General features: G+C 41.7%; 1 long non-coding RNA gene across 1 annotated transcript; it reads right to left on the bottom strand.

Moving 5' to 3' along the window:
- Positions 1 to 18568: 18568 nt before the first annotated feature.
- LOC147032391 (uncharacterized) lies at positions 18569 to 51782 on the bottom strand. Its single transcript, XR_015052061.1, has 3 exons — positions 51246 to 51782; positions 25109 to 25147; positions 18569 to 18888 (listed from the first exon to the last, which is right to left on the bottom strand). It is a non-coding gene; the product is annotated as an uncharacterized LOC147032391 (long non-coding RNA).
- Positions 51783 to 72089: the final 20307 nt, after the last annotated feature.

Raw genomic sequence — 72089 nt, 5'->3', positions numbered from 1 at the left:
GATCTGCTACTGAAATTTTACCCATTTTGTTTAAAGCGAACAGTTAATCCTGATAGTTTTGTATTCTGTGGTATGAAAAGTGGGTTTTTAGCTTTAGGATGTGTTAAGAGGAACACCGAATGTTAATGATGAGGAACGCCTGACAGAGTCATCAATTAAATTTAATTGGTAAATTTGATGGATTAGTGATGACAACACTTAATATTAGCTGCTTTTGTATCATTTACTTTTAGTTGTGGTTACAAGTCTTTGAAGATTCTAATCAATGTGAATTTCGTTTTGTATCCTGGTGTTCTGTCCGAAGGCAGATTCAGTACTCCCAAAGCAGTTTCTTGGCAAGGTTTATACTGGGTGGTTTTCCATTGCCTTCCCACAATGTGAATTACAGTTTGCAAAATGACAAGCTTGGTTTATTCTCACACAAACTAAGCTGTATTAATAGCAGTCAATGTTGTTACATAAGGAGTGGAAAACAAGTACGAGTGGAAGCTTTTAGTAAGTTGTTGATGCTCATACCATCCATGTACTGTAACTCCTGAATGTGTGTAAGACTTTTGCACAGCAGTGTACAAAAATATACCTTTGTTTTTTTCTGTTTAATTTGGAACCCTTGCATTGTTTAATGCATAATTCAGTCAATAATTCGGGACTTGAATATCTCTGACATGCACTCGCGATGCTTATTCTCCTCTGTCGACTTCTCCCCCACCATCATTAAAAAGGAGTTTCAAAAATATCGATTCATACACTCTCTTGACAGCAGCTCTGAGAGTGTGCCATTGCGTCATGTATTATTGTGCACCTATCAAACAGGCATCTTTACATCGCCTGTATTTGCGTTAGATTTTATGAACAGTTTGCTCTGCTTGACCTGAAAAGGGATGAGCCCTGGTCAACAACCAATATATATATATATATATATATATATATATATATATATATATATATATATATATATATATATATATATATATATATATATATCTACATACATATATAACAGTGAGTAGACCTTATAATCTGTTTTACAGGATAGTTCATAGATAACACACACGTTTGAGCTGTTGAGTGTGACCTGACTATAAACTGTCACCCTGGTGGTTCATAGGCAGGGTGTTGCATCAGTCAGTGTGCCATCTGTAGGAATGGACATAAAGCTGGGGAATACTCTAAGTTTGTTGATCCCTCGTGGTATATTTCACAAAGAGTAGGTGATTACCAAATTTCACAAAGAGTAAGTAAAATTCCAAATTCCTGTTGTGACTTGAATTGATTGTAAGTCAATGGCAAACCACCCATCGTATTTCCTTGCTCCGGATACTACTTCGGCAGTTCCTGACTCCCTGGAGAGGGTTTGGGTTTAATCTCTACATGAAACGTGAAAAAGCAATTTGGCGACTGCTTCAATTCACCCTCATGATTAATTGGACGAACAACAGTGTAGAGGGTGTTTCACCTTGAAATAAATGGGTTCAAATGCTCACATGTATGGTTCTCTTCCTACTGTTTAAAATGTAAGTCCAGCCAGTTGTTGGTCTACCCATGTCTGTGTGGTTATATAAACAGAAAAATTATCTTAGAATTCGACAGGTTATGGTGCGATGAAGGAGTTCATTTGTAATTACAACTCAGTGGTGAGCATCCTACAAATTAAGTTTTCCTGATATCCTGAAAGTCTAACCAAATAAAACCTATACTTTTAAAGCATGCTATGAAAACAGTCGACTTGTATTGCAATATGATGGTACACTCCATTTTTATTCTCCACTTTTCGAAGGGCTTCAATTTATTTAAATAAAAGCTATCCCTGTGATAATAAGAGGCATTAGGCAAACCTTTGACCACGAGTTCCAGCCTGTTATGCGATCCAAATGTGAAAATAGAGTGGTGGTGTAGCTCAGTTACAGTCATGCTGCCTCAATACTGTCTGGATCTAATTTTGAATCCAGGCATTGACAAAGTTAGCAAACCTATCATTCTGATGCGGTGTCAGTTGGAGTTGTTTTATCATAAAGAGCTCTGTTTTTTGGAGGAGAGAGTTAGCCAGTTGTTCTGTCAACAATCATCTGGATATCGTCGTGTCCACGCCGGTGAAGACCGATCTGGACGAATAGCCGAACGATTTCCCTTGGAGGCAAACAGCTGAGTTCCTCAGAGATTAATGGGGCGTGCAGGATGGAGGACGGCAAGGGTGCATCACAGACGGGGGCACACGGGTTTATACTCGAACCCACAATGAAGAGACAGACACAAGCAATCTTTAATAAATAGGGGATTAATGGACATAAATCAAAGATTCATAATGGGGATAACTCAAAGCATAATAATGAAAATAAATCAAAGCATGCGGTAATGAAACGTGAGGTAACCTAAATTCCTATTTGAGGTGCCTCCACACACAGTTACAAAAACGGACAAGGAGAAAAAATGAAACAAAAGAAAAATCCCTTCTTTATTATGGCACTTAGCTTGAGGTCCAGAAGTGATCTTTTCGAGCTTGACGATCGAACCCATGTCGTCCTGCGTGTGAAGCCCGCAAAATGGCGCGATGCCGCTCTCTGGGCGGGAAACGTACAGGAGACAATTTGGGTGGTGATAACAAATCACCAGGGCTCAGAAACAGGGCTCAGCACAGCTACAGGTCCCACCAGGGCTCAGTACAGCTTCTTTTCACGATCGCACTTGCTGACGCCGCTCCTCTGCAAAATGGCGCTGCCTTGTTCCCCGATGGCACAACACGAGGCTCCGAGGCGCAGTCTCAAACGACCCAGCCGAACAGAAGGTGGCTAGCGTCTTGCTCCATCATGCATGCAAATCCATCCAAACGACCAATAGGATCCATGCTGCCTTTTCCGTCATGTCGAGAGTGGCCAGCTAGAACCTCTGTCCCAATCATGTTCCTCAAGGAACCTCCTTTCACGCTCATGTTTGTGTGCTGACTGCCGATTCTGCCTCAATTCTCTCTTCTCCCTCTGATTCTCCTGACCTCATGCCCATCCATCATCCACCCCCAAGGCATGGTTTGCTAGTTGTCATTCCTGGAGGCGGGTTTTCTCATGCTTCGCACGTTCGACTCGGTTGTTTTAAGGATGTGATTCCTTTTTTCGCTGGTCTTGTGAAGGCAAAAACATAAGAAAAGGTCACAAGGGGCAATCACATACTGGGAGAAATTATCCTTAAACCCTCCTAAATTAACACAGCACCACCGCCGTGCGGTGACACATACCAACATAGCTTGACAGTTTCCCTACTTAATTTGCATTGAGATGTCTCAGATTACCCATCCACAGACTATGCTACTCAATACAATCCTACCTTTAACCCTGAAATTCCTCCATCTACCCCACAAACACAACACAGCACCCCCCTCACCCCCTCCCCCGGAACCGTAGCTCCTGCAAGGTTCAATGCAGGCATTACCATTCCAGCCTTACGACTTAACGACACACCTAATTAGCCTACAAAATAAATAAGGTGGGGCTCTGGTAAGCGAGCCATGGCTAACTTACCTATTCTCCTTCACGTTCTACCCCCTTAAACACAACAATTCAAATATTTGCAAAACTCTTGGTTTCTCACTCCTAACTCCTGGGGTAGGCAGAAAATGTCAGAAAGTATGCACAAATATACAGTAACAGACAAAACCTTAACCAAAACTCTTTGACATTTGTACAACCCCCTTCAAAAGACTGCATTCCCTGGTGGATGCCACAATACCAAACATTACCTGCGGAGCCATCCCAATTGATGTATTCCAAATTTCTGTGGCCCCTGTCTTTCTGGTACAGGTTAGTGACATGGTTCAGGTTGATCTTCCCTCACACTCTCACACAAAAATCCAATATTAATCATTCATTCCAACCCTGCGAGACCACGGCTTAAATGTTATTACACACATGTGTGATCCTCAACTAGGCAGCAGGGAAGTACCACACAATCAAGATGGTGGGGGTGCTTCAGGTTGTGGTTCCCGCAGTCCCAAAAACAAGTTACCCAACTTGCAACTTCTTCTCCCCCATCCTTCAACCATTTTGTCCCTGACAGCCAAACATCTCTTTTGCTGTACATTCCACTGGGGAGGGTCTTTGCACCATCCAGGCTCTCTCGGCCTCTTCTGGGTCGCCAACGGTCTCCTTACCATTGGTCACCAAATCAGACCCCACTCCCAAACGGTCTCCATTTCCAGATACCACTGGCTGCCCAGGACAAATTACCTTGGGGGTGGAGGTGGCGCAGTCACCGCTCCTCCAGAGCTTGATCAATTCCTCCGGACCTACATCGCTTCCCCACCCACACAATCCAACATGTCATTCCCTCCCCCACTACCATTCAATTCTCAAACATTGCAACGCAAAATGGTGATTGTGTTCCTTTACTTCCATGGCCTGCATACATGTTTTAATTCACATTCACTCCGCAAACATAACTCGATTTATTATCACATAACAGACATCAACACCATAGGGCAATTCTGGTTTTGAAACCAATCCCTTTACCAACCATTGAGTCACTCTCACCCACTCCCATCCGAATTACCCATGTCCCAATTTCTAGCAAAACTGAACCCTTGGGACAGTAAGCATCAAGGCACCTTATCCAAAGTACAGGTCATCGCAGGTTAGTCGAGTCCATGAGGGTCATCCACCCCTTATAGTTTTCTTCGCACCCTTCTAATCCACCCCTGTGGATTTGTTGCTTTCAATCTGTCTGGATTCCATAACCTCTCCCCCGTTTTTCTTTCTTTCTAAACTTGCCTCTTATTCCAAAATCTTGCAGACCAACCTGACTGATATTTCGGTGCAGTGGTAGACTTCAAGCACAACCTCGGTGAGGAGATGCCAGAGAACCAGGACAGCCACAGGAACTCATTATCCATCATCCATCATCATTGTTTTATGGCCGTTTCCATGCTTGCATGTGTAAGCCGCGGTTCACCTAATAGTTGCTTTCCAGGCTGCACGATCCCTTGCTATCCCTCTTGCTTGACCTTTCACTTTATCATCTCTCAGCAACATATCCCATGCTTTCCTTGGATGGCCTCGAGCTCTCCTTCCATTCACATTCATATTTATACACCTCCTCACACAACTACCCGACCACATCCTTTCCACATGTCCAAACCATCGCAACCTGCCTCTATGCATAACCTCACTAATGCTTTCTATACCTATCCTATGTCTTAATTCCACATTTGATTTCCTATCCTTCAGTGTCACATAACACATCCACCTCACCATTCTCATTTCATTTCGTTCACACCTCCATTCATCCTCCTTTTTGATTACCCATGTTTCGCTGCCATACATCGTCATGCTTCTAACGCAAGCTGCATAAAGTTTTTCCTTGAATGGGAGAGAGGTCCCTTTCGATGTCAACAGGGGTAACAACTCCCTCAATTTCCTCCAGCCACTTCTAATTGTTGCATTCATTGCTGCCTCCACACCATCACCTGCACTATTCACATCACCAAGGCAACATAATTTATCTACACGTTCCAGGGATATATCCCCATAAAATAACCTTTCCGCTCAAACTGGAATCACTTGTTAACCTGTGCAAACAGCACATTTGAAGTCAGGTGCCACCTGCAAGTCTACCCCTGATGAGGTAACCGAAATGTGGATGTAGTTGTTTATTCTTCCCCAGATATTTTTCCTGTAATTACCTAACTACAAAAATTGCCTCTATCGTGCCCCTTCCTGTCATGAAACCAAATTGCATTTCATGTATATAAACACTCTGTCTTATCAATTTATCCATGACTCTACCACTTTCATTCCATGGTCCAGCAACTTCAGACCCCTGTAGTTGCTCTGAACTAAGGCATCACCCTTCCCTTTATAAATATTCACCATTACACTCTTCAACCAGTCATCTGGGGTAGATGTCTCGCTTATAATTGCATTTCTCAATTTAGTGATTCAATTAACTCCAATATCATGAGATGTCTTCAGCATCTCTGCGACAATACCAGTGCTGCTCACTGCTTTCCCATTCTTCATTTCATCGATGGCTTTCTTCACCCATTCATTCTTTATTTCAGGTGGTGGCCCTGCACTGACTCGACTGCCTCCAGAATATCCCTGTTCCAAGGGAACTCCTCATTTAGCAGGTGCTCATAGTAACTCCTCCAAGCATTTCTAATCTCCCCATGGTCAACCTGTATATTTCCCATATCATCCTTTTCACATTGTTCTCCTATGAGATCCTTATTTTGACTAATCATTTGCTTTGCTATCCTAAATATCTCTCCTCTACTATCTGCATTATTTATCACATTTGAAAGTGAATTCTGTACTAATTTTTTGGCCTTGTAAACTTCCTTTCTTGCCCTACATTTAGCCACTAAGTATTCCTCCTTATCCTCTCCATTTTTCCAAATCATAAACAATTTTCTTTTTTCTTGAATTGCCATATCCACCTCATTATTCCACTACCATATAGCCTCATGTCTCGCTGGGTCCTTCGGCCAGCGATTCAACCAAAGTTCTCTCACTCACTCCCAGAAGCCTGCTTCCCTCTCCAGGATCTGGTTGTCCCAGATTTCTCTCATCCACTCCAGAAGCCTGCATCCTCTTCCAGGATCTGGTAAACCCAAAGTTCTCTCATTCACTCCCGATTGATGCCTGTATCCTCCTTCAGGATCTGGTAAACCCAAAGTTCTCTCATTCACTCCCAATTGATACCTGTATCCTCTTCCAGGATCTGGTAGACCAAAAGTTCTCTCACCCACTCTCGATCAACGCCTGTACCCTCCTCCAGGATCTGGTAGATCCAAAGTTCTCTCATAGATTCCCAGAAGCCTGCATCCTCCTCCTGGATCTGGTAAACTGAAGGTGGTTCTCTCATTCACTCCCGATCGATGCCTGTATCCTCCTCCAGGATCTGGTAGATCTAAAGTTCTCACATCCAATCCCAATCGATGCCTGTATCCTCCTCCAAGATTTGGGAGATCCAATATTCTCACATCCACTCCTAATCTATGCCTGCATCCTCCTCCAGGAAAAACTGTGGCCACAGCTATAATACAGACAGACATATAAACAGGCATCAGTTTGCACATGCTCCTGACAGCAACGATCACTGTCCATCTCAGCTTCGAGCTCACACACTCTCTCCCAAATACTTTCCACCACTTTCTGGGCTTCTCTCTTGAAGGACTGCAATTCAGTATGCAATGCCCTGATCTCCTGGCAAGTGTTATGCTCAGGCTGAGACTCCTTAAAAAGCTCATCTTCCTCATCCATCTCCTTCTTGCCTCCAATCCAACAATCATCATCCAATGGTTCACTCCACACCATACATTTCTCAACTTCAAACTCCTTCTCAAGTGGTACAATCTCTGGAGCATCCTTCTCAACCACTGGACCAAAAGAAGACTGACAAAGTCCTTCAGAACATCCAGCACAGGTCTCATTGCCAAAAACTCCAGTATTTGTCAGCTCACCTTCGTCAAGCAATCCATCCATCTGTTTATCCTCAATATCCCTTTCTGATGAATCTACAAGACTAACATCTGGAAAGATTCCTGGGATACATCAGCTACTGCAAGTTCATCCAATGAAAAATGCTGAGCATCATCTTCATCACTAGAATCCTCTACATCACATCAAGAGGGGGCACTCTCTCCCCACAGCCTGCACTCGACTCACCTTGGCCTGACCCAGAATGAGCCTCTTACGCAACCAACACGAAGCCACAGCTGCTGCAACTCTCCTCCTCAACACATTTTTCTTGGGATTGTTCCAATATTGGCTCAACAAAATAAGCTTCAAGACTTGCCTTCATGTAAGTGCCATTTTAACATTTTAAGACACCATTTTTATTTTTATTTTTATTTTTTATAAAGATTACGAAAGATTAGGTGAAGGAAAGGTTGAAAAAAAAAGTGAAGGTGTTTGGTGAATTTGGATCGGCAAACGCAGAAGGAAGCTGGAATGATGACAAAAGTTAAGGAAGAAGAAGCGGGGGTAGAGAAACACGTGGTTACGGGAGGTGAAAGGTGAGAAGTTAAAAGAATAAAGATTTTTTTTTCTTTTAAATTCTTTAAGATTAGGTACGATTAGGTAGAGGAAAAGTTGAAGGAAAAATTTGTATAGGTGTGTATGGTGAATGTGGGTCGGCAAAAGTAGAAGATGGTAGATTGGCAGAAAGAGTAAGAGTCGGTACAGGAAGTCACGTGGTTATGTGGGAGTATAATGTGAGTGAAAAGAGTTTTTTGTTGAAATTTTTTATATTCTAAGACATGAAACAGAGGGTATAGTTAAGCAGGATAGAAGGAGGGCAGAGGAAAAAATGTAGAAAAGAAAAACTGATGGTCATAGGAAGAAAATACAATAAAAAATGATCGTGCATACAAACGGGAAGAAGAAAGGTCGGCCTCAAGGAAACCTGATATGAAAAGACAACAAAAACTCAACAATTAGCACAACTTTTAACACAAGACTGAACGAGAAACACACAGTAAACACAGAGATAACATGACAATAAAAACGTGACAAAAATGACCGGAAAACTTATCATTGAGAAAGTCGGCGGAGACCCTGAGGAGGAACCGCCACGTCGCTCAAGAACCGGAACCCGAAGTCTATTTGGAAGCTTGAATTGAAAATGGATTAAATTTCATTTTTTTGTCACCGACATACACAAAATACCCCATAATGACAAAGTGAAAACATGTTTTTAGAAATTTTTACAAATCAATTAAAAATGAAAAGCTGAAACATGTCTTGCATCAATAAGTATTCAACCTCAACTCAACAATAAGTATTCATCCTAGAGTAGAGTCACTACTCTGTAGAAGGACCTTTGGCAGTGACTGCAACTTCGAGTCTTCTTGGGTATGTCTGTATCAGCTTTATACATATGGATTTGGGGATTTTCTCCCATTCTTCCTTGCAGATTTGTTCAAGCTCTGTCAAGTTGATTGAGTGTCGGTGAACAGCAATCTTCAAGTCTTTCCACAGATTCTCAATGGGATTCAAGTCGGGCTTTGGCTGGGCCCCTCAAGGACTTGCACGTTCTTGTTCTGAAACTCTTCCCATGTTACTTTGGCTGTATGCTTGGGGTCATTGTCCTGTTGGAACGTAAATCTTTGCTGCAGTCTCAGGTCTTTTGCACTCTGAACCAGGTTCTCTTCAAGGATTTGCCTGTATTTGGCTCCATTCATTGTTCCTTCTATCCTTACAAGTCTACCAGTCCCTGCAACTGAAATGCATCCCCATAGCATGATGCTGCCACCACTGTGCCTCACGGTAGGGATGGTGTTAGATGAGTGATGAGCTGTGCTCAGTTTCCGCCGCCAGATGTAGCACTTTGCATTCAAACCAAAGAGTTCAATTTTCATCTAATCAGACCACAGAATCTATTGCCTCTTGCTCTCAGAGTCTTTCACATGCCTTTTTGCAAACTCCAGGTGTTCTGTGAAGTGCCTTTTTCTCAGGAGTGGCTTCCGTCGAGCCACTCTCCCATATAAAGCCTAGATTTGTGAAGTGTTGCAGAGACTGTTGTCCTTCTGGCTAGTTCTCCCCTCTTAGCCAAGGAACTCTGTAGTTCTGTAAGAGTGGTCATCAGGTTCTTGTTGTCCTCCTTGACCAAGCTCCTTCTTACCCGGTTGCTCAGTTTGGTTGGATGGCCATCTTTAGGAAGTGTCTGGTTAGTTCCACATTCTTTCCATTTCCTAATAATGGAGTTCACTGTGCTCTTGGTAACTTTCAACATTCTGGAAATTGTTTTATACCCTTCCCCAAATCTATGCCTCCTCATAATTTTATCTCAAAATTCTACGGACAGTTCCTTGGGCTTCATGGGAGAGTTTCTGCTCTGACATGCACGGTCAACTGTGGCACCACATATAGAAAGGTGTGTTTCTTTCTAAATCATGTCCAATCAATTGAATTGGCCACAGGTGGACTCCAATCAAGTTGCAGAGACATCTCAAGGATGATCAAAGTAAATTGGATGCACCTGAGCACAATTTGGAGTGTCATAGCAAAGGGGATGAATACTTATTGATGCAAGACATTTCAGCTTTTCATTTTCAACAAATTTGCGACAATTTCTAAAAGCATGTTTTCACTTTGTCATTATGGGGTATTTTGTGTAAATAAGTGACAAAAAATGTCAATTTAAGTCATTTGAAATTCAGGCTGTAAAACAACATGTGAAGAAGTCAAAGGGTGTGAATACTTTGTGAAGGCACTGTGTACATTATGAAATGGCCAATTTATACAAGTGTATAAACATAGCACATTACTGCAGATAACAAAGTTTATAGGCAACTGGTTGTCTCAGCTCCTCCATACTCTCGGAGTCGAGGGTCTTGGCTTTGCCACAGTTCAGACGGCCATATACTCGTATACGATACGCAGACATACAACTGCTGGTTTTACTTCTTGCCTCTGGAACATTAGGTTTAACATGTCAGCTCATTATAAACTTATATTCACTTTGATTTTTCAATCGAACCCAAATTCATTGGCAACTTTTACTCAAGTTTAGCTTATCTTTGCTGTGAATCTCCAATCTTACACCAAATCTCAAATAGATTCCTCAGGAATTACCGTTGTCTGTTTACAGAATACTGATTTCCCTCTGCTGATACCGATTTCCCAACATTTCTTCAATACAATTATATGATACTGAAAAAGGACAGAGATAATAAAAAAATTACAGCCTTGAAACTTGTGACATTTCACCTAAACCATAGAAATAAGTTAATTGAATGTTTTAAGCATTCTGTGTGATGGTATCATTCCTGATTTCTCATGATTCAATAAGTGCGACACATGTTTCAACAATACTTTGTGTACAACAGAAAATGTCGTGAATTTGTTTGATCAAATTCATTGCATGATACTTTCTTCATCACTGCTTGCTGTTTTGATATTTTTATCCACATGAATTACAGTATATGCAATGTGAAAGCAACAACACCACAATCAACAAGGTATTTTTGTTAAACTCTTTACAGTTCATTGTTTATAGGTACAAAATAATAATTGTTGGAATATAAATAATTTAACAGCTAATATTAATAGGAGTCTTTTAATATGTTTGTACTGATTATTTTAGTGCACTGCAATTCCTTTTTATAATGATTTTCACCAATGTTTTATGTTTTATTTTTTAGCAGAATTAAATGAGTTAAAAATTTCAAGCAAAACAATCCAATTTCAAGCTCCTTTCTTGCATCGCCATATTATGTTGATTTAATAACTGATTAAATTGATAACCTTGAGAGCGTTTTCTTAATTTTAATATGATAACCTTTGTGCCAACTAAATTTTATTGCTGTGAAAAAAATCCATTTTTACAGAATAAACAGGAATTTAAATGTTTTGAAGCTGAAGGTGTACCACCAAGGGTCAATATTGTGAAAAATGAGGATTGGGCTTGGGGATATAGTAAATGGTAAATACATGAGTCCGAATAAATGGGACAAAATAGACCACCCCTTCCACAGCCATGAACACCCATGTGCTCCAATGGAAACCAAATCCAATCCAAGTCCATGAGGACCATACTCTCTACAGAGCATTGATGCTGCCAAAGCAGTTTCCTGGGCTATTGGGCATAATCCTGGATGGGTCACCACTCTGAAACAGGATACTCAAATTACTCAATCATCCTGGCAAGTTGGTACTCATTTTTCCAACCTCCAAAGGATGACAGGCTGAGTCAACCCCACCTGGTATTAATTCAACAGCCAAGCAGGAGTTGAACACAGGATGTTCGGATCCCAAGCCCACCATCCGAACCATTAAGCCAACACCACCTCAACAGAATTACAACTCGTTTATCCATCGTTCCCTTTTTGCTAATGGTACTGGCCTTGAGTCTGTTTGCCTTCTGCAAAACTGTAAAAAGTCGATTTTGTATAGTTTGATGCAAAGTAAGGCCTAAAATGTAACACATTGTAGTTCCACGAGCAATTTGTTACATGGGCTGTTTATACTTTGTCATGTATGACCCAATGGCTGTTATGACTCTCATCATTATTCTGGTTTTATATTGTAGATGACTGTACAATCGGCTTTATTCATAGCTGTGAAATGTATGGTGGTCTGCTTTGCTCCAGGGCAAATGCATTAAGTGCAGTTTGCTTCATTTCAAATGAGAGGCATGAAGATGTCTTTACTGTGATGTTTGTTCTTCATGTTGAACTCTGATTTTTTTTTTTTCCCCACTCTTCATCAATAATGTAATCAGATGCGGTAAATGGTTCGATCAAACACTTGGAGGATCCAGAATTGTTCACTGAATGGTCAGGACAGTTTATTCTATTCACTATTTGTTTCACAATTATGTATTTTTACAGTATCTCGTTAATGGTCTGCTCAAAATCTTTCAACTGCACACACTCAATCAGCAGATTATATAATTATAAATTCACCCAGTTTGCTGAATCAAGCATGTTAAGACGATGATTTGATTTGATCTACCATACTCTTTTGCTGAGGCAGTTTCTTAGGAAGGAGTGTTTCCATTGCCTTTCCCATGAGTAGTCAAGGCAGGAATTTGGAATTTGGCCATGATGCTGGCAATAGCTCACCTACTCTTCAGGGAGGACACTGTGGGATTTTTTTTTAACATCCACCAATTAATGCCAGCAGATGTGACTCCCACTTTAATCTGAGGGACTTCACATACATTGATGAAGCACCGTGCCTGTGAAATAACGAAATGACAGTTTATAGTTTGGCCAAGATTCGAACCTAGGCTTAGCAGCTGAGAGGCGAGAATGCGTGTACCTCAAGGCAATCCTGCCAGCACATTAAGGCAATCGGATATGGCAAAAGCCATGCTTCTTTCTGAGACTGTTTTCTCCCTTAATTTACAGAAGCATCATGCATTAGCTTACTTGTTCTACCCTCGGATTTGTTTCATCAGATTAATGACACCAATTTGTCAATTGCTCAGATTATTTAGAAACAAATAGTCTGTTACTAATAAAGTTCTCTCATCATTCATCTATCCACCGACATGTTAAAAAGTGGTCTTTTGCCGTCTTTGTTTTGACTTATATTATTTGCTCAAAATCTTTCAACTGCATATATTGTCAACTGCACACACTCAATCAGCAGAGCTTTCATCGCATGTGTGTGCATCAACTGATTGAGTGTTTGCATTATCTCTTGAAGGTGCAACCAGGGTTTTGAACTATTATGAATAACAACTCTTCATAGCCATGATGTAGAACATAAATACCTGTTGTAACCATCATCCAGTGAATTTACAGTGTACGAGAAGCACCCGCTCGCTCCCTACGGTGTTGTGTTATTATCCTTATTCAAACTACCACGAGATCCAAACCACCTCACTGCACTGGAAAAACGTCGGGACAGGAAAACTGTACTGTAGATGGTGGAGACTTGTAATACTCTCTCCCTCCTAGAGGTGGCACTACACAATACACATTTACATAGAGAATTTGCATTCCCCATCCCCCCCACCCCACGACCACCGGCAAAGATAAAAACACCCCGATGCACAAATTGGGGTCATGCTGATCTGATGTAGCAAGTCTGGAAGTAATTGACCCAGAACTGAAGGAGTAGCATCAAACACACACACACGCACACACACACACAATTATTATAGTGAGGATATACAGACAGACAGACATGTAAACTTATACACACAAGCACACCTCACCTATGACAAAGGCCGAACTTAAGGACCTTCCAAATTTAGATTCCAACTTGCCCTGTGCTTAATGGGCTTTGTCTGTCAATGTGCGATCTTTGACAGTTATTTGACGACCCTAGACATATTCCCCAATAACCTAGTCTCCCTCAATATTTCGAACCACAGGGTGGCCTAACGTTTGGTCACATGATACCAAGTAAATTTCTCAAGACAAATGCTGGAATATTTTCTTATGCAAAAGGAATATTATCATTGAAGGAGTGTAGAAATAATCGATACAGAAATCACAGACTTTAAAAAAAATACATGATCAAAGGCTCATTGTGGAGCTGACACACAAACACATGGACATACAGATGAACACACATGACACACACACAATACCAGACTGTTAGATGAGACAAACACATTCACTGTGCTTTGGGGGGAGTGTCGTCACTTCCCAGGTTACTCTGAGTTCCAGTGACGTCACAACAATGGCGCCACCTTTCTCACCACACTCAGCAGAGCATTTTCGAAGCATGAATTTTCTCCTCCCTTTGGATGCCAACATATGGGGATTGTCCGTGCTCTTAACATTTCAAATTCTGAATGTCAAGCAAGGAAGGAGCACGTACAATTTTTAGTCTTTGGTATTAATCATCAAAATGGCCTTCTCAACACGATTTAAAATAATAATGAAAATTACACTGATATTTCATCACGCGAGTTCAGCTGCATGTATTGTGAGACAGAACGAGAAAAATTGTAATGAAGGCAAATGTCTGACACTGTAAATACTTTTGTTCTCGAGTCCATCCATTGGGACCATACTCTGTGCAGAACATTGGTGCTGCCTAAGTAGTCTTCTTGGCTATTGGACACAATCCTGGACGGGTCGCCACTCTGACACAGGAAACCAGCAAGCTGGCACTCATTTTGCCGACCTGGGAAGGATGACAAGCAGAGTCAACCCCACCTGGTATTAATTCAACAGAAAGTGGGATTTGAACTCAGGATCCTAGGATCCCAAGCCCACCACCCTGCCCATTAAGCCAACACCAGGCATGTTCTTGAGTAATACTCAGTAAATTCCCTGCCGAGGTCACAGTGCATGAAAATTCACACAAAAAGCAGCAGCCAATTTCTACAACCTCAAAAAAATATGCAAAAGCAAGCTGAAATCTAAATTTTGCCTGTATTGCATTTTTTTTCTGAGGTTGCAGCATATTGTTTGGAAACAGCATAATACAAAAGTTATGATATTTCAAAATGAAAAAAGAAAACGTTGAACTGAGTTGGATGTGATTACACCTGTCTCAGCTACTTATCTTGTTTTAATGGAAATTCCAGAACCTTACAGCTCGTCTGATTTATGACAGACTGTCTTTGTTATTGGGTAAGGCTCTGCTACAAACTACTGAGATAACATGACAACCACACATCGACAAATCTTTCCAAATGTGGGATCCAGCTTTGAAGAAGAGAACCACCCCTTTCACATCTTCAGATGCATAGGGCTTTTTCTAATGTAAATAAAGGATTCTAAAAGGCAGTTTTTCCTTGGCTACAGGTCACAATCCTAGCCGGGTCACCACTGCAATGCAGGATACTCAAATGGCTCCTTCTTCCCAATAAGCTGGTACTCATTTTGCTGACTTGTGAAGGATAACAGGCTGAATCAACCCACCTGATGTTATTTTCACAGCACAACAGGGGCTCAGTGTCAGGACCCTAAAACCTTAAGCCAGCAACCTTAACCGTTAAGTCAACAGCTTTTTCATTTTAAGGCAGCTGATAAATTAACCTTTCTCGTGAGATGTTTTTTGAAAGAAATACATGTTAATGAAGAACTGTAAAAGGACAAGAAGGTTTTTTTTTGGTTCACTTGTTTTAGCGATGGACGGAAACTCGTGAATTTTTGCTTGTTGAAACATTTGGATTTCAGGATCACGGCAGATGAAGCACATTTTCAGGCTTCTGTGAACGAGCTACTGTGAGATTATGGAATGGATGCTGAAGGGTAATATTCTGTGGTCTTCTTTCCGAGGTAAAGCAGTAATGCTTATTCATGGAGTGGCCTGCTTTAAGAAAGCACTGGCAATGAAAGCCTGTCTTTTTTTTCATTTTATAGAGAAGGCTTCATAATGCCGAGGTTATTACTTTGGGATTTAGGCTTAAATTTCCATTTTGAAGACCCATTATATATTACGTAGAGATCAAATGGTGTATAATTGAATGCTCACCCTAACCCCAATTTTTGGTGTGCATTTCTTAACATGATGGCAATCTTGGGGGAAAAAAAGTATGTTTAAGGATGTTGAACCTCACAATTTGAAACCACACTTGTTAGCTTCATGTAGAAATTCATAACCAGGATTTTGAATACGTTCTGGGTTTTGATTTTTGTACTTTCTGTTTACTTGTCAAATATCACCATCAGTACATTTTTCATATGCCATAGTTTAATTTAATATAACATACAGTATCTTCTCCACTTATACTTAATATTGTTGTTTAATTTTTTTTATCATTGCCTTATGATTGCTTTCTGTTTACGATACACTTTTCTAATAGAAATGTTTGGAAGGTTGTGTTTTTTGTTTTCTTCATATTTTCTTTTTTTTCTTGGAGTCTCTTCATCTGTGGATCACCTGCATGATAATAAAATTCAGGGATGGGAATGTTTGAAACTTGTGCTATGCCTTGTCAGGCAACAGAAGCAATGAATAATTCAGGAGAGACGGCCTGTAGGTGAAGATGATTAGAATGCAAGCACACATTTACAGGACTTACAGTGTAAAGTTGAATCATTAAAAGCAAAACTGTAAGTCTTACAACTACAGTGCCGAAAGAAAGTCTACAACCCCTTTCAGATTTTTCACCTTTTGTTGCCTTATAGCCTTGAATTAAGTTGCAATAAATCAGACTTTTTCCACCTTTATTTACACACACACACACACACACACCCACACACACACACAGACACACACACACACACACACACACACACACACACACACACACACACACACACACACACACACACACACACACACATATATATATATATATCCACATATTACACGTATATATTCCACCTTTATACCCATAACTTACAAGTGAAAAACGAATTCTAAAAAATTCAGAAAATTAGTTAAAAATCCCAAACTAGAATATCTTGGTTGGATAAGTGTCCACCACCTCCCCCCCCACACTAATAATAGCTATTGTAAATTAGCTCAGGTGTGTTGTTACAAATCAATCACTTTCAAAATCACACAAGTTAACTGGCCTCCACCTGTGTTAAATTGCCATGATTCTGATTATTTCAGAATAAAAATCAGCTGTTCCTGTAAGTTTCCTCTGCTGGGTAGTGCATTTCACAGCAAAGACGAGAACCAAGGAGCTTTCAAAAGACCTCTGGGATGCATTTGTGGAAGGGCACAGATCAGAGGATGGGTATAAAAAATATTTCAAAGGCCTTAAATATCCCTTGGAGCACAGTCAAGACAATCATTAAGAAGTGGAAGGTGTATGGTATCACAAAAACCCTGCATAAGTCAGGCTACCCCTACAAATTGGATGACCAAGCAAGGAGGAGACTGAACAGAGAGGCCACCAAGAGGCCAATGGCAACTTTAAAAAAGCTGCAGGCCTTTATGGCAAAGACTAGTCGCTGTGTGCATGTGACAATAATATCCCAAGCACTTCACAAGTCTGGTCTGCGTGGTCGGGTGGCAAGAAGGAAGCCATTACTCAAAAAAGCCCTCTTTGAGTCCCATTTGAGGTATAAAATAAAGCACTCCAGAGATTCTGAAGCCATGTGGCAAAACGTTTTGTGGTCTGGTGAAACCAAGATGGAACTTTTTGGCCTAAATGCAAAATGTTTCATTTGACACAAACACAGCACATCACCCAATCCCTACTGTGAAGCATGGTGGTGGCAGCATCATATTGTGGGGATGTTTCTCAGCAGGGACTGGGGCACTTGACAGGATAGAAGGGAAAATGGATGGAGAAAAATACAGAAAAATTCTAGAGGAAAACCTGCTGCCCTCGGCAAAAAATCTTAAATTGGGATGGAATTTCACCTTTCAGCATGACGACCCAAAGCACACAGCCCTAAGCTACACTGAAGTACCTCAGGAATAAAAAGATAAATGTCTGCGAGTGGCCCAGTCAGAGCCTCGACCTAAATCCAATCGAAAATCTGTGGCATGACTTGAAGAATGCTGTCCGTCAACGCTCCCCACACAACTTGACTGAGTTTGAACATTTTTGTGCAGAAGAATGGGTAAATATTGCCCAATCAAGGTGTGCAAAGTTGGTAGAGACCTATCCCAACAGACTCACAACTGTAATTGCGATCAAAGGTGCTTCCGCCAAGTATTAATTCAGGGAGTGGACACTTATCCAACCAAGATATTATCGTTTTGTATTTTTAATTAATTTTCTGACATTTGTAGGATTTGTTTTTCATTTGATAGTTGTGTTTCGCCATGTGCAAATAAAGGTGGAAAAAGACTGATTTAATGCAATTTAATTCCAGGCTATAAGGTAACAAAAGGTGAAAATTTTGAAAAGGGGGGTAGACTTTCTCTAAGCACTGTAGTTCCACATGAGAAAAATAAATCACTCAGTTGTGGACTCAAATGTTGCTTTGAGTACTTTGAATTCAATAAATTGACATTACTGGTAATACTTGAACATTATGGCTTCATTTTAAAGAGGAATTGCATTATTTTATGAACCCAAAGCAAATAGTTTGAAGAGTGAGTGATAAACATTACAATGAAACCAAAAGACATTATTTTATCAAAATACATCTTTTTAAAAACACAACAGATATTCACAAAACGTTGTCATAGATTTTCACAAAACTTTAATGGATTTATAAGCAGAGAAAAATTAAACATGTTTATCGTAATTTGGTTTATTTGCAGCTTCTGAAAATGAGCATTTTGGAAGCTGTAGTACGCCATGCAGTGAATAGGAGTGCTTAAAAAGAAGGTGGAAGGGTGATGAAACCCACACAAACCTTTACTAGCAGAGGAAAAAAAAATCAGAAATAGCAAAAGAGAGTTTAAAAACAAATAACCACAGAACTGCAGAACTTGAAGGGCACTCAGTAGAGCACATACAGCTGCCTGGATATAGATGAAAATTCGGATCTTCACCAAAATCTAATCAATTCATCACACACCCAACCTGCACACTAAGTTTCATCCAAATCCGTCTGCAACTTTTTGAGATATCCTGCACACAAGCAAACAGGAGTGAAAACATGACCTCCATCCACCGAAAAAAGAAAGAACACACACACACACACACACACACACACACACACACACACACACGCACACACACACACACACACACACACACACACACACACACACACACACACACACACACACACACACACGTTTTATAGAAAAAAAAATTACCCCCTTTTGAGGGGGTTGCTCGAATATGGCATTCTTCTATGCAGATCTATCCATTGCATTAGTTTTGTGCAAGTCAAAACATTCCTTTTCTTTTTTGACAATTTCAATCCATGTCTTTTTCGATATCATCTTGTCTTTTTTCCTTCTACCATGAGCTTTATTGCTTTTTTTTACAGCATCATCTTGTGACGTTCATTCTGAGTCTTCTCTTCCTATGTTCTTCTTCACTTGTATTCATTTTTTAAAATCTCTTCCTGTTTTCTGAGCTTGGAATTCTTTCTTTCAGGAAACTCCATTGATCTGTCACATCATTCTCATCTTTGTTCTTTCTGTTTGTTTTATATTTTCAATTTACAGTGCCACATTTCAATTCCACACATCAACACTGATCTGATACAGGTTTTATAAATCCTAACTTTAACAGATACTGAAATGTGTCTGCACCTCATAATACCACCAAGTTGTTTCCAATTATTCCATGCTGACTTTATTTTTGATCTCCTGGTTAATTCTGCTTCCCTTGATACCGCTATCATGTTTCCAAGAAAGCAGGAACATTTGACCATTTTCTAAATTAAATTAAATGAGCAAAGTGACATTTCTTTTTGTTCCTCATCTTTTTCTTGAAACCTTCGGATCTTTTATGGATGTAAATACCAGCTTTTGTTGTCATTTCCTGTAATACTACTGCACCTCTTGTTCAACATACAGAAAAGGACTTGGAAGGAATCAATTCAATGTAGACAGTGTTATATACAGTAGGTGTTATATACACCGATATATATATATATATATATATATATATATATATATATATATATATATATATATATATATATATATATATATATATATATATATATATATATATATATATATATATATATATATATATATATATATATATATATATATAGATAGATTTATATATATATATATAGATATATATATATATATATAGATATATATATATATATATATCTATATATATATATATATATATCTATATATATATATATAAATCTATCTATATATATATATATATATATATATATATATATATATATATATTTTTTTTTTTACGGTTTTACGCCGGATGCCCTTCCTGACGCAACCCTGGTCGCCTCTAACGAAACAGGGATATGGTACACCTATTCCAACCGGGGCATACACCGGGCCCAGTACATTGGTACTTACTTCGCCTAACTCGGAAGGATCACAGGCTGAGTCAACCTGCTGGTGCGTATTAATTCAAGCGGCCAACGGGGCTTGAACTCGGGACCTTTTGGATCCCAAGCCGCTACCCTAACCACTGTGACATTCTTTTTTTTATTCGGTGAAAGCCACTTAAGGTTTTTGAGTTGTATATATATTTTTTTCTTCACTTTCCTCACTCATATTATCAAATGCCTGTTCATCATAGCATTCTTAACAGAGTAACAAGGTATATACACAATATATAATTTGTCCAGAATAAGTTACTGCTTTCAATGTCCAGATGGGAGTTTGTCTCCGCTCCCCCACCCGTACTCTCGTCGGTTATCACACTGACTCCAAGTTGCCGATTCCCAAAAAATTGCCGATATCAGCGAAGCACTAATATGTGTGTGTGTTCCTAAAAAATAACATATTCTCTCTGCTAACTCCCTTAACCCCACTCATCCCTCTCTCTTTGTCCCATCCTTGCAATACCCCCTCCCAAGACAGTGTAACACCCTCATATCATCCTACACCTCTCTCTCGCTCTCTCCCTCTCTCCCTCTCTCCGTCTCTCCCTCTCTCCCTCTCTCCCTCTCTCTCTCTCTCTGTCTCTCTATCTGGACATATCCGTATGGTGGCTATGTCTGCATGGTGTTTGTCACCGATGTTTCCGAATGGGATTTGTCTCTGGACGTGTCTGGATGATATTTATCTCCGGAGATGTCCGGATGGGAGTTTTTCTCCGGAAGCATCATAGCAGTGTTTGTCTCTGGATGCATCTGGGCGGTGTTTGTCTCCGGACACGTCGGGAAGGTGTTTGTTTCTCGATGCGTCGGGGTGGTTTTTGTCTCCGGACACGTTGAGGCTGTGTTTATCTCCGGATGCATCGAGACGGTATTTGTCTGCAGACATGTTGGGGCAGTATTTGCCTCTGGACACGTCTGGGCAGTGTTTATGCATGGAAGGGAGTTTATCGCCGGACGGGAGTTTACCTCTGGACAGGAGTTTATCTCCAGATGGGAGTTTATCTCTGGACATGTTCAAACTGGAGTTTTTCTCTGGACAGCTTGGCTCTGGATGCATCTGGGCGGTGTGTGTCTCCGAACGTGTTTGGCCGGTATTTCTGTCCAGGTGGGAGTTTGTCTCCAGACGTGTCTGGGCAGTGTTTGTCTTGGGATGTGTCCGACCAGTGCTTCTCTCCGGACGCATCTGGGAAGTGCATGTCTCTTTACAGCTTGACTGGATGCGTCCAGATGGGAGTTGGTCGTCGGATTTGTCAAAGCGGTGTTTGTGCCCTGGCAGCTTGGTTCCGGATGCGTCCGTCGGGTTTTGTCTCCAGACATGTCCCGGTGGTGTTTGTCTCTGGGCCGTGTTTATAGTATGGCCGATCAAAAATGGATTTCAGACATTATTTTGTTTCCATCTTCACTGTTATTCTATGCAGAATCATGTTGATCAGACAGTATGAATCTTAATTAATGCTCCACTGCACATCTGCCTTCCCTTCTCCCACCCCTCCTCACCCCCCCCCAACCCATCCTTTCTCCTCCACCCCTCTTAAAATAATTGTTGGGTTTTTATTTGTTGTTATCTGCTTTATACAGTAAGGATTCCATGCATGTATGAATCAAATAGTTTTGATAGTGGCAGGATCAGTTGGGGGAGAGGGGGGCTGGATGGGTGGTCAGGGGGAGTTTGTTCAGGGAGATGCCTTGTGTGTTTGCTGTTTATGTAACAGTTTTGTGTTGAATTTAGAGGGCTAAGGGCTAAGACCAGTGTCGCACGTGAAAAAGCTGAATGCCTAAACTCGGTGTTTGCAGCTAAATCTTGTGTCCAAAACCCATCACTTTCTCTACCCACCTTACCCAGTCGCACCCAACTGTCCCTGGACTCTGTGTCCTTTTCTCCTGACAAGGTGGAGAACTTGCTGTCAAACCTCGACTCAGATTCTGCAACCGGTCCAGACGGCATCAGCCCACGTGTCCTCAAAGCCTGCTCTTCTGCTCTTGCTCACCCTCTCTCTGTTCTATTCACCCTCTCATTTGCTCAAAGTCATCTGCCATCTGCTTGGAAATCTGCAAACATCACTGCCCGACATAAAAAAGGTGCAAAAACAGATCCCTGCAACTACAGACCAATCAGCCTTCTCCCAATCATCAGCAAGGTTATGTAATCCATCATCGCTTCAGACATGAAATCCTTCCTCTTCTCCAATGGCTTGATTTCCGATCATCAATTTGTGTGTAACACAAATTAACAGAGTCCTGTCCTCAATGCCAGACAGGAAATCCGAGCCGTATCCCTGGACATATCACGTGCTTTTGACACAGTCTTGCACCCTGCCCTGCTCACCAAACTCTCTTCCTATGGTATCCAAGGCCATCTCCACTCATGGCTCGCAGACTTCCTCTCCTGTCGCAGTCAACGTGTGGCCCTAAATGGAGTTCTTTCATCCCCTCTTCCTGTCCAGGCTGGAGTTCCTCAAGGTAGCGTTCTGGGCCCTGTTCTTTTTCTGGTTTTCATCAATGATCTCTCCGACTCTGGAAAATCCTCTATATCTCTTTGCTGATGACTCCACCCTCTGCCGTACCATCTGCCATCCCTCAGACTGGCAAACAGCAGCTTCTTCGCTCACTGCAGATCTGGATAAAATCACAAACTGGTCCAACACGTGGAACATGTCTTTCAATCCAGACAAATATCACACTCTCACTATATCTCTTCGAAAGGACCGTTTAGAACCCCCCCCCCCCCATCCACTTTCTCAACAATCCTCTGGAAGAAGTCCTTTCTTTCAAGCTTCTGGGTCTCACTATCTGCCATGACCTTTCCTGGGAAAGCCACATTTCAAACCTCGCCTCAAAAGCCAGTCGCCGACTGGGAATCCTCCGTCGTGCAAAGTCCTTCCTCGGCCCTCCTGAGCTCCTGACCACTTACAAAGCTTTTGTCCGTAGCCTGATGGAGTACTGCTCTCCCCTCTGGGCTGGTGCTCCTGCCTCCCACCTTTCTCGGCTTCATGCTGTGGAAACCAAGGCATTTCGGTTCATTGGCATCTCCCGTGATGAGGCTGAGTCTTTGGGCCTCTCACTGTCTCACCGTAGACAGATTGGTGGTCTTTCTTTCTTCCGTCTCGTGTCCCGTCTTGCCCCCCCCCTGCTCTGTCTGTGATTTGTCCCCACCATATTTCCACAGGGCACTCAAGGTCCCCCAACAACCCCCTCCTGGTTAAGCTACCAAAATCACGAATCACTGCTCACCTTCACTCTTTCATTCCTCTTTTTTCCCGCCTTTGGAATACACTCCCTCACTCTATTCTTTCCCATTCTTCCCTCCAGGCCTTCAAAACAGCTCTTCACCACCACCTCTTATCATCCCCCATCCAAATCCTCGATCTTTTCTACCCCCGATAATCCACCCAAGTCCACTTCCTTCAAATTCCCTGCTTTCCTTCCTGAAAGTCCCTGTAATGTCCATCTTCTATTCCCCATGTTCCCCGTCCCATCCCTCTCCCTTCCACAGATCTAATGTGTCTGTTCCCCACTGTTTTGTCCCTCCCACTCCCACCCCTCTTGTCTCATGCCCCCTTGCTGTGTGTTGTGTGTTAGCTCTCACACGAGCTTCAACAAGGTGTACAAAAAATAAAAAAAGACTATACCAGAGGCAGAGGTTAGCTTGAGGAGCGAATAGAGTATTATCTCCTTCTGTGTGAGGAGTATTGCATCCTCCACAATATTTTTGTTCAGATTAAGTTCCTGCTGTCAAAAAAGTGCTTCCACTGGTAAGAGTTGCTGAGTTAACTGTACGACATGATTCCTGTGAACTGCAGGCTCAATTAGTTGTTTTTGTGCGTTGCTCGGCAGATGGATGGACCGTCCACTGAGATGTGACTCCAACTGGGAATTCAAGCCACACACTACTTTTTGTCAGTTTGCTTGGTATTGTAATGCGATCTTCAAGCATAAATTTTCTACTTTCACACAATCCACTGAAATATAGGACTTATTATCATATTCTTGAGATATGAACAGCTGACTGAGTACATATAAATTCTTACTTTCATCAAGAATATTTTGCATTTTAATGTGACTCGCTGATCAGAAATGGAGATTGGCCATTTATGAAGTTAAATAGTCATGCTGACATACAAGCTTATGATACTTAATGATTTAAAAATAAAAATAATAATTATATTTATAATGCATCACTAAATACTTATTTTGATTTACCTTGCAATATATTTGTGTACAACCTTCAATTAGAATCACATTCAGTTGTTTTCTAATTCAACTGGAATCGGTTGATTTGAAGTATTCAACCCAAATGTACACAATTTTCCATTCAGGATTTCACCATATATGTTTGAAGCTCGGTTTTAAAACAATTGTTTACTCATTTTGATTTACAATTGCAATACTTGATAGAGTGCAGATTTTAGAAGAGCAAAACCAATGTGGAAGTCAAGGTTTTGTTATTCATAGCCAAAGATGGCCATTCACATTCATGTGGATCTAACTGATGTCTCGACAAACACCACTCCATAAAATAGCAGGCAGTGTAATGTGATGGTGATCATGGATATCCAAGAAGACCATACCACTGACTATCCAGAGTTTTAGGTCGGAATTTAGAAGTCAGCTTGGAATCTTAAATGTTCAACAATGACCACTACTGACAGACGGGTCTTCCAGGTTAGCTTCTCTCCGATGGATGCCATAAACATTACATTGTGCGTCTGCATGTCAAACCTAAGGTGATCATTTATAACTGGGTAGAGATTCAAAGCCTTGGCGAGACATCTCAAAGGTAATCAATATGAAAGTATGCATTACCTGAGATAAGGCAGTGTGCAGAGATGCCGATCAGCAATGCTATGGAAAGAAATGTTGGAGGAAACAGTTATGTCATGCAGTATCAAAACAAGGAAAACTAGAGGGGGAGCACTCGGTAGAGTGCAAAACCTCCGCCGCCAATACTGCTAGGTCACTCAAGTGAACCTGATATCCTATTCATTCAATTTGACGTCAACAGTGCTCACAGAGTTATAGTTTGCAACTTTCCCTTTTACTTTTAACTTTTACATACTCAATTCATTCGTCATAACTTGATTCCTTTAGACAGAAATTGATTTTACGTGGGTATATCCACCTGAAGTTCCAAAATCAGCCGCAGTTATAATTTTGGCATGGTTTTTGTTGGAAATCACTTATAACATGTAGAAATGCAAAAAAAAAAATCTAAATTTTGTTGAAAAAGAAGTTACAAAATTTTTTTTTCTCTGACAATTTTTTTTGTGGTGGTGGGGGGGGGGAGGGGTTGGAAATCACTTAAAACATGTAGAAATGCAAAAAAAAAAAAAGTCAATTTTTTTTTCAAAATGCCCGCCATAGCGGCCATATTGGATTTTGGACCAAGTCCAAAATCTAATGGCATGATCCTTGGACCATACCTAATCGCCCCACCAAGTTTTGTCGAAGTCTGTCGAGGAGTTTTTCCGTAACACTGTTCACAAACAAACAAATGAATCACTCATGGAGTGAGGAAGTTGTCGAAGTTGTTTGAAAATTTATTATAACTTCATTGCAGTCACACGGATACAGCACAAGAAACAGCATTTACAGTTCAGTCAGTTGCCATCATGAACAACATTCGAATGTGGAATGTGATGTCAATGGTTTAAGTCAAAAACTCCATCATCACCTCCACCTCCTCCGCATAAAAACAAGCAAAATTCTTACTGAAAACTGAAAATTGACACACCTGCGTGATGGTAACGTCATAATGGATTGGTACGATGTGGAGGGCCTTTCATTGTTAATAAAACTGGCCTGCACTGCAAAATAATACATCACGTTTGCAGAATAGTGCCATTGGCGCCTGAGCGCGATAGACGAATTTTCGGTGTCAGGCGAACTATTGAACCGGAACAGTCACAACGAAGGCCTGGATATCTCATGAAAGAGTAATATCTGAGCTACATTCTCACCTAGTTTGAGCCACATATCGCAAAAATTGATGGAGATACGCGCTTTCAAAAATGGCCAAATTATGACACATTTTTGCTGATGGGATCCAGAATACAAACCGGAAGTTGATCAAATTACGTCAGCTAATGGCCAATCGTATGTTTTACATTCCCTAAAAGTTTGAGCACAAAATATAAAACTTTCGAATTTTAAGAATATTTTTGTCATGTAAATGGGCTTTTCAATGCAAATTTCAAACATTTTGTGACGTCACAATCTGGATCCGATCCGGTTGAAACATGGCAGGGTGAAAGATATTATGACCCTACATAAGCACATTAAATATCTAAGCAATTGAACAAGAAATGGCAGAGAAATGATTTTTTGAAATTTCGTCCCATGTAAATGATTGGGATTTTTTGAAACTTTGTGAATTTTTCGTGACATCATCATTTGATCCAGGTTCACCCAAATTTATAGGTTCAGTCCTTGGGTGATTATCTTTCATGTCAAAATGTTTCGTGGACATATACACAAGGACGGCTGAGAAAATCGATGCACAGACAGACAAACACACACACAAACAAACAAACAAACTCTTAACTGTACAAAGTGACAGAAGTTGTCTTCGACAACTTAACAAACAGAAAGGGGTGAAAACAGTAACCTCCGATCTTCGATGGCGGAGGTTAATGAAAGATAAAAATATACAGTTGTTAGATCCATTATTTTGACACTTTGAATGAATGTATGCATCCCATCCCATAAATAAAACAAAACAACAAACCAATGAAAAGGTAAACAAACAAAATGCAAATGCTCTTCAAATTTCAAGTTAATTGGATTAATATTGAGGATTTTAGAAATTAGGCCTATGTTGACATTTTAGTCTATAGTAACCACAAAAATAATAGGTGGTTGAATTCAGTGAACTGATATGTAAATCCTTTTCAAATTTCAACTCAATTGGATGAAAATTGAGGATTTTGTAAATTTAGCCCAAATTGGCCTTTTGGCATATTTTGACCTTTTGGCCAATGTTTACCTCAAAATTAATAGGTGTCTGAATTCAGTGACCTGATGAAAATGCTGTTCAAATTTCAAGTCAATTGGATGAAATTTGAGGATTTTAGAGAATTTGGCTCAAATTGGTCTATTGGCCTATGTAGACCTTTTCGTTCGACCAAATTTTACGAAACTTCAATGCGGGACCATCGCAGGGTTGGTGACATTAATCTGAAAATTTCAGAAGGATCGGTTGAGCAGTTTGGGCTGGAGGTGAGCGGACAGACACACACACCACACCGCACCACACACACACCCCTCTCCTTCAGCGAGGGTAACAAGGATTCTGATAAAGACAGACAAAGTATATATGTGGGCTTGTGGGTGTCAGTAGGGGAGGTTTCAAAGGTGTAGTCAGTATATGGAGTCATATGAGAGGGATTTTGCTTCTTTGTTTTAAACTTCTGTATTTGGAACAAGGAGGCATCGACAAGTTGTATGAATAGGAACAATGAGGGTGGGTAAGAATTCAAATTAAGAAAAATATAACCGTAAAAAAAGGAAACTAAAAGTGGGGAGTGGTGGAGGTAAGAAAAGAGAGGGTAAGAGATTGGTGAGAAAAGTGTCATGGAAAATGAATCGACCCAGATGGGACCTGAACCCCGGCAGGACTGGGAACAGTATCATCTGGCATAACAGCAAGCAAGTGGCCACTTAAGATGTTTGCTCTTACTTCAGATCGCATGCTGCATCTCTCAGCCAAACGGGTAATGTGGTACTTCATTGAAAGGAGAGTTATACAAAGGAGAACCTTTAGTGATAGGCCTGAGAGGATCCTGCGGTTCGAGACAGCTTAAGCCTACGGGGCTGAACAGAGATCAGGGATCCCTTCACGGGGAGTTCAAGTCTCCGCCGTACCTTGAGCGAGTTCGGTACTTTGCTCACTGTGCTGTACTCGGTACAGCAGCGGCAGAAGGGAAAGGCCATCCCCTCTGGTCAAAACGAGGAGGGTTCGAGTCCCACCTCCGCAAAGAGAGGGTTAATGCCCCTGCTCACTAAAAATGTTCAAGTCCCCAAGGGGGAGAACGAATAAGTGTTATGAATGTTTGTTGAGTTACTTGTTTGGATTTCTGTTTGTTCATTGTACTCACTGGAAGTTTGCTTGCTGTGAAACTGTTGCATTGTATTGTGCAGAGGTGTTACGGATTTGTAAATCCTTTCATGAAAAAATTGTCTAAAACGCTGGCACACGTGGAATACATCTGGGTAAGTTTTGTATAGGTTAAGAGCACGCTGGCATACGTCGTAGTACGCCGAGCTGTTAGACAAATTTTCCATGCTTGAAATTTTTCGACGTATGCCAGCGTATGACTCACACGTTCCGCATGCGCTGGCCATAAGTTGTAGGCACGTTACACGATCGTTGACACTAGTCGACACATGTTACTTGTAAGTTACTCATAAGTCGAAACACGTCGAGGTAATGTTTAGCATACCCGAAACTTAATTCTAACCTATGAGTAACGTGTTGTAGGCACGTTACGCGATCGTTGACACACGTCGACACACGTTACTTGTAAGTTACGCATAAGTCAAAACACGTCGAGGTAATGCTTAGTGTCAGTGTTCCAGACTCCCTGTTTTTTTTTGTTTGTTTTTTCTTCGGTATGACGGTGATGTTGACACTTCGATTTCTAGTGATGTTATAATATAGTATAATTAATAGGCTGCCGCTCAACGATTTAAATCATAACCACACTAGAAATCGAAGTGCCAACATCACCGTCATACCGAAGGAAAAAAAAACCCAAAAAAATCCAGGGAGCCTGGAACACTGATGCTAACCATTACCTCGACGTGTTTCGACTTATGAGTAACTTACAAGTAACGTGTGTCAATGATCGAGTAACATGCCTACAACTTATTGCCAGCGTATGCAGAATGTGTGTCATACGCTGCCATACGTCAAAAAATTTTCAACATGCTGAAAATTTGTCAACGTACTCGGTGTACTACGACGAATGCCAGCATGCTTCAGCGTGCTCTTAATGTATGCAAAACTTACCCATAACGTATTCGGCAAATTTTTCATACATCGGCATACGCTGGCTAAAACGTCAAGGTGTGACAGCGGCTTGACACTTCAATGTCTAGTGCGGTTATGATTTGAATCGCTGAGCCGCAGCCTATTAATAGCCTATGCCACGTGATCGTCGGCAATACGCTGCCGCGCTATGCATAAGTTAGACTATCGTTCGGCATAGGTTGTGAACGCCGACAACACGCTCAGCATTCTTTGATACAAGTTATCTATATGTTATCGAAACGTTCTGTGTACGTTACTAATACATTATGCATACGTCCAACGCGTTATGAATACGTCCAAAACTAGAAAAAAACATCAATAGTTCAGCGTACACCAGCGTTTTACATACATTTTGATACCTTGCCGTACGCTGGCTAAAACGTCAAGGTGTGACAGGGCCCTAACAAATTGTACACACTTTACAGTGCAGCTATGATTGTTAAAGGGTCACTTCAGGATGTGTCCGCGATAGATTGCCCTTGGCCTCCGACATCTGCTGATCTTACCATCGATAGCGCGAGAAACTTCATCCCTGTCGAACTGTATAATTTCGTATCCTGTTGTGTTGGTTTAGCAGCTGGACAATCTGACGCTCGACACTTTCGCGTCCACTGACCGTGAAAACGAATCTAAACCTTTGGCCATTTGTCAAGATACTGTCTACTTGGCTTTGCGGGGTAAAAAAACTTACTCCCAAAGCACTCGCATTAGGTATGTCTATCCGCCATTTGACTGGTTCGGCGTGTTTGCTGTCCCTAGTCAATAGATTGGGTCACTGTGTTTCAGCGAATACGGTTATCGCCTTGGAGAAGAGTCTCGCTGAATGTCAGTTGTCTTCACAGCCAGTACCCAAAGGTTTCGCTGAATCTGTACCTACCATTGCTGTGTGGGACAACATTGACTTCGGAGAGGAGACTCGGTCTGGGGCAGGCACAACTCACCACACGAACGGTATCTTGGTCCAAGCTAAAGTCCGTGAATCTCCAGAGACTACGCAAAGACAACCATTGAAAAAAGGTATTCGTTCATTGAACCCGCCCATCAAGGAAATAGAGCAGTACTTTCTGAGGGCAAAGAGAGGTCCCTCTCCCCCAGAATCAGTGTGAGACTGTGCGAATGATCCTGAAATGTCACAGACATTTCGGACTGCTCTCCAGTTGGAGATGGCGTATGGCATGTGTAAAATATCATCCGTTTCTCTGTCGTCGATTCCGAGTTGGAGCACGTTTCACTGTTTGGAGAACAGGCAGAAGAAATTTGACAAATCAGCAATGCACCATCTGCTTGTTATTGAGCATCCACCAACCGAACTCTACACGGTCAAAGAAATCTTGAACAGGAGCTCCAATCTTTGTGATTGTTTCAAGCTTGACTGCATGGTGTTTGTTTTCGACCAAGCCATTTACAGTAAAGTTCAACAAATACGATGGACCGATGATCTTTTCGGGCATTTTGTCGTTCGTCTGGGAGACTTTCACACAACTATGTCCTTTCTGTCCGTGATTGGAAAACGCTTTGTGGACAGCGGCCTCAAAGACGTCTTTATCGAATCTAGGATCATCGCAAGGGATCTCTCACTGTAGTTATGAATGGACACCAGTACAACTGGAGCATTCAGGCTCATAACATAACGTTGGATGCCCTTATGCGACTTTGGTTTGAGGCGTTCCTGGACACTTTGAATGATTACAAAGAAACATCCGCTCTCAAGGTCATCGGTGATATGAATGATTCGTTCCCTAGTTCTGACTTCATTATTCTGACCAGTGGTTCAGAATTCAGCAGTCTGCTTACGACCTATAACGACTTTATTTCGAGAATGAGATGCACACATCCAACCTTTGACCTGTGGTCAACTTACATTGATATGGCACAGACATTTCTTTTGTTCCTTCGCACGACCCGGGAATTGAACTGGGAGTTGCACTTAACGGCGTTACGTGAAATGCTACCTTGGTACTTCGCATATGACCACCCGAATTACGCGAGATATGGAACAGCGTACTACTTTGAGATGTGTGCTCTGCCGTACACACATCCTACTGACAGTACGGCCATCTCGATTCCGGGCCAATGGACCATGCAATGCACGGGCGGTGAGTTCACATCGATAGCCTGCGACCAGACCATTGAGCAAGCCATAAATAGGGACGCAAAGACTCCCGGCGGACTGAGCGGACTGACTCGGAATTGTGGCGCAACTCAGAGATGGATCCTTAGTCAACATGAGACGGCTGCCATAGTTCACAAGTGTGAACGTATGACAGCGGCAACAAGAACTGACGGTGATTCTTCAGGGAAACTCCAAAGGCGCAACTTCAAGCAGATGAAAATGCAGTCCAGGACGTCATTTCACTGCTTCGCTCAATGCATAATCCTTTTGACAGTTGCCATTCCAAACTTTTTAACATCAGTTCCGGCATAGTAGCCACTCCAGAAGCTAGGTCCGATATGAAAAGTACGAAAGAAGTTGGCGAAAAAGGTCTGCAAGACTTTATCGCCCGACGATTGATGGAACGGTCTGAGCAGTTTTTCATGCCGCTGAAGGCAAATAAACTCAGAACATTTTCAATGCCTATGAAGACCAAGTCTAAATCGGGATCTGAAATTTCATTGAGAAATGATCGGAAGTTCATAGCTCGAACGTTGATTATAGCCCAGAACAAAGGTTTCAATATGTGTACGGTACTGAGTCATTCATTATCTCCTGTTTCTATGCCTCTTTCCTCAGATCATGCGTCCTTATCGAAAACGAACAAGGCAGATTTATTCCACACTTTAGAGTCCACTGTACCTGATTGTTTGGTAGAGAAGCTCCCTGAAGCTGCACTTATCATTGATTTCATGGGACTTATCCATTCCATGAAGAATGTCTATGATACATTTGGTTCCTTAGCCAATGGTGTCCTCAACAGTGTGTTAGAACTTGCCCATCATTTCAAAAGTTCTCGTGTTGATCTTGTGGCGGACACGTACCCAACAATCAGCATCAATAATTATGAGAGGCGACGGCGTGGATCTGGCGGTGGACAGATCGTGAAGTTATTTGACAAGAATCAATGACTGCCTGTTCAGTGCCCCTAATATCTGCGCATTTCTGAAAACAAGGTTAGCCTTAATGAATTCCTGTTCACCCACTGGTCAGACTTGATGAACGCCAAACCTGCAAACATTTGCATGTACCTCGCTCATGGAAATTCGTGCCACCTTTTGCAGTTCAAGGAACCATTTGAGGTCCGTGTGGTTGACGAACTAGAGTGTGACCATGAGGAGGCTGATACGAGGCTCTTGCTACACGCGCTACACGCATCACAAAACAACCACAATGTGATCGTCCAAAGCCCAGATACTGACGTAGCAATGATTGCTCTATCCCTGAAAGAGAGCATACCTTGCAATTTGTACTTTAATACGGGCATCAGGAACAAAAACCGCATTATAGACCTACAAAAAAATTCAGTCATCTCTGGGGGACTCGGCGAAGGTGTTAATCGGTCTCCACGTATATACTGGTTGTGATAGCACCAGCACATTTCATGGTCGTAGCAAGAAAAGAGCGCTGGATTTGATGAAAAACTCTGCAACATTCATCTGTACATTTACTGAACTCGGTAAGGACTTTACCCCGTCCAGTAGTCTAGTGCAGGGCCTGGAAACCTTTACATGTGCTTTGTACGGTCATGCAACACTGCGTGATCTGAATGAAGCGTGGTATACCTCAGTTCCTCTTTGGAAAGACGGCTTCCTCCAACGAAAGATGCTCATTATCAGCACGTACTGCGGTGTGCGTATCAGGCTAGCATCCACTGGAGATCACTGGAGAGACGCGTTACAGCTCCTTCATCTGAAGGTCATGTGTGGGTTGTCAAGGACGATGACTTGCACGTAAAGTGGATGGACCAGAGCATTGTCCCCGATGCCATATTGGATGTTGTCCACTGCAAATGTGCTAAGTTTAAATGCGACAATGCTCACTGCTCCTGCAATAAGGCAGGACTGCCATGCACAGACTTATGCGGCTGCAAAAACTGCATGAACCGTTCTGAAACTCCTCGTGAAGTGCAAATCGAAGTGGATGAACCCGAGGAGGATGACTGGACAGCCGTGTGATGTCCTCTGCTCTCTGTCTAATTTTCCTGGCCCCGACTAAGTTACGTTTCATATTAGTAATCATACTACTACGTAGTCCCTCTGGATCCGACCCAGCAATTCAACCTTAATTATATAATACATACTGTAAAGAAGACTTTAGAAAGCCGTTTCAGTGTGAATGCGGCTGATCTGGTAATCATTCGCTGTCGAGCAAGGTCATTTGGCTCTACGATTCTAGGGTTGGTATGGTGCCTCTTCAAGGACTACATTGGCTAAGTAGACATTTGAACATTAGTTTCACACATGTATTTGCAGTTGACATCTCTATTATTAGACACGAACAACGTCATTTATAGTTTCGGACAATAAAAAGCATATATAATATTTTTCCACCATATTACTCTGTTGCGTTTGTAAGGTCATGGTCCACAAGGGCCGTTTCACCTCTAAGAGCTCGTACACCTTTAACGTGCAACTTTACATGTGCAACTGAACAAAGCGCTATTTAATTAATTTTGTCTCATAAAGCCGGCGATAGCGAGTCTCCTCAATGGACATCATGTTCAGAATATATTCCACATTCACAATTGTTATTTCACAATTTATCCAAAATCCCCATGGCTTTTAAATAAAACTTCAACACTTGCTTCAGCGTCTATCCAAGGCAGGGAACACACATTTATCCTTCCCTGCCGGTAAAGCACAGACATTCCAGTTTAGTGTTGGCTCGTTCAGGGAGATTCGTGACATTGGTTTTTATCAGCACCAAGCAAGTGGCCCCAAGCCAAAGTGGTCTCATCATGAGCCAGTAACCAAACCACGAACAGCCAGGCTGCTTTAACTCTCTGCCTAAAGTTCCACTTTCAATTCATTCATTATTTAGTTGTTGCAATATCATTTTGAACAAGACATTCATGTATGACGTCGTACAGTAATCTTCAGTTCCTTATCGAGCTCGCAATCGCTTCTTATTCAGATTTTCACCAATATTGAATTCACACACACCACCTCTCAATCTAGTCTTAAAACACTCTCAATGACAAAAGGGAGAAAGGGAAAATGATGTTTGGAGAAGGAGGCAAAGGAAGGAGAATGATTGAATTAAAGGGTTTGGGGTAGGGATGGGTGTCATAATGCCACAATTTTACAATACTTTATATACTTATCTCTCAAGGAAATGGCATTTGACACAAGTGAGTGAACTATTTTTTTGTATATCTTTTTTTGTTCTAACATATGCAATTATATGTGCATACCTGGTGGAATACCAGGCAGACAAAAACAACCTCCCAAACACTGCACACAAGGGCCATGATATAAATGTTCTCTCTATGACCTGCTTGAATGGGCAATCTGTATTCTCCTTTTCTTTGAGCCTCCAGATCCCTATCAATCTCCTTGGAAATGTTCCAGTGTTTCTGCCTCCTTCACCATATAGACTGTTACACATACAAAGACTATTTATTTGAACTGCTCAAGCAGAATGCAGAGAAATCACTCTTGTTTCCTGTTTAATGTTCTAATCAATATTCGCTTTGAACATTAAAGGCCATTGTGTGCCAGATTTTTTTTAAGGCCATTGTGTGCCAGAGTCTTGGCTAAATTTTTACTAACTGTATTTTTTGAAGCACAAGTCGAATTGGCTAATTTTGCCATTTTTATTTTTATTCATTCACAGATGGGTCCATTTGGTGAAGAGGTGAGATAAACTATTGGAGTTAGCAAAACTCAGTCAGTCAGAACAATAGAGGCGTTAATTCCTCTTTATCTCTGACACTGTGATAACGTATTTTTGCCGATGGTGCTTCCAGTGTCATGAATATGAATGAGCTGTTTGTGCACATTGTTTAAACTACTTTATGGGATGACCTTCTGGATAAATGAGGAATTTAAATAGTTTTTAATGACGTTATATAGAGGTATTTGTATTTCAAAATATTTATCAATTTACAGCACCACGACCAATCAAATTTGTCACTCGTGCTATCAGCGTTGGGGAATATCGAGATTCAGACAAAATTGTGGCTCGTAGAAACATAGATTGTTCTTGAAAATGCAAAGTAACAGTTGAAAAGACCCATTCCATGTCCTTTAACTCAAGACTGCATGGGGTAAGGTGCTCTATGAACTCTTCAGTTCACCATTTTAACGTGTCTCTATCTGACTATCTTACGTAGGACGAGCAGTCACTGTAATTTCACATTGACTACAAATGACACGATTTCAACATGTTAGAGTGACCTCTGTAGTTAATTCCTCACAACTCTGTCCTCCATTTTCTTGTTTTTAAGCATATTTATTTGTTTGCATTTAGATTATACTGTGATATTAAGCCAAACAACACATTTTACAGAAGAAACATTGTTCATGCAATAACAGTCATATTTGCCAAATACAAATGTTTTTCACACATTCGCTTGTTCTGCTTCAAATCCCCATTTAAAAAAAAATCTAAGTCACTTTTCCAATTTAGAAACGCATGCTTCTCATCAAATATTGTGTATTTTACCTTGTACTAAGCAAAACAACAAATTTTGAACAAAAAAACCTTTTTCATGCAAATTTGCCAAATACAATAGCTTGTTCTGACACAGTTTTTTCTTCAAAATCACTATTCTAATGCAGAAATGCATGCTTCTCATCAAATATTGTGTATTTTATCTTGTCCATATCAAAATAACACGTTTTGCACACAAAAAACTAATTCATGCAAAAATGGTCTTATTTGCCTAATACAGGCATTTTTATCACAATACAAAGTTCTGACCCTGTTTTTTGTTCCAAATCATTATTTTAATGCAAAAGCGCTTGTTTCTCAACAAATTTTTTGTATTTTACATTGAACGGAGCAAAACAACACATTTTGCTCAAGAAACCTTTTTGATACAAAAACGGTCTTATTTGCCCAACACAAGCGTTTTTCACAATACATGAGCATTTTCTGACACTATTTTTGGATGCAAATCACCATTCTATCACAGAAACGTGTGATTTTCCTCAAACAGTGTATTTCAGCTTGTACTCAGCCAATCAAAACATTTTGCAGAAAAAAACCTCATTCACGCAAAAATGTGGTTATTTGCCGAATATAACAAAAAAATTAACACAATAGCTTGTTCTGACACCGTTTTTTTGTTCAAAATCACGAGGCTAATGCAGAAATACATGCTTCTCATCAATTTTTGTGTATTTTACCTTGTATTAAGCAAAACAACACATTTTGCAAAGGAAACCATATTCATGCGAAACGGTCTTGTTTACCTTAATACAAACGTTTTTTCAGTCATTTGCTTGTTTTGACCTTGTCCCCCCCCCCCCCCCCCGTTCCCTCCCAAGCACTATTCTAATGCAGAAACTTGTGTTTTTCATCCACAAGTCTTTTTTTTCAGGTTGTCCAAAGGAAAACATCACATTCTACACAAGAAACCTAATTCATGCAAATATGGTCTTATTTGTGCAAAACAAGCATTTTTTCACACATTCGCTTGTTCTGACTGTTTTTTGTTCCAAATCACTATTCTAATTCAGAAACGCACTTTTTCCATCAAATATTGTTTATTTCAGCTGGAACACAGCAAATCAAAACATTTTTCTCATGAAACCTTAATCTTGCAAAAGTCTTATTTGCCCAATATAAGCGTTTTTAACTCATCAACTTGTTCTAATCCTGTTTTTTGATCCAATCTTACTTAAATCATGAAGAAATGTGTGTTTTTCATAAAATACTTTTTAGTTTCCTTGTATGAAGCAAAACAATATATTTTATACGAGAAACCTTACTTATTCATGCAAAACAGGTCTTATTTGCCGAATCCAAGCATTTTTCATACATCAGCTTGTTCTGACCGCTTTATGTTCCACATCATTTTTAAAATGCAGAAACGCACGATTCTCATCAGATATTGTGTATTTTCGCTTGTATGAAGCAAAGTAACAAATTTTGCTCAAGAAAACTTTTTGATGCAAAACGGTCTTATTTGTTTAACACAAGCGTTTTTAACAATACATTCGCATTTTCTGATGCAAATCACAATTCTATCACAGATACGTGTGTTTTCATCAAATAGTATGTATTTCAGCCTGTACTTAGCCAATCAAAACATTTTGCAGAAAAAAAACCTCATTCATGCAAAAATGGTGTTATTTGCCGAATATAATCTTTCTTTCTTTTTTTTTTAACACAATAGCTTGCTCTCACACCGTTTTTTGTTCAAAATCATGATGCTAATGCAGAAGAAATACATGATTCTCATCAATTTTTGTTTATTTTACCTTTTACTAAGCAAAACAACACATTTTGCAAAGGAAAGAATATTCATGGGAAAACTGTCGTTTTCCTTAATACAAACGTTTTTCAGTCATTCACTTGTTTTGTCCCTTTATTTTTTGTTGTTGTTGTTTTGTTTCCCCCAAAGCACTCTTCTGATGTAGAAACGTGTGTTTTTTGTTGTTATTTTTTTTTAGCTTGCACAAAGGAAAACATCACGTTCTACACAAGAAATCTAATTCATGCAAAAACAGTCATATTTGTCCAATACAAGCGTTTTTCACACATGCTGACGTTTTTTGTTCCCAATCACTATTCTAATTCAGAAACACGTTTTTTTCCATCAAATATTGTATATTCTAGCTGGAACAAAGCAAAGCAAAACAAAACATTTTCATGTGAAACCTTATTCCTGCAAAAATCTATATGCACAATATCAGCGTTTTTAACACATCAACTTGTTCTGATCCCATTTTTTGATCCAATTTTACCTTCTCATTAAGAAACATGTTTTTCATGAAATAGTGTGTTTTCGGTTGTACGAAAGAAAACAACACATTTTACACAAGAAACCTTATTCATGCAAAAACGGTCTGAAACGCCGAAAGAAAATTTTTTTAATCAACATATTCGCTTGTTCTGACTTTGTTGTTTGTTCTAACTCACTATACTAATGCAGAAACTCGTGTTTTCCATGAAATATTGTGCATTTTAGCTTGTACAAAGCAATACAGCACATTTTAAACAGGAAACCTTATTCATGCAAAATTGGACTTATTTGCGCAATTCAGGCGTTTTCAACACATGAGAAAGTTCTGACCCCATTTTTGTTCCAAATCACTTCTAATGCAAAACCGCTTGTTTCTCAACAAATAGTATGTATTTTAGGTTGTCCCAAAGAAAACAACACATTTTACACAAGAAACCTTGTTTATGCAAAAACGGTCTGATGTGCCGAAAACAATTTTTTTATCAACATATTCGCTTGTTCTGACTGTTTTTTTGTTCCAAATCACTATTCAAATTCAGAAACGTGTTTTACCCATCAAATATTGTTGATTTCAGCTGGAACAAAGCAAAACAAAACATTTTTCATGTGAAACCTTATTCCTGCAATTGACTTATTTTCCCAGCCTTACAGGCCCAGTTCTAGTTCCTGCCGAATTGGAGTTACACCTAGTGAATACTGCTCTTACGTGACTTTGTGGATTCTACTTTATCACCTGAATTTTTCATCATACTCTACTTATGCTTGCCAGATGTGTTCTTCTTTTACTCATGGACAGGGCATTCCATTTCTTCCCAGAGGAGTTTGTCTCAGAGTCGTCAGATTTTTTTTATCACGGAATTTTCGCAAGTTATTTCGTGTTCTCAATACTGCTTGCCATTTGTTTCATATCGTGATTCCCAAGTGGAGATGGTTTTATAATTAACTTGAAGCCAAATTTTCACGAGTGAACGTTTTTTCCAACTGTTATTCAATCTAACTAATAAATGGTTGAGTAGGAATTGTATTTATCATGTTCGCAATGTTTGCATACCCATTCCCTTCCCTCTAGTTTTTTGTCATCACGAGTATAAAAGCCTGTCAAAAATCACGGGTTTGAATTATTTTATTCGAAATATTCAACGAGACTGGAAGATATTATGTTTCGTAGCAAGAAACGTTATTTTAAAACATGATATATACAAATGTGACCCTATTTTCTTTGTCTTCTGGGATGTTTCATTTTCATGGTAATAGCCTTGTGAGCATTCCAAAGTCTGAATCCTTGGCCTAGCGTCAGGTGTGCTTATATCTTCCCCATTTATTAGAAATCCTATGGACATAAATGAACACTCATTTTTCACATCATGTGCAGCAAAATTTCACCTCTCTGCACCTGTATTTATTGTTTTTAAAAAGTTTCTGTACACCACCCTTGAGGCTCAGTTGCAAATCACCATCTACATTTCCAATTTTAATCCTGAAAAATAAACCGTAGTGAACAGACAGTCTTGTTGAAAGATTGACTTTTAAAGCCCTACTTAAATCATCCTTATGAAAGGGAACAGACAAATGCACAAATATACAAACACATACAAATACATGATTACACACTATTTTATAAAGATAGATTTTACATTTTTCTCTTCACGACGTACTTGTTTTTCTCTCTTTAGACACTTTCCACTTCATGTGGTGTTTATATGGTAAGTGAGTCGAGGTGAAGACACGTGTTCAGTGTTTATCGCTTGTTACTATGCCACCGAAGGTGAGCGGAGGTTGTTTTCACCACTGTCTGTCTGTCTGTGATCAAGATATCTCAGAAAGTTGTGGACGGATTTGGTCAACACTTGGTGGACATGTTGGGTGTGTGTGTGATAAGGACGAATTGATTCCATTTTGGTGAAGATCTGTACCTGGATACGATAATTTTTATCAATTTTTAAAGAGACTCTTCATGCTCACAAGTGATAGGGCCAAAAATGATATACAGTATAACATCTCAAAACGTTGCAGACGAGTTATAACAAAACTTGGTGGATGAATTAGGTGACAAGAACAAGCTGAATCGATTTTGATTCAGGTCTGGATCCAGACCTGAAGTGGGATCTGGCCTATCACATTGTTTTAATGTAAAAAAATAACTACAAGGAAATACAAACAAAGGAAATAGTGGGGTTTATTTACCCATCATACCTGTACAATCCAAAATGTATAACGTATTGACTCAGTCGTGACATCTGTAATTCCAGGAGATTTTCGTAACATCTATCATAAATGCACTTTTTCTTACTCAGCCTATCAAAGGCAGGTCCCACTACAGTAGTGCCAAATGGGTATTAACATCAACCAAATGTTCTGGCCTTTCCTCAATCTGACCACCAAAGTGCACAAACTTTTTCACCTTTTTAATCTTCCCTAGTTTGAACACAAAATTTTCTTGTTCTTTTCCTCTTTCACTGCCTTTCATCAATTTTGTGCTTGGTATATTGAATCTAATCTGGGCGTTTGATATTCCCAAGCTGTTTGCTGTATGAGTCAGGAATGCAGCGATGGATAGTGCCTGGTAGTGCACAATCATTCACTTATTCCAGTTCACTCACCTTTTCATCAATTTTATTGTGAGCTTTCTCAGCATGTACTATTTAGGTAATTCAAAACTAAGATCGACATTTCAGGTAGATCTGACATTTCATCAAAATTATTCATTTATTATGCTTGTTATATGGCATTAGCTTCATAAACGTGATATTGTTTGTTGTTTAAGATTATAATTAAGAAGCTGAATGTGTCATAAAAGGTTGTGTCCTGTGGGTCCTTTATGAAGGTTCCCAATGTTACTTAGGTTGAGTATTGAGGTGTCATCATTTTTATGCAAAGAATGTGCTCGGCCCAACTATATCCATCAACACATGGTGTAGCCAACATGGAAGGCTGACTTTAAGTGTGGATGTGAATCCCTTGAAGATCACCTAGCATCAGAACAGACAGGTGATGCATGCAACTGACCCACAAATTGATACCCAAGTTGAGGCATATTATCTCGAGGCCTTTGTTTTATAATGAACTTTGAATGATATTTCTTCAAAACGCCATTGCCCCGCACCCTTCTGATATTCTTAACATTTGAATAAAAGATTCAAGTTAAACCTTTAAAATGAATACAAAAAATAAACGAAAGGCTAAAAGTTAAGTAAGCCTTTAAAATAGGTCTTCCACTTCTGGGTTTGTGCATATTGGATGTGGATCATGCAGTTACTCTTTCCATTTCATCAAAGCTATGTCTACCAGAATAGATCTGCCTTGTCTTTCTGTTATATTCTCGGCCCTGTGTTGCTGTTTCTTTTCATCCAGTTTTCAGTGTTAAAACTTACCTTGTTATGTTGTATTGTATAATTTGTATCACTGTGGCTCTAGCCTACTTTCCCAGGCCTCAGTTAGTTGACGTGCAAATTATGTCGCTGCTCTGATGCCACGTCCCTCATCTGCTTCCTTTCTTCCAAGTGTTGTCCTTTCAGCTTTCTCAACTTTATCCTATTCCCACTCCTCCCTTTTAAAAAAACGTTTGTTCTTTTCATGCCAAAAAAACTATGAACTCAACACACTATACTTCCTTCTGCCTGAACTTCATTCTTTATCCATTCCTTTTCTCAATATGTCAAAATTGAATGAAATGCTTCTTCCTCTAAAACACTTTATTAAATTTTTAAAATGCTACACTTTCCTTATTTCTCCATCAGGAACCACCCACGTGTTCTTATTCTTCCTCATGATCTATTCATCTTCATCTTCTTCACAATATTTCCTGCACCTGTCTTACTTCTAAGTACTTGGCCATCAACCCTTCTCCTGTACCTGCAGCACTGTTTTCCTCTGTGCCTTCAACAACCATTCATTATACCTCTCCCATGATGTCTGTCTGTAATTCCAGATTGGGAATCATGAAAAGTCCAGTTTGCAGAGCTTGTCTGCACATGACAATAAATTTCCCTTCACATCCTTAAACGTTTGCCAAACCCCTCCATGTCAGTACCCTGCCTCACATTTCCAACAGGCCCATGCCTCTCCAACCCCACCTTTTCTCTGTATCCTCCTCTTCTCAGCAACCCTCCACTTCCTTGACCCAATTTTTGCCCCGCAACCTCCCAGTTCCCCCTGTCCCACGAATCTCACAGCTGCCTCCTCCCATCCCGCAACCTCCCAGTCATTCGCAACATTCAGCTTACTCTCCCTGTTTCACAACGATGCATTATCTCAGCTTACCCCCACCCCCACCCCATCGTGGAGCCTCTCAGCGTCCACACCCCCCTCCCGGTCCTGTGCTGTCCAAGCATCTCCTCCTGTACTGTACACTCCCAACTCCCCCCCCCACATACACACACTCAATCTCCCAGCCCTCCTCCCCACCCTGACTCTCCCACCTGTCTCCCCCACCCTCATTCTCCAGCTCCACTCCCACCCTGCTCCCCCTCCCCACCCCTCTCATAGCTCCTATCCACATCACAGCACCCTGCCAAAAGAGCGCCTCCTCTCCTGTCCCGAACTGTTTATATTTCAAACATCGGAGGCCTCCCCTCCATCCTGGATCTCTCAATCCAGCCTACTGCTGATAAACTGGACATCATCTGTTTAAGAGAATCCTTCCTCCCACAGGATGCATTGACTCCTCAGTATCTGTCTCTGGCTGTTGTGTCCTCCGGTTTAATAGGCCTAAACTCTGTCCTGACGACAGAGAGGCCCTTTACATCAAGAACTCCATCTCACACTGTCAATATGCTGCTCTTACATCTTCCAATCTCCAGGAAAATTTTTGGCTGCAACTTCCTCTCCACTCCCACCTCTTGTTATCTCCAGCACCAAATGTGGATGGCGGGAATGTTTTCACCAATTTTTGTCTGTTTGTCTGTCTGTCTCTGTCTGTGAGCAGGATATCTCAAAAAGTTTGGATAGATTCAGATGAAACTTCGTGGACAGGTTGGGTGTGTGACAAGAGGAAATTGATTCAATTTTGGTGAAGATCCGGATCCAGATCCGGATCCAATAATTTTTGAGTGATTCTTCACCATTGAGTGAGAGGACCAAAAACACTATATATAGCACACTATCTCAAGAAGTTATGGACAGATTCTGCCAAAATTGATGGATGAGTTGTGTAAGTGACAACAAGCTGATTATATTTTGGTTGAGGTATGGATACAGAGACAGCCTATCAGCTGAACGGAGCCTATTCACAGTTCCAGCATATCCACAGATTTATCCCATCTCATATTCAGTTGTCATTCCCTTCCTCCCACCCAAGATACACTGAAGCTTGTGATGAGGCAGTTGTCCTGAAACAACTTGCCTTCACCTCATGAAATGCTAATCAAACTGAAGGCAATCTCAGTTCCTTCCACAAAGCTCATAGGAAGTGTGTATCTACCCTCAGTTGAGCCAGAAAACAACATCTTTCTTATCTCAACTTTGAACTCTCAAACCTATCTTCCAAATCCTTGTGGCATCCAGTTAAGTCTGTTTCTGGTGTATGTTCCCCCTCCATCCCCTCACTTACCTCAAATGGCCGCACAGCTGATACGGCACATGAAAATGCGGAATGCCTAAACTCCATGTTTGCTTCCACATCTTGTGCCTCAAACCCATTGCATTCTGTACCCTCCTTACCCAGTCACACCCAGCTGTTCCTGGACTCTTTGTCCTTTTCTACTGACAAGGTGGAGAGTTTGCTTTCAAACCTCGACTCAAATTCTGCAACTGGTCCAGACGGCATCAGCCCATGTGTCCTAAAAACTTGCTCTGCTGCTCTTGCTCAACCTTTCTCTGTTCTGTTCACTATCTCATTTTCTCAAGGTCATCTGCCATCTGCTTGGATATCAGCAAACATTACCACTCTGCATAAAGGTGCAGAAACAAATCCCTGCAAATACAGACCAATCAACCTTCTCCCAATCATCAGCAAGGTTATGGAATGCATAATCGCTTCAGACATTAAATCCTTCCTCCTCTCCAATGGCTTGATTTGCAATCATCAATTTGGATTCAGACGGGGTCACTCTACCCTGAATATGCTACTTCTGCTCTCCCAACAATGGATGGAAGTCCTCAATGCCAGACATGAAATCAGAGCCATCTCCCTCGACATATCTCGTGCCTTTGATATGGTCTGTCACCCTGCCCTGCTCACCAAACTCTCTTCCCATGGTATCCAAGGACATCTCCACTCATTGCCCGCAGCCTTCCTCTCTTATGGTGGCCAACGTGTGGCCCTTGATGGAGTTCTCTCATCCCCTCTTCCTGTCCAGGCTGGAGTACCTTGAGGCAGTGTTCTGGGCCTTGTTATTTTTCTGATTTTTATCAATGATCTCTCTGACTCTCTGGAAAATCCTCTTTATCTCTTTGCTGATGACTCCACCCTATGCCGTACCATCTGTCATCCCTCAAATCGGCAAGCAGCAGCCTCTTCACTCGCTGCAGATCTGGATAAAATCACAACCTGGTCCAACACGTGGAACATGTCTTTCAACCCTGACAAATCTCACACTCATATTTTGTTTCTCCAAAAGGACTTTCTGGAACCCCCCCCACCCCCAACTACTTTCTCAACAATCCTCTTAAAGAAGTCCTTTCATTCAAGCATTTGGGTCTCACTATCTGTCATGATCGTTCTGGAAAAGCCACATTTCCAAGCTTTCCTCTAAAGCCAGTCGCCGACTGGGCATCCTTCATCTCACAAAGTCCTTCCTTGGCACACCTGAGTTCCTGCCCACATACAAAGCTGTCATCCGCAGCCTGATGGAGAACTGCTCTCCCCTCTGAGCTGGTGCTTCCACCTCTCACCTTTCTCGGCTTCACACTGTGGAAACCAAGGCATTCAGGATCATTGGTATCTCCTGCAATGAGGCTGAGTCTTTGGGTCTCTCACTCTCTCACCGCAGGCAGGTCCCTGGTCTTTCTGTCTTCCACCATCTCCTCTCCAGCCTCACCCCCCTGCTGTGTCTGAGATATGTCCTCCCCCCCCCATATTTCCACAGGGCGCTCAAGGTCCACCAGCAAGCACCTTCACCAAAAACAAGAATCACTGTTCACCTTCACTCTTTCATTCCTCTTTCCGCCCACTTTTGGAACAAACTCCCACACTCTTCAATCCCACTCTTCCCTCCAGGTCTTCAAAAGAGGTGTTTACCACCATCTCTTATCTTCCCCCATCCAAAACCACGATCTTTTCTACCCCCCCTAATCCACCCCAAACCCACCTCCTTCAAATTCCCTGCTTTCCTTCCTGAAACTTCCTGTCATGTAAGGACTTGAAAGTCCCTGTAGTGTCCATGTTGTTTACTCAGAGTACCCCACCCCATCCCCTCCCTTTCACAGATCTCCTCATGTCTCTGTACCCCACTGTTTTTTTTTCCTTCCCTCTCCCACCCCTCGTCTCCTGCTCCCCTTGTTGTGTGTTTCTGTGCATTAGCTCTCACATGAGCCTTGACATTGTCGACAAAAAAAAAAAAATGCTTGGATACAAAATGTGAACTGTTCAGCCTGACAGAAGCATGCACTCTACCAAGTGCTGTTCTAGTTTGTCTGTGTGTTCTACCATCTTCCAAACAGTAATGACTCCTTTTAAATATCACTCTCAGACAATGTGGACCAAGTTTTAACCACTCATAAAAACTCTCTTCCTCATATGTGGTGATTTCAATTGTCATCATGCCAATTGGCTCGGTGTTGCTTCCTCCATCACCATTCGTGGCACTGCAGCAAAAGACTTCTATGACTCCATGGGACTGAATCAATATATGAACTTTTCGTCCCAGATTTCTGCTGATGGCAATTCCTCCCTTCTGAACGAGATGACCAACTTACCTGATAATGTCTCCTGCTCTTCCTCTGCTGCAATTGGTTCATCTGATCATATGCTTGTGAGAGTCAACATCTCTGACTAGTTTCAGAGCTGCTGAGTCTTACACTTTACTCAGGCAGATTGGCAGAGACTGCAAGCAGCCATCTCAATTCAGGACAGGTCTCCAATACCTGCTGCCCCTGATATTTACTCAAACAGGAAATTCTTCCAAAGAAACCTGCTCTCTCATATGCACTGATCCAACCCATCTCGTCTTCAGTTGTCATACCCTTCTTGTTCTGAAACAACTTTCCTTCTCTTCCTGGAAGGATAATCTGATCTTACGCAATCTCATTGCATTCCAACCAGTCCACAACAAGTGTCTGTCCACTCTCAGAAGAGCCAGAAAGCATCTGGCCTACCACAAGATTGAGGCTTCATACTTGTCTCCCTCCTAAAATATGTTGGTGCCTTGTGTAGTATGCTCCCCTTCCATCCTTTCCCTCACTTCAAATGGCACCACAGCTGACTCTGCTCATGAGAAGGCTGACTGTCTCATATCTGTGTTTGTGTCAAAATATTGCCCCCAAACCGTCATTCGCTATACCCACCCTCCCCAGTCACACCCATCTGCTCCTACACTCTGTATCTTTTGCAACTGAGAAGGTGAAGTTTCTGGCAACCCTCAATTCTGATTCTGCTACTGGACTGAACAATTTCAGCTCAGGTGCCCCATAAACCTGCTCTGCTACTCTTGCACATCCTCTTTCTGCCTGGTTCACCCGATTATTTGCTCTCAGTCATATTCCATCTGCTTAAAAGTCAGCCAACGTCACTGCATTACATATACATGGCACAAAACCAAATTCTGTAACTATAGGCTTAACCCTAACCAACACCCTCCCTCAGGTTTCTGCAGGGTGCACATGGTCCACATCAACACCCATCTGGTGAAACTCCCAAAATCCAGAATCACTGCTCAACTCCACTCATTCCTATTCCTTCCTCTTTTTTTCCCCACTTGTGGAATCAACTTCCACATTCTCTTCAATCACATTCTTCCCTCCAGGTCTGCAAGACAGCTATCCCCCACAATCTGAGATCATCCCCCATCATCTGAGATCATCTCCCATCCAAAACCATGATATTTTCTTCCCCTGTTAACCTCCCCCGACTCAGGCCCACGCCCACCTCCTTCCAAATTTCCAGTTTTTACTTCCTGAAAGTTTGCTTCTGTTTCCATCTGATTCACCCAATGATGCATCCTTCCCAATCCCTCATTCCTCCCCACATCCCTTATTTGTCCAAGTCTCCCTCTTCCCTGCTGTTGGTGTGTTCACCCCTTTACTGCTATTGGTGTGTTTCACCCCTATCTCTCCTGCTCCTTATGTTGTTACATCCTGCATAATCCGTTCTATGTTCTAAATCTTCCATGAGCCTCGACTTTGTATAGCAAAAAAAAAATGTTTAAAATGTCAGACGACTGCCTTCAGCTATGTCGATGTGTTTTTGTTTTTGCAGTTTCCATCTCCTGCCGATTGCTATAAAGTTTGGTAAGTGGAGACATCACATCGATCTATATATCTATCAACCCCACATTGCCATACCTCTTCCCTCAAGTCTTTCTCACAACGTTATTGTGCTGCCTTACTTTATACATACTGTTCTTGCTTTCCACACACTGCATTTAAAATTATATGGAGCAGTATCGTTTTCAGTCACACTTTTATATTTAGCATTTAACACGTATGATCTATTCATCATCATCATGTTGAGACTCCTGCCCAGGGAGCCATTGCCATTATATTACTTGTCACGAACATTCTTTCATCTGAGTTTTCCCAAGACGTGTCACGAGCCCTCCACAAAGGGACATGAAACCCTGGACTGAACAGCCATGGGAATTAAACTAACACAAGCGAAAGAAAGACATGATATATTAGACTGAATATAATGAGCATTTCTCCTTTCCACTTGGGAAGATTAAAAAAAAAAAAAATTGTTCGGCCTTGACATCTTTTGTGCCCTCAAATACTGCTTTGCTGAAATGTCCTCTGTTTCTTCAGCAATGGGCAACCTAACATCCAGATGGAAAACAGTCGAGATGTTTAATAAGGATGTCAATAAAATCGTGACAGTCTTTTATTTAATATGCTTAATCATTGGGGGGACCTATTCTGTTTGTAATTTACATCAATGGCTTGTTTTGCCTCATTGGAAAACCACCTTTAGCACTTCATTCATAATTTCAACAATCTGCCAAATGATCCACCACCCATCATTCAGGATAGTTGATGCTGCTTCTCCTGCGAAGTTTTGATAAAATCACAGTTTTGGCATCCACATGGAGCATGACCATAAATCCAAGCTGGTCTCGTGTGCTCTTATTTTTTCTAAAGTGAGGCATACCCTTCATTGCTCACTGAGTTGCAATTATTCAGTTACAGTGTCATCCATAACTTGACTTGTTCGAATCACATCTCAAAATTAGCACTCATATTATATGGCAAATGTTGGTTGAGCATCCTTTGCTGTGCCAATAGTTCCTTCCCTAAAATCAGTTAGCCGACAAGGCCTCTCTCTCTCTATCTCTCTCTCTCTCTCTCTCTCTCTCTCTCTCTCTCTCTCTCTCTCTCTCTCTCTCTCTCTCTCTCTCTCTCTCTCTCTCTCTCTCTCTCTCTCTCTCTCTCTCTCTCTCTCTCTCTCTCTCTCTCTCTCTCTCTCTCTCTCTCTCTCTCTCTCTCTCTCTCTCTCTCTATCTCTCTCTCTCTCTCTCTCTCTCTATCTCTCTCTCTCTCTCTCTCTCTCTCTCTCTCTCTCTCTCTCTCTCTCTGCAGCTTGATGCAATACACCCCTTTCCATGATGGATCACAAAATGGATAATTAAACGGTGGATCACAAAATGGATCATTAGAGACGTGACAGAAGTAAATAGACACCATGATTTTAAAATAATTTATTTATTGAACATTTGAAGGACATTTGCTCCATTTTAATACATACACTAGTATTTTGTAGACTTGCCATTTGCAGATTTGAACGCTTTTACTCTTTCAGACATAGAACTAACGAGTTCCGAAATGTTCTCTTGTGTGATTTCTGCTCAGGCTTCATGCAAACGGGTTTGCAATTCTGCCCATGATATTGGTTTTCTGGACTTTTTCCACACAGTTTGATCCAATATGGCCCAGAGGTGTTCATTGGGATTCATGTCAGGAGACTGACTTGGCCATGGAAGTCGCTTGATCCCATTTCTGTCCTGCCATTCTTTGGTCTTTTTTGCAGTGTGACATGGAACTCTTTCTTCCATGAACAGTGTTGTTTTTGACCATCTGACCAGTGGAGCAGATGGGAAGAAGACCATCCTCATGGATAGAAATGTATGTCGTACAGTTGATGTTGCCAACACACTTCATAAGCTCTGACTGACCAGTGCTCCAGATTGCTCCCCACACCATCACTGAAAAAACCACTGTGTTTGACAGTTGGCTGCAATTGGTTTAAAGAGAACTCTTGACTGGGAAGCCTCCAGAGCCATACATGTCCACTGTCAGAAAATTGAGCAAATTGGGACTCATCTGAAAAAATGACAGTTTGCCAAAACTCCAATGGTCTGGTGGCCATCTCATCAGCCCAATTCTTTCTCCTTTGAATGTTGGCTAGTCTAAGAAGAGGTTTTCTCCTAGCTGCCTCCCATAATAGTCTAGTTGATGAAGGTACCGCACGGCAGTTCTTGAGACAACTTAGACCTCCTCTGCGACATCTGCTGCCTTGCAACAGGGAGTTTTCTCAATGGACCGCTTGACAGCTCGAAGACATCTTTATAAGGGCCCAGGTCGACCAGAACGGGAAGCTGTGGATGCCTTGCCTTCACTGGTGAATTGCACAATCACCCGATTGACCATAGAAAGTGGAATGCCAAAGTTCTGAGCTATCTGACGCTGGCTGACTCCACCTTCCGATTGGCTAACAATTCCTTCTCTTTGAAAATCGGAAAGTTTGTGTGCTCTCTGGGTTCGAGGCATAGTTAATTGTTGTACAAGTCCCAGGAACTCGTTTCTGCAAATAAATAGTCGAATATTAGTACAAATCACTGAGTAAAACTGCGTTATACAGATTAAATGAACAAATTTAAGGTGTCTATTTACTTCTGTCATGTCTCTGATGATACACAGGCTTTAATGTTCCACATCCAACATTTAATAACCACAGGCTTTAATGATCGATTTTGTGATCCACTGTATACATTTTGTGATCCACCATTTTTATAATCATCCCACATACCCATGCTGCAGTGTGAAGATCAACTCTTAGCATGGCACAAGCATTTTTCAAATCTTCTCACTGCTGCAGTGAAAGAAACAGCTCCAGAAGAAGCACTGAATATAATGAAAGTCTTTGATACACACCAAGAGATCTCGACGGATCCTTTTATCAATGGAAGAACTGGATGTAGCTTTGGGTCAAATGAAGTGTGATAAAGCACTGGGTATGGATGGCCTCGGGGTCAATAATTCGTCGACCGAGAATTAACAGGGTCTATCTGACATTTCATTCAAATTTCGAAGAAGTCCATGTGGAAGGGCAACAGAGGAAACTAAGTAAGATTATTTTATGTAACCTTTATATTTACCTGTTATGTAGCACACGATATGAAAATAAAATGTTATGAGATAGCGGCAATTCCACTTTGAATTTTTGATTTCATTTTTCTCAAACTTTAAAAAAAGTGTAGTTGGACCCTGTTAATTCTCGGTCGACGAATTGGCAACTGCCTGATGTGAAGCCCATACTATTACACTTCTGCAACAGAACATTTAATGGAAGTCGCCCTAGTCAATGTGGTGAAGCTGGAATAGTTCCCATTCACAAGAAAGGTAATTTGGCATTCCCCACAAACTATCAGCTTGACACAAATCACAGCCAAAATCTACAACAAAATGTTGCTCAATCGCATTCGACCAACCATTGACCCACTGCTCCGCTTCAACCAAAACGGATTCAGACGAAGCCGATCTACGGCTGGTCAGATTCTTGCACTGCGAAGGCTGGTTGAAGAAGTCAGAAACAGTAAGCTGGATAGGGAGCTTGTGCTGTTATTTGTTGACTTTACAAAAGCGTTTCACTCGATGGACATTATGTTCAAAATACTACATGCACATGGTATACCACCCAAGATAACAAGTGTGATCAAGGTGTTATACAATCACACCTCAGCTGTTGTCCTCACACCTGATGGGCCAACGCGGGTATTTGATGTCAATGCGAGAGTGCTGCAAAGTGACACCCTTGCGCCTTTCTTATTCATCATGGTACTCGACTATGTGATGCGTACTGCATTGACGGAAGAAGATTGTGTCACACTGCAATGCCACACGAGTAGAAGACACCCTGCTCAGAAACTATCCGACCTCGACTCTGCTGATGACATCACTGTAGCTGCTGATTCACCACAAGATGCGCAGGGCATCCTATCAAGAATCGAAGAAACAGCCAGCAAAGTCGATCTTCTTATTAAAGCCTCAAAAACAAAGTACATGCACACACATCGTCGACCAAACGAACACCGAACTCTTAGGGTAGCAAGTGGTGAAGTGCTCAAGACAGTTCATGACTTCAAATACCTTGGCTCATATACTAACACCGCCTATGATGTCGACAGCCGCTTTGGACAGCAGCAAACAAGCTTGAGAAGGTATGGCATGCCCTGCTGCAACGAAACACCAAAATCTGGCTATTTAAAGCTCCAGTTGAAACAATCTTACTGCATGGGTGTGAGCCATGGATGCTGACCAGTAGCATGACACACAAAATAGATGGCAACTAGACCAAGCTCCTCAGCAAAATACTCAACAAATGATGGCAAGACCACGTCACAAACATTGAACTATATAATCTAAGAAAAATCACTGATGTTGGAAGGAAGAGACGTTTGAGATTGGTGGGTCATGTCCTCCGGCATGAAGAAGAAGTGGCAAACAATGTCCTACTTTGGAAACCAACAGAAAGGAGAGTTGGTCGGCCGAATTTGACGTTGATTAATATTGTCTGCAGTGACACTGCGATGCAGACAGATGAATTGAAATCCGACAGAGCAGTTTGAGCAAATTTGACAAAGTGACTTCTTTGTCGCTCCGTTTTCTTTTGCTGTCGTGTTTGTGATTGTCTAATCAACATTTTTCCTATGCATAAACAAGTTGTAGTCGTAGTAGTCGTACACTTACTGACACCCTGTTGTTGCTTTATTGACCATCCACCCTCTTTCATGACCTCGATCTTTGTGTATAAAAAGTGCATTTTATTTTCTGTTCACCCCATTGATTACCTCTGCCAGCAAAGGTGGATGGAGGTTATGTTTTCACCCTGTCTGTCAGTTTGTCTGGCTGTGAACAGGATATCTCAAAAAGTTATGGACGAATTCAGATAAAACTTGGTGCGCAGGTTGGGTGTGTGACAAGGAATATTTTTCTTTTTCAATTTTGGTGAAGATCCGGATTAGATCCGGATCCGATAATTGTTTTAAGTGATTCTTCGCCATTGAGTGATGGGGCCAAAAACGATACACAGTGTAGCACAATATCTCAAAGAGTTGTAGATGAGTTATGACAAAACTTGGTGGATGAGTTAGTTCGGTGACAAGAATAAGCTGATTAGATTTTGGTTCAGGTCCAGGTTCCAATCCAACCTACTGTATCAGTGGGATACAAAACATAAACTGTTCAGTTTGGTGGAGGTATGCACTCTACCTTGTGCCGTTCTAGTGTTGGTCATGTGATCATTGGCTGTGCCCTGTCCAAGTCAGCAGCACCTTTTTCAAATAAATTTTTGCTTTTGTTTCTCTGGTTCTGTTTTGCTCAATTAAACAACAGTGCATGCCATGTGGTAAATCATGTTTGCTTTTCATGTTTTATTGAAATTTTAGCTGAACATGATGACAATTAAAAACATGATATTTTTCATGTTCAGGCACCATGATTATAAATTACTAGCCGAAACCCCGTCACAGACGGATTTCCGTTCCATGAGCCCAATATGACAACCAGTGGCGGCTCTTATAAGAGCCGGATCCCAGTCGATGTACTCCATGGCCTTACCTAATGAGGCCTACAAAACGTCCTTGTTTTTTTGGTGTACACTACTCCTTGTGAAGAAGTCCCCTGATTTGTGCACGTGTCTACTTTGACGTACAAACACCGTGTCAAAACTTCTCAGGTCACAGTACCAAGAAAAACGTGATGCGACCGCTTGGAGGAGCGCAAAATTGGTCCTTCAGTATTAATATATAGATACAATGTTTCTTGTTACACTTTTTGTGTCAAATTCACATTCTGAGGTAGTCAGCATGTGCAGAAGAGGGTTTTACATTGCAGATGCTATTTTCGAGGAGTGGAATTACACCACTCAGCGGTGACGGTCTGTCGACGACAGACGTAATGACATCAGCGAATGACCGATGATGTCATGATGTCCTTGCGCCTCTCAGCGGTGACGTCACACATCGCCATGTAAACGAATGTAAAACGAAAAGTGTTTGTTCTGCTTCAGAGGTGAAAGTTGACTATTGCCACTATGTGCGATGCACTCTTACAGGTACGAAGTTTCTTTCAGTCCAGGTCACAGTACCGAAAAAAACGTGACGTGACCGCTAGGAGGAGCACAAAATTGGTCCTTCAGGAATTAATATATAGATATTTCCACCTTAGGAAGCAGGTGAACTTACCAGCTCCTATCAACCATTTGTAGTTACTGAAGTTGATCAAGATGTCCAAGCATTCCATTGGGACCATACTCTGTACAGAGCATCAGTGCTGCCAAAGCAGTTTCCTGGGCTATTGGGCACAATCCTGGACAGGTCAACACACCAATGCAGGATACTCAAATGGCTAAATCATCCCAACAAGCTGGTGCTCACTTTACTGACCTCAGAAGGATGACAGGATGAGTCAACCCCACCTGTTATTAATAAAACGAAAAAGCAGGATTTTAACTCAGGACCCTAGAATCCCCTAGGATCCCAAGCCACCACCCTAACCATTAAGCAATCACCAGGCATATGTCCAAGTATCCACTGCAGCTACAAACAAAATCCATGAAAGGATGGCTACGAACAGCCACCTGATGTTTTAGGAAACCAAAAATCCTTACAAAAGAGATGTCAGCAAGAGCAGCAATCTCTGCATGTTAGTAATTTCTCAGAAAACTATGAAAGGCTATCAACAACAATTGGAGGAAAGGGCTACCACAATAGGACGAGCTGATGCACTGCACTTCCTGGCAGTGCTGACATAAAGCATTTACCAAGACCTTATGTGTAGTCACAACAGCAGTGGAACGGAGACATAGTATGATTAGGAACAAAAAATGTTGGTACAATGAGAGGAAAGGGGCTGGAAGTAGTTGAGATGATGGAGAGGAGGAAGCTGTAAATTTCATCAGTACAGAAGACAAAGTGAATAGGAGATATTGCTGGAGGTTTCAAATGGAATAATTGGTCAGATGCAGGAGAAGGTGGAAGATGCAATGGTTAAGGGTGATTATATCAGAAGAAATCAGCAAGGAGGTGTTACAAATTGAGAGTTGGGAGGAAAGATGAAATTATCAGAATAATGACAGTATCTGATGAGTACCTGAATATAAAGAGGGTTGTGTTAATTAAAAGTGGAGAAAGTTGATGAAGAATATAGTTGGAGTGCAGAGAATGTTTGGCAGGACATCTGGTAAACGTAAAGGGTGCCATAAAGAAAAACAGCATGGGGGAGGGGGTTGTTGAGAGAACAATAGAGAATACCAGATGGATAATAAAATGGCAAATAAAGTAAAAACAAGGGTGAATGGGGCAGCAAATGATGAATTGTATGAGGACATTTGTTGGTGCAAGAAATTATTTATATGAGTCAGCAAAACAGAGATGCTTAAATTGTTTTTTTCTGGGCCAGTTCGACTGATTAGGTCCATTGAAGGATGATAGCACAACCATTGTGTACACAATACAGCATACTCGCATATCCCAGTAGATTGTCGATCTGTTGTTGCACTAAGGTATTCCATAGGGACCAGCACTAGACAGCAACCGGCATGAGCCATGCTGCGAGTTGGAACATTCATTTGGGAACACAATAGCCTATTCTTTTTGAAAGGCAATGTGGTATTTATAATGACCACGCTCAATGGCTGACAGATGGTACCTTGGCTTATTGTCGCATCCAATAGATGACACACTCATTGATGCAATGCCCTGCTTGTGAAACACCAGGATGACCATTAATATTTATTTCAGGAATCAATCACAGGCTGGACAGCTCAAAGGTGAGTGTGCTCCCTTTAAATTATCCTTCCAGCAAAACAGAGATATAAATATCAATGATGAATAAAGATGCATTGTGAATGTCATTGGGATTTCAAGAAACAAAAAAGAGAGGATAATGAAGTTGTAGAAAACATTATCAGAAGTTTCTGAACATTGTGGGGGTATGAAGGAGTGAATGTATCAACAATGGTCATACGAGAAGCACTGATTGGGCCCAGACAGGTGATCAGAAAGGTGGGAGAGGAAAAAAAAAACATCTCAGTGTGCATTTTGATTACTTAGTGATGTTTGACAAGGTTCTGAGGAAGATGATAGTAGAGGTACTCAATTGACTATGAATAGTAGAGTCAGAACTAAGAATACGGTTGTGAAAAGAACGGATGCAAATTCAAAGTCAAGAGTGAAAGTTGGATTTGCTAAATCAGCAGAGTTGAAAGTCTGAAGATTTGACCAAAGCACCTAGAGATGTGTTCCAAGTGCAGTATTTGGACATCATAAGTTGAAAAAGTTAGAAGAATAAAATGAGAAAGCTATTGTCGGGAAATCATGTTGCAGTATTGAGGGATGGAGAAGTGGACCACAAGGAGCATTGGAAGAATGGTACAAGAGTTTAAAAAAGCATGGAGTGAGGAGGAACTTTATGAAGATGGAGGTGATCTGCATCAAAGGAAGAATTGAAAATATAGAAGAATTCATTTATGAGGAAAAAACGAAGCAGGTGTATACCTTTGTGTAGCAGAATGAGGGAAGATGGATGAATGGAAATTGAAAGGAGGATCCAAACAGGGGTGGCAGCAGGGAGGAAAGTATAAGGAAGAGTTGATTGCTTGTGTAAAACGAATGTACTATTTATTGTCTGAATGTTGTGGTACTGAGAGAGAAAACAGCATTGCAAATGAAAATAATTGACTTCAAAGGGTCTGTTGTGTAAAAGGGCAGAGGGTACTGAGGAAAGAGGAGATTGGGACCATACTCCGTGCAGTGTTGGTGCTGCTTAAACAGTGTCCTTGGCTATTGGACACAATCCCGGACGGGTTGCCACTCCGACACAGTATACCAGCATGCTGGCACTCATTTTGCCGACCTCGGAAGGACGACAGGCCAAGTTAACCCCACCTGGTATTAATTCAACAGTTGAGCGGGATTTGAACTCAGGACCCGAGGATCCAAAGCCCGCCACCCTATCCATGAAGCCAACACCAGGCATAGATAGGATTGAGTTGAATGAAATAAGAAGAGATTGGAGTTTAGAAACAGGTTGAGGAAGCTGGTGTGAAAAGTATGGCTGAATGTGGGTTGGCAAAGGCAGCAAAGCAAAAATAAGACTGACAAAGGGTGATGAATGCAGCACAAGAGCGAGACCGAGGATATGTGAGAAATATTGTGGTAAAAGAGATTAGGCATGCCACAAGTATGCGTTGAAGACTGGTGAGTGTGCGTGAGGGACAAATGCATATGGAATCAGATTGTAAAGAGGAGAGGAGAGGTTTCACCTGTCATCAGAGAAGGTCTTACACTGGCAGGGGAAAAAGTAAAAAAAGAAGGCAATAGGACAGCAATTCAAGTCAGGGCAGTAAAAACTGCTTTAAACAGTGCAATATAAAACTGCTTTAGACTATGACTTAAACATACATGACCATGAAAGCTGTTAGACTATGTAGAACCTGAAATTCAATTCAAATATATTGAACATCCTTCCTGTCATTCAAGAGAAAAAAAACAAAGTTTTTGCATATCCCTTTGCCATGCTTTCTGCCAAACTTCTACAAGCACAGTTTCTCAAATTCCAACTTACCATGAGAGATGACCTCCTGGGAAGACTGCAATTTCAAGCTGTATTCGATGTTGCGGCACATACTCTGCCATACCACAATATTTCATGGCAATCCCTCATTTTCACAACATATAATTCACTTATACACAGTGCAATATAAAACTGCTTTAAACTAGTGACCAGTTACTCCATTGCAAACCCTACTTACTCCTGAACATCAGAGAGGCAAAACTTTTGGGCATCTTCAGCCTTATTGAATGGGAAGGTGAAAAAGGGCCTATTTTAATGTACCTGGTGTTGGCTTAATGGTTCGGGTGGTGTGTTTGGGATCCTAAGGTTCTGAGTTCAAATCCCACTCGGCTTTTGAATTGACACCAGGTGGGGTTGACTTTGCCTGTCATCCTTCTGAGATCGGCAAAATGAGTGCCAGCTTGCTCGTATCCTGTGTCAGAGTGGTGACCTGTCCAGGTTTGTGCCCAATAGCCCAGGAGACTGCTTTGACAGTACTGATGCTCTGTACAGAGTATGGTCATGATGGGTGGATGGATGGCCTGTTTGAATCACAATGATGACAGCTTGGTGGCCTCCCATTCCAACCCAAAAGCATTTTTATTTTTTCTAAACTTGTTCAAATATTATATCCGATGCATACCGTACCACAATTCCAGTTAACAAACCTTCCAGCTTCTATATTTTAGCTCTTCCATGAGACTTGAGAATTGTATAAAACTCCATTATTCCCCTTCTTGGTAATCCAGGAGTTAAGAGATCCATCATTTTATATGGTGATGGACAAAAGTATATTTAACCCTACAAGAGTATATTGAGCTTCCATCATGTTGGATGCCCATATTTTTTTGAGAAACGATTTAGAATATCCTGGGAAATAGTGAAAAGGGATATATGTCACGAGATTAATACAAGCTAACATGTATCTAGACTGCCATTGTCATAAACTTGAATTTTACTCAGACAAAGATAAATGATTAAACAGCCAAAAACTCTTTAAAGTGCTATAAACAGAGCACTTTGTGAAGAATAGTCACACAATGTGCAATTACTAAACCTTTCCTTTCATCATGATGACATACAGTGGATATGAGGAATAATTATAACTGGTATCTTATGGCCCAACTCCAGCATGATGAAATAATATGCTTTGGATAATGCAGACTTCAAAGTGTGCTCTCTGCATTTATAATTTCTCATGCTGACTTTTTTTTTATTATCCACAATCCTTTGATTTATTGCAGAGGAAGGCCAAATTGGATTACTAAATTGTGTGTTCCATAACTGATCACTGGAAAGAAGCAAAGCAATTTAGGGCACTTGCAAAAGGTATAATTTACATCAAATCCATGTAAGTAAGGTGAAATGTTCCAAGCTGTGATATGTCACATCTATCTCTATTTCTGTTTAAATTTCAGATTGTGCCTTTGTAATTTTCAGTTTATTAAGGTCACAAGGAGATTTTTTTTTCAATGAACATGAAGGAGAGCAGAACCTGATGAATTAAAAATCTAACTTTTTGAATCTAACAGAATAAATTGATTACTACCCATATTCTTCTTCTCCTCCCCTTCCCTTAATAAGGGGTAAGGTCTGACACACCACCGTTCTGCCTTGCCTTGACCACAATATTGTTCCTCCTCCCTCTGTCCTCAGACAACTCTCTCCACTCTGCAACCACCCCTCCCTTATGGATATCCCTCCTCACACAATCCTCCCATCTCAACCGCAGTCTACCTTTTTTCCTCCTACCATGCTCCCCTCAATCTATCCGCTCTCTTTGCCATTCTCTTTTCCTCCATCCGTACCAAGTGTCCACCCCATCTCAGCCGGCATTTCACCAATCTCTCTGTCAAACTCATCTGCACACAGATCTCCTCCCTCAGTTCATCCATCCTCATATCCGCCCTCTTCACTCCTGCAATTCTCCTGAACCAGTTGTTCTCACAAACCTGCAGCCTCTGTTATTGACTCTCTGTCAGTGCCACCATCTCCAGGCCGTAAAGGTAGGCCAGCGTTGCACATGATATCAGAACCTTCTCATTCAATTTTCTTGATATCTTTCTGCTTTCCATTACTCCCTCCACCCTCCTCCACACATTCACATCCACCCGAATCCTCTTCCACCCTCTTCTTTTTTTCTTCTTCTTCTTCTACTTCCACTTATTGCAGTGGCATGATTTCATTCTTTCAACTGGCTATGATCAACGGTGCATCGCCACTGCTCCCAAGTATGGGGGCACCACTGATGCAATGCCCCTATTAACAGTTCATTGTTGCTCATTTTGCTGACAACAGAAGGATGACAGGCTGAGTCAACCCCACCTGGTGTTAATTCAGCAGAGGATGGGCCTTGAACTCGGGACCCTAAGGTCCCAAGCCCGCCACTCTAACCACTAAGTCAACACCAGGCTTAACGCACCTTTGCCTCAGACTTACCATCCCGTTACTGTTCCTCCCAGATACTCAAACCGATTTCCCTGCCCGATCTCCTTCCCCTCTAACCTGCCATTCATATATTTTCTTTGCTGCCAGACCCACATCACATCAGACTTCTCCATACTCTTCTTCAGCCCATGCTTCCCAAATGCTTCCATCCACTCCCCCGGTCCTTCCTGCATCTCCCGCCTACTCTCCACCTCACCTTCCTGATTACCAGCTCCATCAGCATGATAAACATAAGTGGGCCGAGAGCATTTCCCTGCCTCAAATCAATGTTTATGCTGAACTCCTCAGACATCCCAGGACCAACCAAAACTGTTCCCTTCGTTCCTTTGCACATCCCTTCCACCAATTAAACTTCTGCTTCTGGCACTCCCATCCATCTCAGTGTCGCCATCACTATATATCTCGGGACAGTGTTGTAGGCCTTCTCCAGGTCCACAAATCCCAACGCCATCTCACCTTGCACCTCCAACCTCTTCTCCACCAGCTGTCTCAGCATAAACATCCCATTTGTCATCCCCAAACCCTTTCTCATCCCCTGCTACTCTTCTCCGATCTCCATCTCCACGCTCTTTCTTATCCCCCCATACAGAATCCTCTCCAGCACCTTCATTACATGACTGAGGAGCGTGATGCACCTGTACTTCCCTGGATCTTGAACATCACTCTTCCCCTTCCATATCGACACAATTAACCCTGTTCACATCTCATAAATGCCTGGCGTTCTTCCCTTCTTCATCCTTTTCAATGCCATCCGCACTTCCTCCTCCATGATCTCCACCAACTCCACTTTCCCCTCCACATAACACGGTGGCTTCTTTCCCATATGATAAAAAAATCGTTGCCTTCTTCTTCTTCTTCTTCTTCTTCTTCTTCTTCTTCTTCTTCTTCTTCTTCTTCTTCTTCTTCTTCTTCTTCTTCTTCTTCTTCTTCTTCTCTCTTCTTCTCTCTTCTTCTTCTTCTTCTTCTTCTTCTTCTTCTTCTTCTTCTTCTTCTTCTTCTTCTTCTTCTTCTTCTTCTTCTTCTTCTTCTTCTTCTTCTTCTTCTTCTTCTTCTTCTTCTTTCGGCTGCTCCCGTTAGGGGTCGCCACAGTGGATCATCCGTATGATCCACATAGTGATTTGGCACATGTTTTACGCCGGATGCCCTTCCTGATGCAACCCTGGTCGCCTCTTACGACACAGGGATATGGTACACCTATTTTAACCGGGGTATACACCGGCCCAGTATACTGGTACTTATTTCGCCGACCTCAGAAGGATGACAGGCTGAGTCAACCCCCTGGTGTATTAATTCAGTGGCCCAACGGGGCTTGAACTCAGGAGCTTTTGGATCCCAAGCCGCTGCCCTAACCACTGCGCCAACACCAGGCTTATATATCGTTGCTTCCTATCCATCTCTAAAACCATGAAACCTAGGGGCCCAAACTTTGCATGCATACTAAGGGAAGAATGGAAATTGTGTGTTTGGTTTAATTTAAACACCCCTTTTGAAAATAAGTAACAGACTTATTTAATTATCCTTATCAAGGCTTATCCTTGGTCAGCTCACTGTTCCTCGCTGGGGTCTTAATTCACCATTCTTTTTTGGCCTGCTCAACAATGCCTTGCCTTGGAACAGGCCGCAATAATTTCTTTACCAGAAAGTTTTGTTTTTTCGCTTTCCTCACTCATATCATCGAATGCCTGATCATCATATCAATTAATTGTAAGATGCATTCTAATGCATATAAATGCCCATAGACGCCAGCGTTTGTGGCTTTATTTCATTTCCGCACATGCCATAACCTCGAAAATCTCTTAATCTGAGCCGAATTTCAAACTGAAAGCTTCTTTGTTGACTTCAGCAGTAGTTCTGACTGCAAAATGGTGTTCATTTGTCCAATTTGGAAGTTGCCTGACATTCTCCGGATGCAGGGTGCTTATATGACCGATCGGCGTTCGCGAATCAATTGCCAAGCCAGCCGTTCCTTATCAACCATTTCATTGGAGTGCTTTCTTGAGTGCTTCAGCCACTTTTGAGAGCACTCTACAATATTCGCACTGTCACTGAATACTTGAAAGTTTTTCTCGATCGACTTGAACAAAGTTCAGTGGCCGCTCGCCTGTGTTTGACCTAGTATTGTTCTGTGGTGGGTCGGGCTGTGGCTGACTCATTGAAAATGTGCAATTTTATTTCACACTTCGTTTCCCCTTTTAGTATGATATTCTTTCATTACACAATCAGTCACTTCAGCATCGATAAATACACATAGAAAATGTAATGTTTCATTTTTAGCTCACCTGGACTTTAGTCAGGTGAGCTTATGTGATCGAGCAGTGTCCGTAGGTGAGTGAGTGAGTCAGTCAGTCAGTCAGTCAGTCCGTAAACACTTCAGTCATTATCGCTTGAACCAGCTAAACGATTTTGATAAAACATGGGCACAAGCTTCATATCTGATGCCTAACACAAGTGTATTAACTGCATCAAAATCTGTGCTCATTAACGGGGTCTATGGGTTTTTTTTTGACCCCCACAAAATAGGTATTGACTCTCTTCTCCAAAACTACACACACAACTTCGATGAAACTTAACTACAACCTTCATCACCCATAATGCACCAAAGTGTATCAACCACATCAAAATCCGCACTCATTAAGGGGGTCTACAGTTGGTGGGGGGGGGGGAGGGGGTTGATCCCCAAAATAGAAAATAGGTATTTTGCTCTCTTCTCTGAAACTACACACATGATTTTGATGAAACTTAACCACAACATTCCTCACCCATGATGTACCAAAGTGTATCGACTGCATCAAAATCTGCACTCATTACGGGGGTCTACAGGGTGTTTTTTAAACCGCTAAAATATGTATTTGTTCTCTTCTCTGAAACTACACACAATTCTGATGAAACTTGACCACAGCATTCCTCACCCATGTTGTACCAAAGTGTATCGACCGCATCAAAATCTACACTCATTAAAGGGGTCTATGGGTGGAGGGGGGAGTTTGACCCTGCAAAATTGGTATTTTTCTATTCTCCCAAACTCCAGACAATTTCGATGAAAGTTGACCACAGCCTCCATCACCCATGATGTACCAAAGTATATTGACCACAAAATCTGCACTCATTAAAGGGGTCTATGGGAGGGTATTGACACCCCCCAAAATAAGTATTTTTCTCTACTCCGAAACTATACACACTATTTTGATGAAACGACCACAGCCTTCATTACCTGTGATGTACCAAAGTTTGTTAACAGCATTAAAAAAAATTGAGGGTCGAAGGGGATCTGCAGGGGGTTTGAGTGACTGTTGCTCCTGATCCAGGTGAGCTTCAAGACAGATGGTCTTATTTTTTGAAAGTTTCTTCAACCATTTCGTTGGAGTGCTTGCCTGAGTGGTTAAGCCACTTAGCGAGCACTCTTCAAGCTTCAATGGAGATACCACAGCGTGGTTCTCCGTGGAGACATTTTTGGAGTGAGGAAGGCAAAACAAATTCGATTACAATGAGTAAAAAGACGTTTTCACTTGTTACAAAGCAATGAATCGCTACACCACAGAAGAATAACCAAGAGGTATGCATACTCATTCTAAGCTGTCTAGCCTGCATTTGAATCCCGACCCAGCTATAAACTGTCATCCTGGTGTTCCTCAGGCGGGGTGATTCATCAATATATGTGCCGTCTCTCAGGTGAACATTAAACTGGATGACATATCTGCTGGAATGACAGATATGACATGGATGACATATGACATGACAATGACAGATATTCTCCTCCCCGTTCCCTCTCTGCACTCTCCCCTCCTCTCGCTCTCTCCCTCCACTCTTTCCCCTATCTCCCTCTCTCCCATTCCTCTCCCTCTATCTGACCCATTTCCCTCCCTCTCTCTCCACCCCTCCCCTCTCTCTCCTACCCCACTCCCTCTTTCTCCCACCCCACTCCCTCTCTCTCCCACCCCACTCCCTCTCTCTCCCACCCCACTCCCTCTCTCTCCCACCCCACTCCCTCTCTCTCCACCCCACTCCCTCTCTCTCCCACCCCACTCCCTCTCTCTCCCACCCCACTCCCTCTCTCTCCCACCCCACTCCCTCTCTCTCCCACCCCACTCCCTCTCTCTCCCACCCCACTCCCTCTCTCTCCCACCCCACTCCCTCTCTCTCCCACCCCACTCCCTCTCTCTCTCCCTCTCTCTCCCTCTCTCTCCCACCCCACTCCCTCTCTCTCCCACCCCACTCCCTCTCTCTCCCACCCCACTCCCTCTCTCTCCCACCCCCACTCCCTCTCTCTTCCACCCCACTCCCTCTCTCTCTCCCACCTCACTCCCTCTCTCTCCCACCCCACTCCTCTCTCTCCCACCCCACTCCCTCTCTCTCCCACCCCACTCCCTCCCTCTCTCCTCACTCACCCCACTTCCTCTCTCCTCTCTCACCCCACTACCTCTCTCCTCTCTGATCCCACTCCCTCTCTCATCTCCCACCCCACTCCCTCTCTGCGCTCTCACCTCACTCCCTCTCTCTCCCACCCCACTCCTCTCTCTCCCACCCCACTCCCTCTCTCTCCTCACCCCACTCCCTCACTCTTCCACCCCACTCCCTCTCTCTCTTCCACCCCACTCCCTCTCTCTCTCCCACCCCACTCCCTCTCTCTTTCACCCCACTCCCTCTCCCATCCCACTAACTCTCTCTCCCACCCCCCCTTCCCATACTCCCCTACCCCTCCCCCTCTGTTTTTTGTTTTCAAAAGACTCCTTTTGCAGATAATCAACTCATCTTGTCATTAAAAAACAAAAAAAAGACTTATCCTTGGTCAGCCCGCTGTCACCTCGCTGGAATCTTGACCCACAATTTTGTTTCGGCCGACTCAAAAAGCTTTGGTGATTTTCCCGATGACCTCTCATAGACTAATTAAAGCATATAATGGAAATATGATTTTGGATTTGAGGACCTGATCTTGTGGACGAAATAAGTGTCGAAACCTGGAGCAAAATCTGAAAATGGTAAGAAATTAATGATTCTTATATAACTCTTTACTTGAACCAAGCAAGGCTGTGATCCCTCCTTCTCCATATTTACAAATTTCCAAAGCATTAAACTGAACTTTTTCTGCTGTTTCGAGAATTATAATGAGTGAAGGAAAGATGAAGGAATGTGCCTCGGGTGTAACTTCATCAACCGATTCATTGGAGTGCTTACTTGAGTGCTAAAGACATGTGGTGAGCATTCTACAAGCTCATTGGTAATGGCTGCCTACTCCTCTGAGCTACAAAGGTTAATCGTGGCAAAACTTTAGAGCAGGGGTCTCCAACCTTTTTGGGCGGAGGGCCACAAAACCAAAGTTGTGAGGGGCGGAGGGCTGCACCCAAAAAAGAGGACACTAAATTCCGAAAAAAAAATATATATATATATATATATATATATATATATATATATAATTAATATGCGGAAATTTAAACAAAAATTAGTGCTGAATATATTTTTCTTGCCAACGAATATGATAAATGAATAATCGTGTTAAAAACACGTGTCTAATATGAATCAAAATCATAATAAAAATTACAGAACGCTTTGATCATTGACCCTGACAAATTGGCAGTATCGCAGGCCGCATTGTCATGTAAACTTAATATGGCACCGCGGGCCGCATAAATCCGTCTCAGGGGCCGCAGGTTGGAGACCCCTGCTTTAGAGGATCACATTTTTTTTTTTTTACCACGATACACTTTACTAGGTGTTATTTATATATTCATATGCTGCCTGTGGCTACTTGGCTACATCATTTTTCTTGGGGCATGTGTCAGTGTGTGTCTCTTCCATAACTCCAAATAAACCATGAAACCGAGCAGCCCAAAACTTGGCATGTATACTAACGAAACTCCAAGGGAGTGCTTTAATGAAAACTGGGTGTGTGGGTAAATTTAAACACCCCTTTTGAAGATAATTAACTCATCTCATCATGAAAAAAACAACAGGCTTATCCTTGGTCAGCCTGCGTTCACCTCTCAATGGTCTTAATTTGCCATGTTTGTTTTGGCGTAATTTGGAATCAGAAATGCCTTGCCTTGAACAGGTCATAACGGTTTCTGTACAATAGAACTTCACACTTACGAATCGCTCTATACATCACTAATCGCTTGCCAAGCCAGCTGTTCCTTGTCAATCGGTGTTTGTAAGTCATGGTGATAAGTCGACAGCAGTGTGATTGACCTTTTTGTCATTTTTGAAAAGAAAATTGCAAATTGACATTCAAGACAATGTGAAGGTGATAAAGTAAATGAAGTACATATATAAACGTGTGTTCTGTTGTTGTTGTTAAATCTGACAAAAGTTTATAATGTTACCCTCACCTCTGAGTGTTCCATTTCCAGAGTGGGTACACAAGGTAGTAGCCACAGTTCGAGGAGCATCTCTTAAGGGTAGCCCATGTTATAATCTCTTTGAAAATGATGTGTTGTTTGAAAGTGATGGGTGGTATTGCTCTCGTGTTTGAACATGTTGTTTTAACGTTCCCTATCCTGGAACAGCCAACATGTTCCAATTATTGAATAAGAATGCTCCAGGAAGTTTAACCAACACTTCCATCCATCCATTGGGACCATGCTCTGTGCAGAGCGTTGGTGTCTCCTAAGCAGTCTCCTGGGCTATTGGGCACAATCCTGGATGGGTCACCACTCCAGCACAGGATACCAGCAAGCTGGCACTCATTTTGCCAATCACAGCTGAGGAAAATCTCCATGATACACTTGCCAATGTGGATAATGTCATTATCTGTGACAGGACACAACAAGAGCATAACACCAATTTTAGACTGATCTAAATTTTGAAAATTTCTCTTATTTTAGGAGTTTATAGAGAATTTGAGGAAAAGTTGGCAAATTGCCATGTATTATGGTTTTGGGGTGCTGAATCCATTTCTGCCACATGAAAGTTTGTATCTGTCACAGTTCAACTATAACAGGCCAAAAACAAAATGTCTGCCAAGTTATCTGAAACTACTGGCAGTGTTCAGTACAGTTGTTCAAAGATTATATGAGTATAGTTTCACCTTGTGATTGCTATATTGTCACAAACTTTCATGTTCGTGACATGTTAAGCCTCTGATTTGCATCCAAGATGTCTGCCAAAAGGGTGGGACTATCAAATGAAACAATAAGCAACAGCACAAAATGTGTTTTTGACCTATAATTATAAAATGCAAAAGGGCCTCTTCAAAAAAAATAGTTGATGGGAATAAAATAGTGCAAGGCATATTAGATAATGTGTGTCATTTGTTCAGCAGTCCTGCTTTCAGGTTAACCTGCAGCTATGTACCATTTATACATGTCCTCCAGGACTCATTGCTGCACATCTCTACTGATTCTACACTTGCAGGCAGCTGTACATGGCAGGCGTGACTTTTTGCACTTGCAGCAAGCAGTCATGCACCTTGTTGAGCAGCAACAGCTGATCAGCATACACGACTGGAATATGAGGAAGCGACATCAGAACTGGTGCTAAAGATCTGGCTTCCAGTTTCCATCCCATGGTCTCAGGTATGGGTAGCTTAAGATACTGCAAGTGGGCTTGTCTCCACACCAATGCCTCATAATGGGAACATTTGATGTGGTACCTTAAGGCATCACTTGTGGGTGGAAGTCTGTCTGGTGTTTGTCCTTTGATGAACATACTCTTGTGTGTCATTCACGCTGGCACTGTTCTGTGTCCCGTATATCTTGCAAACAAACTCCTCGACATCTTTGACTACTTCTCCCAGCATGGTGTCTGTACCCTCACCAAGATGCTTCAAGACATCATGGTGCTGCTGAAAGGCTTTTCAGCTTGTCTTCTTGGTGTGTCCAGCAAAGCAAGAAGTGGTATCACACCCTGACAGGACATGAAATGCTGGGACTAGGACAACTGAGTCCATCTCCAGATGCTCAATGAGAGTATGGATTAGAACATACTTTCTCTGCTTTGCTGTTCCAGCTTTGAGCCATACACGAGAGCAGGACATCTTGTTGCATCAGGTGACCAGCAACACCAATGCATCAGTGTCTCTTGCAGCGACTACAGTGCTTGTTGCCTGACCGTCCTTGCAGTGAAGAATGATTAATGTGTAGGCTTTTTCATGGTGGGTTTCCAGCTTCTCTGTATTGACTTGAGGAACAGATGATTCAATCCTTTCTTCATGGCTGAAGCCAGCAGCAACCACAATTGTCTTGTTGTGTGCCTTTGAGATTAATCGTTGTGACTGGAATCGTTACAGCTCCGCTTTGTTGTCCTGATGAGCAAGAAAAAATTCCCACTTGACTGGAAGAGGAACATCCCTGCTCTCCATCAGCCTTCTGATGGACACCAACTCTTGGGCATGCCTCTTGCGGGTACTACCCTTAATGGAAATCTCATAATATCTGTGGAATACAACAACAATCTGCTTGAACAGCACCCCACGATGAAGGATGGTCTCAACAAATGCATCAGCCACGTCTCCAAAGGTAGCAGCTTTCTGAGGTTTTCCAATTGCTACAACAAGTGTTTGTCCATTGATGATCAAAGTTGGGTTTACTTGAAGACCTGTTGCTTCAAGCACAGGGGGACAAGGGATTTCAGCACTCAGGACTTGAGTGAAGGTTGCCTTGGATCCAGACCGAAAATCACAATTCATTTATGCCAAAGCATCTGGGACAGAGAGCAGCTCAAGTTTGAGGCTTCAGAGACAATGATGAGATGGATAATCTTATGGTCTGCTTTGACAGTTATCATTACACCACCTTGAGGATCACCACCACCACCACCTTGAGGACAGGTACAAAAAGGTAAGAAACTTGTTCTTTGGAAGAGTGTCCCTGAATTTGGTGTTTCTCTTGTCACAAGGCAAAAGCCTGTCTGCATCAAAGGCATTCAGCTGTTCTTATCCTTTCCTCTCAGCTGCCAGCTGGTCTTCTTCAATCTGCTTTGTTACCAGGTCTTTATTTGCAATATTTTGCAAAGTTGGAGGTGATGTCCCTGGAAAACATGTTGAAGCTCTTCAAAGTCGTCATTAGACGATCTTCATCCTTGCTTTTGCTGCCTTTCCTGGATTCATTGTACATGAGGGCATCATCCAATCGAAGGCCAATCACTTCTCTTGTTTCAAAGGCCAGGTGAGATCTGAGATTGTATAAGAGTACCCATCTGCTTAAAGCTGAAGACATCTTTGTGATCCAAATGATGCCTCCACCCTTTTTGCCCGTTCCAATCAGCCTTTCCTGACTCTGGTCAGGATACACTTGGTTGAACTGTGGAGTCCCACATTTCATAACAAAGTTGCCGGCATCAAATTCAGCCTTCACTTCTGGAGGAAGCTGGTGCATCTCATTGAGGTAGAATGTCCCCTCGCGAGCATAGTTTATGTGGCTGTTTCTCATGAAGAAAGGTAGCATGTCCTGGAAGCCATACAGGTGTAATTCTCATATTCAGTCTCTTTGAGCTGTGGTGAAGAGGATAAAAAGCTCAACCATTTGCATGTAGCTCCACCAGAAGTTGATGCCTTGGTTGTCATTGTCAGCAAAATAGGCCTCCATGACATCCCAGAACTCTTGTGAAGCCAGCAGGGAGACAAGTTCATCTGCTTTTTCAGTCGAAGATCTCAACTCATTTTCTTGCCTCAGACCAGGGTTCTTGATTGCAACATATTTCAGAACATCAGGAAGAAGAATTCTCAATATGGCCTGAAGAGTCAACTTGTGTGTCCTCATTTCTCTTGCATATGACTGGCCTGCTATGATGTGCGTTGCTATTCTGGGTCCGAATGTGTTGCTCTCGGCACATACCTCCAGAAATCCAGATGGTTGGCCATGCTTGCTAATGACTGAGAAAGTTCAATGATGTGTGCATACCACCAAGTCTGACAATCAGAAAGCCCTGATACTCCTCCTTTGCCCATTTCAGTTCCATGAGCTTGCAGTACAATGCTTCATTAAATGTAAGCACAACATGCTGCTCTTGTAACCTGCTTGCATCTCAGTACCACTGTAATCAGTGTGTCCAATTCATGGTCAGGGGCCGAGACAATAGGCATGTAGCCAATGATGGTCATCTCAGGTGATACTTTGCTATGTTTGGTTGAAGTGTGTCCATCCAACTTTGGCTTTTCTTTCATTCTGTCGCTTCACAAAGAACGCCATGTCAGTTACATTAGCTCGCACTGCTGCTTGGTTGTTATTTACCAACTTGTTTTATCAACTCTCTGAGTGTTATTTGTCAGTGTGGGCTCTGCTTTCCCCTCCATTCCAGTTGCTGAGAATATTTGTTCCATAACTTCAGGAACTTTGAGAGTTGCTTCTTTTGAAGATTTGAGGTTTTTCATCTTTATATCCACTTCAGGACCTCGCTGTCAAGCAGCCACCTGGGTGGCAAGCAAACTGTTCTTTCCATCAAAACTTGTGCCATTGCTGTCAATGTTATCACACATGAAGTGAACAAATCTGTTCTGCACAATGTTTGTTGGTGCAACTGCTCCTGTTGCAAGATCCATGGTATCTAATGTATTCTCAGCCAAGGCAGTGTCTACTTGCAGCAGGGTGTAGTCGCTGATTATGTGTCCACCATTGTGAAACAACTGAACAAGTTCCCTTGACCTGGTGGCCTGAGGCAAAGTGCTGGCAAGATCAACATGCATGGGAGTCCAATGTATACCACCACTCGCGTTATACACAAGGTCCTGTGCTGCACTCAAACCCTTGTCTTAATGTTGGAATTACTCTCTTCCACATCTGCTTCATCTCTTTTTTTCTGGATCTTCTTCCAAGAGACTTTACCCACCATACATCTGGCAAAGAAGCTTGAGTTTTCAGGGACACAGTCAATAATTTCCTTTTCATCACTACAAAAACCCTTCTCCTTGGGTCGTGCTCGAATGTCAGTTTTCATTTTCATAGCTACATAAGCACCGACTCCAGAAATCCTACATTGGGAGGCTGGGATATGGGTGAAAATTTTATGATGTACTCGACGTATGGCTCACAAGTTCCGCATACGCTGGCATAAGTTCTCGGCACGCTCCGCAATCGTTTATACACGTCCGCCACACGTTACTTGTAAGTTACTCATAAGTCGAAACACATCGAGGTAATGTTTAGCATACCCGAAACTTAATTTTTAACCTACGAGTAATGTGCTTTGAACCTGTGAGTTGCGTGCTTTGAACCTATGTGTAATGTATCTCAAACTCACATTGGCGTATGTAGACGAATTTGATTGACGTCTTCCGGACGACCACAGAACATACTGAACGTGTTTCTAACTTACAGCTACCGTATAATGGCGTATTGGCAGCGTTTCGGGGAATTACTATATACAAATGGGCTTCACAAGAGGAACCCGTCAGTGTTCCAGACTCCATGTTGAGTAGATGTCAATGTCAGTAGCAGTAGCAGTAGCAGTAGTAGTAGTAGTAGTAGTAGTAGTTCGAGAGAATTTAGTGATGTCGATGTTATTAGTTGTAGTAGTAGTAGTAGTTAGAGAGAATTTAGTGATGTCGATGTTAGTAGTAGTAGTAGTAGTAGTAGTAGTAGTAGTTCAAGAGAATTTAGTGTTGTCAATGTTAGTAGTAGTAGTAGTATTAGTATTAGTAGTATTAGTAGTATTAGTGGTAGCAGTAGTAGTAGCAGTAGTTGTTCGAGAGAATTTAGTGATGTCGATGTTAGTAGTAGTAGTAGTTCGAGAGAATTTAGTGATGTCGATGTTATTAGTAGTAGTAGTAGTAGTAGTAGTAGTTCAAGAGAATTTACTGATGTCGATGTTGGTAGTAGTAGTTAGAATTTAGTGATGCCGATGTTGGTAGTAGTAGTATTAGTTTTAGTAGTAGCAGTAGTAGTAGCAGTAGTAGTTCGAGAGAATTTAGTGATGTCGATGTTAGTAGTAGTAGTAGTAGTAGTAGTAGTAGTAGTAGTAGTAGTAGTTCGAGAGAATTTACTGATGTCGATGTTGGTAGTAGTAGTAGTACTTTCAAGTAACGTGTTGCAAAGTGTGAACAACGTTCGTGTAGCGTGCTTACAAAACGTTACTCATAGGTTAGAAATAAGTTTCGGGTACGCTAAACATTACCTCGACGTGTTTCGACTTATGAGTAACTTACAAGTAACGTGTCAACGATCGCATAACGTGCCTACAACTTATGGCCAGCGTGTGAACGTGTGAGTCATACGCCGGCATATGTCGTAAAATTTCAAGCATGAAAAAGTCGAGGAAAACCCAAAAGTTCAACGTTTAAAGCCAGCGTACTACCACTTATGGCAGTGTTTTTCAGCGTGGTCTTAACATATACAAAACGTACCCATAACGTATTCGACGTGTACCAGCGTTTTACACAAATTTTTCATAAATCGGCATACACTGGCTAAAACGTCAAGGTGTGACTGGGCCTTAATTGTTCTCATTAATAGTAAATGCTTTTCAAAGTAAACTTACCAAAGTAAACAAAGTTAAAATAAACCAATGTCACCCGCAGGGTGACCCATATCTTGCCAAAAGGTGACCACGTGTGACTTCTTTAAGGTCACACTGAGGTGAACAGAGCTGCTATCCACCAGGAGCGACTCCT

The sequence above is a fragment of the Eptatretus burgeri genome, chromosome 2 (genome assembly GCF_056783735.1).
Source record: "Eptatretus burgeri isolate ZD-2024b chromosome 2, Ebu_testis_v1, whole genome shotgun sequence".
Taxonomy (NCBI): domain Eukaryota; kingdom Metazoa; phylum Chordata; class Myxini; order Myxiniformes; family Myxinidae; genus Eptatretus; species Eptatretus burgeri.
The sequence above is the reverse complement of the archived record's forward strand: the minus strand, read 5'-3'. Positions and strand labels throughout refer to the sequence as shown.